At 37.6% G+C, this 72,089-nt stretch overlaps 5 protein-coding genes and 2 non-coding genes across 7 annotated transcripts; 2 read left to right on the forward strand and 5 right to left on the reverse strand.

Moving 5' to 3' along the window:
• Nucleotides 1-631: 631 nt before the first annotated feature.
• TRNAP-UGG (transfer RNA proline (anticodon UGG)) lies at nt 632-705 on the forward strand. Its single transcript has one exon. It is a non-coding gene; the product is annotated as a tRNA-Pro (tRNA).
• Nucleotides 706-894: 189 nt separating this feature from the next.
• Nucleotides 895-968, forward strand: TRNAW-CCA (transfer RNA tryptophan (anticodon CCA)). The gene has a single exon. It is a non-coding gene; the product is annotated as a tRNA-Trp (tRNA).
• A 3,057-nt stretch (nt 969-4,025) lies between these two features.
• Nucleotides 4,026-5,573, reverse strand: LOC130950145 (uncharacterized). The gene has a single exon (XM_057878686.1). The coding sequence runs from the start codon at nt 5,571-5,573 to the stop codon at nt 4,026-4,028; it is 1,548 nt and encodes a 515-aa protein (XP_057734669.1).
• Nucleotides 5,574-5,901: 328 nt separating this feature from the next.
• LOC130950146 (uncharacterized) lies at nt 5,902-6,315 on the reverse strand. Its single transcript, XM_057878687.1, has one exon. The coding sequence runs from the start codon at nt 6,313-6,315 to the stop codon at nt 5,902-5,904; it is 414 nt and encodes a 137-aa protein (XP_057734670.1).
• A 17,490-nt stretch (nt 6,316-23,805) lies between these two features.
• On the reverse strand, nt 23,806-27,216 carry LOC130948850 (receptor-like serine/threonine-protein kinase At4g25390). Its single transcript, XM_057877725.1, has 2 exons — nt 24,718-27,216; nt 23,806-24,498 (listed from the first exon to the last, which is right to left on the reverse strand). Exon 1 carries the CDS (start codon nt 26,434-26,436, stop codon nt 24,733-24,735), a length of 1,704 nt encoding a protein of 567 aa, XP_057733708.1. The 5' UTR covers nt 26,437-27,216; the 3' UTR covers nt 23,806-24,498; nt 24,718-24,732.
• A 6,874-nt stretch (nt 27,217-34,090) lies between these two features.
• LOC130951191 (subtilisin-like protease SBT1.3) lies at nt 34,091-36,887 on the reverse strand. The gene has a single exon (XM_057879824.1). The coding sequence runs from the start codon at nt 36,682-36,684 to the stop codon at nt 34,327-34,329; it is 2,358 nt and encodes a 785-aa protein (XP_057735807.1). The 5' UTR covers nt 36,685-36,887; the 3' UTR covers nt 34,091-34,326.
• A 27,979-nt stretch (nt 36,888-64,866) lies between these two features.
• On the reverse strand, nt 64,867-65,538 carry LOC130950147 (uncharacterized). Its single transcript, XM_057878688.1, has one exon. It carries the CDS (start codon nt 65,536-65,538, stop codon nt 64,867-64,869), a length of 672 nt encoding a protein of 223 aa, XP_057734671.1.
• Nucleotides 65,539-72,089: the final 6,551 nt, after the last annotated feature.

Here is a 72,089-nt window from a genome sequence, read left to right on the forward strand (position 1 = left end):
TTTTCGATATTTTTTTCGATTTCGAATCCTCTTCACCGCTTCCTGCGACTGTAACTATAATTAAAAAAAGGGGAATATCAATGCATCCGGAAAAAAACGATTGATTTCGATCAATAGACCCGCTAAAGCTCCGAACCATAGAGTACTTACCACTGGTGCCACGGAGAGATATGTTTTAAGATCTCGCATTTTTAATCCTCCCTTTTTCTTTATTTCAATTTCTAATACATAATTTTATATAGGACTATCAAAAAATAGTTATTTTGTTAATAACCACTTGGATTTTCTGCCGAATTCTTAATTCAAATTTAAAATGTACAACGATTCATTCGATAGCTTTTTTGTTTTCTAATAACTAATAAAAAGGGGTCTATTTCTGCCCAAACATTCCATAAAAATGAAATAGATTTCCATGTTAGAGAAATTTTCTATTTATTATTATTTAAATTATTTATTAACTTAAGAAGTCTTTCTTTGATTATTATATTAAAATTTTCCTGATTAGAATATAAGAATTTTTATATTCTTAATTATATTATATATTATTATATATTATATAATATATATACAACGGAGAAAATGTGGAAAACAAGACAAAGATTCTTTACAATGACACAGGAAACTAATTGAAAGGGATGTAGCGCAACTTGGTAGCGCGTTTGTTTTGGGTACAAAATGTCACGGGTTCAAATCCTGTCATCCCTATCTCGAACTAATACTTATCGTAGGAGAAGTAACAAGGGATCAATTGAGACTGATTCAAATTGGAGATACATATATATCAATATTTATATAGCATATGGTATATGCAAGCAAGATGTATTGGGGTCACTTAAAATTTAATATATTTTAATAATATAATATTATTATGTTATTAAAAAAAATAAATAATAAGCACTCTTAGTTCAGTTCGGTAGAACGTGGGTCTCCAAAATCCGATGTCGTAGGTTCAAATCCTACAGAGCGTGATTCCATTCTTGTTATATTGGAGAATGACAATGAAATAATTAAACAGTAGTTTAAAGGCTGAATTTGACCTCCTGGAGATTGTGGTTAAAACAAAGAAAAGAAATAGGAGGTCAATAAACATCACTAAACAAACGAGATGTTAATTAATCAAAGGTCCAATTGATCACCACGTTGGTATTGTAAATATGTAGTTAGGAATAATCCAGCCAAAGTAATAGGGATTAGTTCTAATACAATTCCAAATAGAAAAACTTCAATCATTCTTTTTTGTTTGAAAGGGAAGGAAAAGGGGAGGTAATATATATCCTTTATACTTAAACTAAATATTAATTAATCTGTATTGACCACGAATCTCAATGATCAAGAATTGAAAATTAACATGATAAAGAACTCAAGAATATCTAGTAGTATTAGAAAATCTCTAATTCAATTCCAATTTGAAAATCAAATAAGTCGTATCTTACTCAGACTGATAAAAAGAGCTGAGGTTATACTAAAAGCTGCTAGTAGAAAACCGAAATAACTAGTTATAGTGGGCATAAAGAAGCTAAATGAAATAAGTTCTTTTTATACGTATGTTTACAAAGCACTTCCCTAAGTTTCCAAGGAAATACAATCGAATAGGAGAAGAAGAAAAAAATACCATTTGAGAAACACAATTGAGATTTGTGGATTTCTCAATCATTATAGACGAACAAAAATAGAGTGACATCGGTAAGAAATCAATTCATCATGTATGACAACTATCCATCCTGTGGTTCAAAATCAACAGATTTTTTGAGCAACTCGTAAGTTGAGTAAAATAATCCAAAAAGAATTTCAAATTATTTTTTTATTTCTAGTTTCTAGAATATTTCTATTTCTTCTTTCTATTCTAAATCGAGCTCTGCTTGCCGTATTTCTTTGATCAAATCGAGCTCTGCTTGCCGAGCTTGATCATGTTCTTTAGCTAACGTTCGCATTGAGCCCTGTGAGACTTCTATAGGGATCATAGCTTCAGATCCATATACCAAACGAAATGGGGTTTCCTTTGTTGTCGAATGAGCTGTAGTATTATATGCCCATAATACTTCGGGGACAAGTTCGGCCCATAACCCTTTTGCATTGTCGAGCTTTTTTCGTAAAGCCTGGAGAATGACCTTATTAGCAGCTTCCGCTAGTCCGTTGGACTGTGGATGTTCGACGGAGGAAAAATGTTGTTTTATTTTTAGATTCTGCAAAAAAGCTTTGAAACCTTGGTCGATAAATTGACGACCATTGTCAGTTGTAATATTACTTGGTATACCAAATCTGCATATTATGTTTTTCCAAACGAAGCTTATCATTTGTGCGGATGTGATTTTTGCCAAAGGTTGTGCTTCGATCCATTTGGAAAAATAATCAATTGCAACTACCAAATATTTTACCTGTCTTGGAGCAGTGGGGAATGGTCCTAGAATATCGATTCCCCATTTGTCAAATGGCTAGCTTACCGTCGAGTGATGAAGATGCTCTGCTGGTAGATGTATAGTCGGCGAATGCTTCTGACAATTATCACATGTTCTGACCTTGTGTTTGCTATCTTCCCATATCGTCGGCCAGTAAAATCCGGCTCGAAGAATTTTCTGTGCCAGGCTCCGAGCTCCAGAGTGTATTCCACAAATTCCTTCGTGTGCCTCGGATAAGACAAGGTCGGCCTCTGCCTTGTTTAAACATTTTAATAAAGGTCGAGAGTATCCTCGCCTGTACAGATTATCGTTTAACAGTGTATAATAGGAGGCCTGTCGTCTGAATTTACCTTTATTATCAATGTGATTTGGAATCGATCCAGAACGGAGGTATTGAATATAAGGGTGTTGCCAATTATCTTTATTAATGATGTTTAGAACGTTAGGTGTATCAATGCTCGGCCTGTCTAGAGTTGACTGTAAAAGAGTAGTAGTGTGTGCTTGTGTAGTTGCTAATTTCGACAAAATATCCGCTCTATGGTTTTGTTCCCTAGGTATGTGAATAATATAAATTGTTGAAAAATTTTGGAGTAGTTGGTTAACAATATCCAGGTATTTTAATAAGATCGGGTCTTTTGTTTGAAAACTGTGGTTCACCTGTTGAACGACTAATAATGAATCGCAGTAAACTCTTAAATTATTGATATGGAGGTCGGTTGCTAACCTGAGCCCTGCTATGAGGGCCTCATATTCGGACTGGTTATTGCTAGCCTTGAATGAGAATTGGAGGGAATGCTCGAGAATTATGCCATCCGAGCTTTCGAGCAGTATCCCCGCGCCAGCACCTTGAGGGTTGGAAGCCCCGTCTACGAACAAGGTCCAGCTTGGACTTGATGCGTCTGAGCATGGTTCCGTAAGTTCGGCAACAAAGTCCACTAGGTATTGGGACTTGACCGACCCTCTTGGCTGATATTGAATGTCAAATCCTGACAACTCAATAGCCCATTTAATTAGTCTTCCTGCTAATTCAGGTTTTGAAAGAACTTGCCGTAAAGGTTGTCCTGTTCTGACGATGATCGTGTGGCTCTGGAAGTATGGCCGGAGGCGTCTTGATAAGAATACCAAAGCTAAGGCGAGCTTTTCCAACTTTGGGTAGCGAAGCTCGGCGTTCTGCAAGGACTTGCTCACGAAATAGACTGGATGTTGGGTCCGATCTGTTTCTGTTACAAGAGCAGAACTAATGGCAACATCAGTAATAGATAAATATATGTATAATGGTTCACCGAATTTTGGTTTTTGTAGAACAGGGGGTTTTGAAAGAAATTCTTTTAAACTTTTGAAAGCCGTTTCACAATCTTCATTCCATTCAAAAGGTTTTGCTTTCTTTTTTAAACATTGGAAAAAATTTGTGGATTTAGGTGCTAAGCATGGTAAAAATCTAGATAAAGCGACTAATCGTCCTGTTAGCCGTTGAACCTCTTTTACTGTGGACGGGCTTTGCATGGTGAGTATTGCTTGACATTTTTTTGGGTTTGCTTCAATTCCTCGGCTGGTAAGGATGAATCCGAGGAATTTTCCTCCCTGAACTCCGAAGGCGCACTTTTCTGGATTTAACCTCATATTGTATCGTCAGATTTGTCCGAAGATTTCGGCTAGGTCCTGGATATGGGAGTCGCCGAGCTTTGTTTTGGCTACCATATCATCAACGTAGACCTCTATGTTTCGGCCTATTTGATGCTGGAAGATCTTATTCATCAGCCGTTGATATGTTGCCCCTGCATTCTTTAGACCAAAAGGCATAACATTATAGCAGTAATTACAATTCTCAGTTATGAAAGCCGTTTTTTCCTGGTCTATTGAGTGCATAAGAATCTGGTTATAGCCAGAATATGCGTCCATAAAGCTTAAAGTACCGTAGCCACAAGAGTTGTCAACCAGGGTATCAATACAAGGCAGAGGGTAAGCATCCTTGGGGCACGCTTTATTTAAATCAGTAAAATCGACGCACATGCGCCACTTACCATTACTTTTTCTTACCATAACCACATTGGCCAGCCATGTTGTAAATCTGATTTCTCTGATGAAGTTGGCGTTAATGAGCTTTTGCACCTCGGCGATTGATGCTTGTCGTTTTTCAGTGCCGAGGTTTCTTTTTTTCTGGGAGATTGGCCGAGCTGTTGGATTTAGGGCCAACTTGTGTGTTATAACAGACGGATCTATTCCCGGCATATCAGCGGAGGTCCATGCAAATAGGTCGGCATTCTCCTGCAGAAAACTTATGAGGCTTTTCCTGTCTTTTGTACTCATGGAAGTACCTACAAAAGTAAATTTTAGTGGATCGTCATTTAGAGTAATCTTTGCTAACTCCTCGTTTGGCGTAGGTCGATCTTCGAAGTCAGCACGGGGGTCAAGTTCGGATATTGTTATCTGTTCGGACTTTATGGAATTGACATGTGATTGTCCGACTTTTTTGAATGGCTTTAAGCTCGTGTTGTAGCATTGCCGTGCTTCCTGGAGATCTCCATGAACTGTAGCTATAACATTGTCCTGCACAGGAAACTTCACACAAAGGTGAACAGTAGATACGATTGCAGCAAATTTATTTAAAAAGGGTCTGCCTAAAATGACATTATAGGGGCTAAAACAGTCGACTACGAGATACTGAATATCCTGTGTGTTATGTAATGGTTGCTCACCAAGTGTGGTTTGTAACCACACTGATCCCAGTACAGGAACTCGTTCTCCTGAAAATCCAACCAGGTCTCCCATGTACGGCTGCATAATATTGTTGCTCAGCTTCATTTTTTGGAAGGTGGTGAAAAATAAGACATCTGCACTGCTTCCTGGGTCGAATAAAACTTTCCTCACTATCAGATCTCCCAGCTGAATCGAGATGACAACAGGGTCGTCCAGGTTGGTATCGACACCATTAAAGTCGGTTGATCTGAAAGTTACTTCTGAAATATTCGTCAGTGGCCGAGGATGGCTTGGGGCATCCGTTATTGCTAGCATGGCTCTGTAAGTGCGTTTTCGGGCTGAGCTTGTGTGTCCTCCTCCAGCGTAGCCCCCGGAGATACAATTTATTACTCCTCTAGGCTGAGCCGGTGCCTTGTCCTTTCCTTTTGAGGAGGCGGCAGCTGTTGATATGTCGGGTGTGGGGGTAGTATTTTTCTGCATATGCCCTGCGATAAATTTGTCGAGATGCCCTTGCCTTACTAGGCGTTCAAGGAGATCTTTAGCAATGACACATTCGTCGGTTGTCTGTCCGTGTTTCTGGTGAAAAGTGCAGTACTTTGATCTGTCGACGCTTTTTTACTCTGGATAATTGCCAGCTTTGCGGGGAGGCTTAATTAGTTTAGAGTTTAATATCTCCTTTATAATATCGTCCCTTTTTTGTGTTGAATTGAGTGTATGAGTCATAACGTGGGACTGGCTTAAATGCTTTTTTGTTATCCCGAGGTTTGTCGTCGTCCTTACTTGTGGCCGATCTTTCTGTCCTCCTTGCTTATCTGAGTTCTTCGACGTCGATCTGACCTTTGGCCTTTTCACGAAACTCGGCTAGAGTTTTTGGCTTTGTCACAGCGATGGTTTCCTGAAATTTGCCGGGGCGAAGGCCGCTTTTTATGGCGTGTAGATGAACTTCTGGATGGAGGTCGGGGATCCTCATGGCGACCTTTGTAAAGCGGGTGATATAGTCCTTCAGGCTTTCTTGTGCTCCCTGCTTTATGGTCGTCAAATAATTAGAATCGTGGAGATATATTGCGGATGCTGCAAAATGGTCTTCAAACTGGGCAGCCAACTCCTGAAAACGGGATATCGAATCTGCAGGCAAAGAGCAAAACCAGTCAAGTGCAGGACCATCTAAAAAAGATGGAAAACATCGACAAAGAATTGGATCAGATGCACCGTTAACGATCATAATAGATCGGAATTTCTTGATGTGCTGTTTTGGGTCGCCCAATCCGTCATATGGGGTTAAGGTTGTCGGAAGAGTGAATTATCGGGGCAGTTGAAAGTTCATTATATCTGCTGTAAATGGTCCTGCCGAGTTGTCGGGTTGTTCTTCTTCGTTATCGGGCTGAGTTTCATTGTTCTGCCGATCTCTGTCGTTGTTGCTTTGTGGTGTCTCGGAGACATGAGTTCGTTCGTTGTTCTCGTGATCGTGGTTGTGGTGCTCTAAGCGAGCTTGTTCTAATTGCGCGATTTGGTTCTGCATTCTTTGGTTGTCCTCCGCCATTCGCTGATTTGCTTGTTGAAGCTCGGTCACCATCCTCAAAAGTTCGGATGGAGTGGGCAGGGGAACATCAGCCATGAAGGTGCGTGAAGATTTTGGGGCCTGTCACAAATGATGTTTCAAAATTTTCGGGCCCCACGGTGGGCGCCAATGTTCTTACCAGCCTGAGCCGAGGTATAGGTCGTCTCTTCTGGCAAGGTCGGCACACTTCTAAGATGCGTTCCAGACTTCGCCGGTAAAGGAAAAGCGGAGGAGTTGGGTACCTGCAAAGGCACTCCGACGCTCAAGTCAGTAAATGAATATATGTGAAGACTTTTTCTTAGAGAGATTGCTTACCTCTTCTGTTCCTGTCTCTTGCTTTTATATTTGCTCGAGCAGGGATGACCGTTTTACCTATGTCATAACGTCTGGGGAGAGAATTACTCATATGTCCGACGTTATGGAAATAAATGCTGATTATTGCGAATGTTCGGCCATTATTGTGGGAACGTTACCGAGCTATAATTCGTAACCGATCTTATTGGTCATATCAAATAATTTTTAAACTTTCATATAGAAATAGAAACAATGATATTTATCCTTATTGTTTTACAAGTTATATTATTGTAAATAAAGAATCCAATTAACATGAACTGATTTGTTTAAATTTTAAATTTTAAGAAATCTTAAATTTTAATTACAGATATTACATTCTCTAAAAAATGTGACTAAAAAAAATTAATATTAATTATTTAAAAGTTGATTTTTTATACTTCTTAATAAATTAATTAAGTGATACACAGCTACACAAGAATGAAATAAATCTAATAAATAAAATCAAAATTTCAAAAGACTAAATCCAAACAAACATAGTGTAATACTTTCGCATACATATTTACCAATAGTATAACTAAAATTTATAATTGTGAACAGATTATTTTAACTTGTATATATTTTTCCATATGAATATATAATAACATAATATTATTAGTGAAAAATAATGAAAGGCATGCAAGTATGCAAGTGAAGTAGTTATATAGCAAAAGAAAGATAGGTTAGTACTTGAGAGAGAAGAGAACGAAATGTGGTGCCATTGATTTTAGAGGAAACGCAGTTAACAACATGATAGCAATGTTGAAGCAGTATTGCCATCAATTCCGATAAACAACCACTCATAATGCACATCTCAAGAACGGGGTTGATCTTCACACTACTTCTATGATCTGATGATTCTGGAATATTCTGTTTCAACTTGTCTACGAATCATCCTTTTTATATTCTTCTTCTTCTCATCATCATCATCCAAGATTATATGCTGATTCTCCTTGCCCATTGTTGCCTCAAATTCAGATCTCGTATCTTCTGCTTGGTGATTAATAAACATAAGCGGATCCTTGTCCAGATGGAAAGTAGAAACCTAAAGATGATCATTAAGATTTGAAACGAGATCTTCAATCATCAAGTTCCTCAGCTACTTGCACCTTTTATTTTATTTTTATTTTAATAATGCTGCAACTACTTTTGGCCGTGGTTTTTTAGATGCTCGCATAACCCTGGCTTATGATTGACAAATTTTTAATTTTCCTTGACCCAGAATAATTTCTCTAAGAATTCTTATTCATTTAGTGCTAGAGAAGTATAGACTATGCATGGTGGATAACGAATAAATATTCTTATATTCAGATTAATATAATTTAGGTCTGATACGGACCAGCAAGGGTCCAGCCCAGCTAGCCGTCGGGTCGGGGCACCACCCCTGACCCAGGTCCAAGACATTCCTCACAAAAGAGGGTTCGACGGATCGGGTCCTAAGCACCCGACCTAGGGTATACTCGATTTACCATCCGTACGGCCCAGAACACTAGTCGGGCCCGTACCCTCGGATCATGACCCGAAGCTCCGACCCGGGGTCCAAAACGACCTGCCCCCCACGTAGATTACGACAGGTCATTGAAGCTTCTTGGGCAATGGGCTAGGTCATTCGTAGGGCTTGCCCAACACAGTATAAAAGGGGAGAGGTCAGCTCTCCCCAGTCGGAGTGTCCTTGCAGATGGCCACCCCCCTCATCGCATCACCTTCGGCGCCCCCAACTTGTCATCCGTACCACCTTCAGTTCTAGGTCGACTCAGGGTCCCGACAACCCTCTCCCGTCAGCACTCGACCCCTCAAGCACCCGGGATCACGTGACATCGAACATTGGCCGTCTGCGGGAACCATGTAGATATGGAACGACTTCCCACATCGGAGGAGCTTCGCGAAGGAGGAGGGGCTCGCCTGAGTAGGGCGAGTTCGACGGCTTGTGTCGCCGAACACCTGCAGTCCTCTGTCCAGCGAAACCAACTGATATACACCAAGACTCCCGAAAGACGTTCCTTCGGAGGAACAGGAGCCGACAGTGCCAAGATCATGCAAGAACTCAGACACAGAGTACAAAACTTCGAACGGGAGCTAGTAGCGAGAAGGCGATCCCACGGAGACGTCAGCCACTCTTACGGCGATGCCAACCGATCTCGCACTCGCACTCGCTCCCCCTCCCGAAGACCCATGAGCCAAGAAAAAAGCCCAACAAAGCGCGATGAGGCGCGTTTGCAGGCGACCTCTCGACCTTACCAAGACAAGACCGAGAGCCATGGGGAGTCCCAAAGAGGAAAAACCAAGAAACAACAGGAACCCATCATCATGGGAGCCACCCCTTTTCACCCCTCGATCCTCAAAGTCCGGCTTCCGAAGAATTTTGACAAGCCAACGGACATGAGGTACAAAGGGACTAAGGATCCCCAGGAGCATATCACAGCCTTTGAAGCAAGGATGAACTTGGAAGGGGTAGACGACGCGGTCAGATGCCGAGCATTCTTTGTAACGCTAGCCGGCCCAACGATTCGATGGTTCAACGCTCTCCCATAAGAATCCATCACAGCTTTCGCGAACATCTCCCAAAGCTTTCTGACTCGGTTCACGACACGCATAGCCGAGGCAAAACACCCAATTAACTTGCTGAGTGTTACCCAAAAACCTGGGGAGCCGACCAGGAAGTTTCTGGATAGATTCAACGATGAGTGTCTAGAGATTGACGGCCTTACGGACTCAGTCGCTAGTCTCTGCCTAACGAATGGCCTGCTAAACGAGGACTTTAGGAAGCACCTCACTACCAAGTCTGTTTGGTCCATGCAAAAAATTCAAAGCGTGGCCAAGGAATACATCAATGATGAGTTCTCCCGACTTATCTAAGAGCCAAGAAGACGAGAACGAGAGCGCTCAAAAGAAGATCGAAGCTGGACTATCAAGGCAAGACGAGAACCCACAAAGGCCACTGACAACCCCCCAACTTTTGTGGTTAATGTCGTGGTCGGACGTGATACTGCCCCCAATTTAAGTCAGCAGCAAAGAAGGATACCCGAATCCTCTCTATTTTGACGGGAGGTCCTACCACCCCAAACGGAGGACCTCCCATGATATCCTTCAGCTCAGAAGATCAGTGGTTTCATGACCTCCCCGAGAACCCCCTATGGTGATCACGACAATGGTTGGGACCGGGTTGGTCAGGCAAATCCTCATCGATACTGGAGCTGACTCCAACATCCTATTCAGAAACGTGTTTGACACCATGGGACTCAGAGAGTCCGACCTTAAGACTCACCAACACGGTGTCATGGGGCTAGGCTACAACTACATAAAGCCCGACGAGACGATCTCACTCCCAATCTGCCTTGGAGCTGGTGACGCTATGAGGTCGGTTATGGTGGACTTCGTAGTCCTCAAAGACTCCACGGCCTACAACATCATTTTAGGAAGGAAAACCATCAACGAATTTTCAGCTGTGATATGCACCAAATTCCTAACAATGAAGTTCGTGACGGACAAAGGTGTAATACCCTAACTACCAAAGCTCACGCTTCCAGCTGCGCGACTCTGATAGCTCGGACATTACGACGACACTTACACTATTTAATACTAAAATATGAGCCTGTTTAAAACTTTAAACTGCAAAACCGCTCCCAAAATACTTTTGCTATACAACGTACATCCATACATACCATACAACTTACAAAAACTCATAAAGGGTACATCCATATATATAATAATGATATTACAAGCATTAAACATTACAATTCCTATCCCTCTTACAGAATATATCAAGATAAAGGCGAGGGTACAATGAATAATAATCTAAAGAAATACAAAGCATTTCAACAACACTAAATAAACTCTTCATGACTTCTGTGTCCATATCCTGAAAGGGGAAAAATGTAAGGGGGGTGAGAACATTATCCTCAAAAGGGTTCTCAATAGAGGGTTTTTGGAAATTACTGTAATAGGATACGTGAAGATAAACCGTACCAGTGATTAATAACCGTCTTATGCCTCTTTTCAAAAACAACGGTTTACAGTAAAAGTAAAGTTGGAAATCTTTTCTGAAAGAGGAACTGTTCAATTCTTAAAACTCAAAAGCCTTTCAAAAAAGTTTATCTATGCTGAACCAAAATAGCCTTTCATATTTCTCCAAACCAGAAACACAAAATCGAAACCAACCATCGGTCCATCTCATTTCAACCACGGCCCTAGGCCCAAACAATCCAACAGCAACCAATCCACCACAATCTAATAGAGTTTCAGTCACAAACACAAGTAGGAAGGTTCAAACACAAACAAACAGTTACAGCAAGTAGAACAATTAGCAGTTAATCACATAGGCAAACCAAGTACAATATGCACACCCAAACAATATCACATAGATGCATACGATGCATGCCTGTCCTAGTGGCTGATGATATCATCTGTCGGTTATCAAGCCAACCCGACGTGTCCGGTAGCTAACCCGGGCACAATCTCTCTGTTGCGCATTAATATCATTAGAGGGAATATGTGCCATGTCACCATTAGAGGGTATCTGCGCCCTGTCGCCATTAGAGGGTATCTGCGCCCTGTCGCCATTAGAGGGTGTCGGTGCCCTGTCACCCTTACAACCAGAGAGAAAACACAAGTATACTCACATACAACATTCATCTCAGCCATCCGGCTTAAATTCACAATTCATTCAATAGCATACATGCATTCCTTCTCAGCCATGGATCAACATCCATCTCAGCTATCCGGCTCACGGTTCAATCCAGAACCAGCCAATTTATTAATAAATACAGCCCTTCGCCTTAAATTCATAATTCATAATCAGCTATATGGCCCACAACTCATTCGGCAATCAGCCATAGTTCAATAGCATACACAGCCATTCCGGCTCATAACAAAATAGCACTTCCACCATTCAACATCATCAAATTCATAAATCGGCATTTAAACCGTAAATCACTTTTTTTCAATTCATTCACTTGGAAATCAAGTTTAAACTCTTTTCAGCATTGGCTTTAAAGATCTTATTTCTCAAATCATCTCAGGCTTATAAGCCACTTTTACTCAAAGTAAGTTCTCCTTTTAAAAACAATGCCACTCTAGACATCCTCTTTCCAAAACTTCCATAACCATGGCAAGTTAAAGATTCATTTTGAAACATTCAAAATCATCCATCCAACAATAGAATTTTATAACAAAAGTTTCTCGGTATAGTCTCAAGTCTTTAGGAGAGGTCAATCTATATCAATTCCTTAAAATTCGTTGAAACTCTTAAAATTATAGATTCTCGGCTCAAGTAAATAAAACTAAATTTATTATGGAACCGAACCGTACAAAATCACAAGTTCCAATCCGGTCAAAAAATCAACTCATTTGAAACGGAACCGGTTCATTTGAATCAAACCACTTTCAGATTTCTTTTTGGAACCCATTTTTCTAACCTCTTCCAAAATGCCTCAAACTTAATCACTCAATCAAAAGTCTAGTTTCCTTTAAAATCACTAAAAGTTCCTTTTTATATTGAAATCAATATTAGAGCATCATTCTTTCCTTCAATAATTCAAACGGTAAAAATAGTTCATTTCTAAATAAGTCGAACTCAAGGCATAAAATTCATTATATAAATTAAGCTTGAAAACATAAATATTCTTTTAATAAATCAAATAATACAATTTCTCAAATCCAACCCTTTTTTAAATAACTTTTTAAACAAGACTAGGATTTTGTAGAAATTTCGGCAGCACCTCCCCTAAAACTTGGACTTTTGCCACCCGATTCGGGTCCCAACTAAATTGTTTCTCATTCCTTTTCAACAGTCCAAAATCCAACATCAAATTCAAAATCAAACTAAGTCCATCAGTTGCCTCATTTGCATATCTCAAGTAAACCGTTTCAAAATCAAATCAATATCAACCGATTTAACTCATTTTCAAAGCTTTAAAGAAACGGCCCAGTAACAAATCATTTGTCCAAACCAAGTCAGTTAAAGTAAACCAGGCTGAATTCAAAATGTGCATTCGACTTTTCACAACATCAAAATAATTAACTCAATTCAAATCAATCCTCAACGGATTAAACTCAGATTTTAAATCTTTAAATCAACTTCAAAATATTCCATTTCACAAAGTCGCACAACAATTCATCCAAACAAACATTCATAATCATTTGAGACAATCAATTAATACATAAGACTGATACAATCACCAAATACACAATGTCTCACATCAGTATCTATATGTAATAATTCCAACACATAAAACATAGTTTTTGGAAAGTGCTCCTACCTCAAAACGCAAATTCCATAACCCAAACGTCTCACAGAGTCCTTTTCGCCTCAACCCAAACTGACGGCAACCAAAACCTCAACTCCCAGGCACTTTCGTAATAACCATAGCAACACTAATCACAACATATAATAATCAGGACTCGACCCCACATTACCAAAACTCATATTCATTAACCAAATGTAACCGAATACTAACGCAAGGCTTTTCGAAACATAATTTACTTACTGAACTAGCGAAACGAAGCAGCCGCAGCTCTTTATCAACCCGACAGCGGCTTCGTCAGCCACCTCAAGCGGCAGTGGCAGCTGAACTCCGGTGATAGTGACTGAAACCAACATTTCGCGACAATAAGACTCTCATAATCTCACAAGAAATGAAAACCATGTTCGAAACCCCTACCGGCATACTTTTTTCGGCAACGACAACAGGGTCTTAAGTGGCAGAAGCTCAGCCCGGAGCTCCGGCGGCCATGGCGGTAGATTCTGACGGCACAGTAGCAAGGGCGGCAGAACCACCCACCATCATCGCGTCTCATCCTCACCCGCTACTGACAAGGACAGCAACCACCCAGCTTCGGTGACGGCGAGCTCGCAGCAACAGCGCTCAGGCACGACGGTGACGGCGCAAGGCAGCGTCCCTTCCTCCTCTTCCCGCGCGCCAGCTTCGGTGGGTTAGCAGTGATGGAGGTGTGGTGCGGCTCCCTCTTCTCCATGGCACAGCGGTGGAAATGGAGGCAGCAGACAGGTTTCAACAAGGCTCCCCTGTCGCACACTCTCTCTCTGCCATAAAAGACGGCGACTGGCTCTGTGGCAAGGACGACGGCGGCGTAGTAAGGACGACGGCGGCAGCCTCCAGACACGGCGCCTTCCTCTCCTCGCGCGTTCCTCTCTCTCGGATCTCCATCATCAGCGACAAGGACGGCGCAACAAGCAGCGTAGCGCGGCGTGGTGAGCTTGCAACGGCCGCGTCTGACTGTGGCAGCATCGCCCTCCTTCCCTGGCCGGCGTGCTCTCCTTCCATCTTTCCCTGGTCCGTGAATGAGTTTGAGAAGTGAAATTGAAGGTGTATGTTGGAGGGAAAGAATGGCGCTGGGTAAGGGTCAAGAGGCTAGGGTTTCAGGGTTAGTTTTTTAGTAAAAATTAGGGTTAAGGGCATTTTAGTAATTTCAAATGAAATTGGGAAAGAAATATAAACACTAATTGTATATATAAAAAATACTATTTGCTCATCAATTTTACAAATTATTTTCAATAAAATGTCCAAATCTTAAAATCAGGAATAATATAGTTAAATCCTTTATTTTCCCAAAACAGTAGTATCAATATTTTAAAATACTAATTAATTAGTCCAAATCATATAAAAATCCTTATTATTTCACAACTACCAACTTTATAATTCAAATATAGAAATATAGTCCAATAATTGTAAAATTGGATAATAACTACAACTTATTTCAAATTCAATAAATCAAAACTTGCATTAATTTTCTTTAATAAAGAAATTTCTGAATTTGAAGCTACGAAAATACTGAATTTGAAATTAGCTAATGATAGCCCTTTTTCAAAGGTTCTAGGTCTTACAAAAGGAACTGTTGGCTCCATTAAGGGAGACTTGGAAGCGGCGGTCGCATGCGACAATGCCAGTCTCTCCCTAAGGAAGGAATCCAAGAAGGCGGTTGGCGTGTTCTTGGCCGACCTGGATGTAAGGATGGAAGACAAGCCAAGGCCAGAACCAGAAGGGGACATGGAGAAATTCCAGAAAGGAAAGTCGGCAAAACAGTTTACTTTCGTAAACAAAAATTTGCCCCATGAACTCAAAGGCCCCCTTATAGAGGTCGTAAGGGCAAATGGCGACCTCTTCGCATGGACGCCATCAGACATGCCGGGCTTGGATCCCGAGGTCATATCCCACCGACTAGTTATCAAACCAGATGCAAAACCATTAGCACAACGACAAAGGAAAATGTTCCAAGAAAGGGTCAATGAGGTCACCAAACAAACAGTCGGGCTACTTGAAGCAGAGCTCATCAAAGAACTCGAATACTCGACATGGCTATCCAACGTCGTCCTAGTAAAAAAAGCTAGTGTAAAATGGAGAATGTGTATCGACTACTCTGACATGAACAAGGAATGTCCCAAAGACTCTTTTCCCCTCCCCAACATCGACGCCTTGGTAGACTCGGCAGTATGATATCGTTTCCTGAGCTTCATGGATGCATACTCCGGCTATAATCAGATCCCGATGCACCGACCTGATCAGGAAAAGACAGCGTTCATAACACCAGTAGGCACTTATTGCTACAAAGTAATGCCATTTGGATTAAAGAATGCAGAGGCCACCTACCAAAGACTGATGAGCAAGGTTTTTCATGACCTCATCAGCAAAACGGTAGAGGTCTACGTCGACGACGTCCTAGTAAAAACGGCAGAACCAAGTAGCCTTATGGATGACCTCCAAGCTGTCTTCAAAGCACTAAGGAAATTCAACATGAGGCTCAACCCACTCAAGTGTGCGTTTGCCATGGAGGCCAGAAAATTTCTAGGCTTCATGATAACGCAAAGCGGGGTAGAGGCCAACCAGAACAAGTGCAAAGCCATCCTCAAAATGACAAGCCCAGGGTGCGTCAAAGATGTGCAGCGAGTAACCAGGAAGCTCACGGCTCTATCCCGGTTTCTCGGAGCCTCGGCTGAGAAGGCCCTCCTATTTTTTAACCTAATGAAGAAAAGAATCGCCTTCGAATGAAATCCGGCATGCGAGGAAGCATTCAACCATTTTAAAAAGGTACTCTCAGAACCACCCGTACTCAGCAAGCCCAGAGAAGGAGAACCTCTGTACTTGTACCTAGCAGTAACCATACAGGCCATGGCGACAGTCCTTGTCCGAAAAGAAGACAAGACTCAACGCCCAATATACTTCATCAGTAAAGTACTCCAAGGAGCATAATTGAAATACACCAAGCTGGAAAAATTGGCTTATGCCCTACTAACCTCGTCGATATGTGCAACAGAACTAGCAGTCATCCTATGTGCAACCCAAACCCCAAGCTCCCCCTTGTGGATAGACCCTATCTTTCGATACCTGGAGCAGGAGTTTGTCATAAAATGCAAGAAGTGTCAAAAAAAATGCCAACTTCCACAAAGCCCTACCTGAGGAACTCAGTTTGATGATGGCACCCCAATCTTTTGCCTAATGGGGAATCGACCTTCTGGGGCCATTCCCACCCGAGCCAAGACAAGTGAAATACTTGTTAGTGGCCATAGATTACTACACCAAATGGGTGGAAGCAGAGTCACTAGCCAGCATATCTTCAGCAAACTGCCAGAAATTCATGTGGAGGCAAGTAATCACCAGGTTCGGAATCCTGAAATCCGTCATATCAGATAATGGGACACAATTCACTGACAAGAAATTCAAAGAATTCCTCTCAAGACTAGGAATCAAGCAAAGGTTCTCCTTAGTCGAGCACCCTCAAAGCAACGGACAAGTAGAAGCGGCCAATAAGATCATCTTAAAAGGGATAAAGAAATGACTCGAAGGGAAGAAGGGCTCATGGGCAGACGAGCTAGCTTCAGTGTTATGGTCGTACATAACTTTCCCCCAGTCATCTACCGGTCAGACACCCTTCCGACTCACATACGGGGTCGACGCGGTTATCCCAGTCGAAATAGGGGAGCCGAGTCTAAGAGTACTCCTTGGGGGAGGAGACGAGGCAATCGAGAAAGACTTGATTGACGAGACAAGATAGATGGCACACTTGACAGAGACACCAATCAAACAAAGGATAGCCCTAAGATACAACGGTAAAGTTCTAAAGAGAAGCCTCGAGGAAGGCGACCTAGTCTCACGACGTAACGATAAAGGACTACCGACCCCGGGAGAAGGCAAGTTGGCCGCAAATTGGGAAGAACCTTACAGGGTGAGAGAAGTCCTCAGCAAAGGTGCATACAAGCTAGAAAATTTAGATGGAACCGAAGTGCCGAGAACATGGAACATGACAAACCTGAAAAGATTTTACTCATAAGAGGAAACGACCTGGCGGCCGAATGACCCTGCCATAACCACTAACACTTACATTTTTCTTTATTTTCGTTCACTTTAAAATTGTGTCACATCCTTCCTTTGTTTTGAGTTCTACATATGCATATATAATAACCTTGTCTTTTTGCAAGATCTACGACAAATACGACAAAATAACAAAAATGACGAGCGGTTGACCTAACGAAAACTCGGGACTGATCACCCCGAGAACCAAAAAGGACCCAAAAGCTAAAAGAGCAACGAGCAAAAAGTAGCAAATACCATAAAAATGGTAAACCAAACACCAAAAGGCCACGACGGCCCGAATAAGCGAAAAACGACAGAAGTCAAAAGCCACAACGGCCCGAACGAGCAAACGATAAAACATAAACGGCTTAAAATAAAATGAAAAAGTGTTCATTACAAATAAAAGTCGCCTTAAACAGGCCCAAAGATAAAGATAACAAGTTTCAAAAAAGCAAAAACAGGGAATACAAAAGCTGAAAGAAGCATCCATCTCAAGACTTAAGGATATCAACGATCTTCCCGTCCTCAACCGTCTTGAGGGCTCCAACTTGAGACAGATCGAGATTGGGAGCTAGCACGACCACCTGAAGTTTGATCCCCTCCTCAGTTAGCTTCACGGCCTCCCGGGCCCCCCTCGCAAGCTTTTTGTTTTTCTTCTTCAGGGCTGCCATCTCCTGACGGACAGTTGCCGCTGAGCTCTCCGCCGACTTCAGCTTCTCCTCCAATTCTTTAACTTTCTTCTGAGTAGCAGCAGTCTCGTCACGAGAAGCATTCAGATCTTTCATCAAGGCGAGGTCCCGATCCAACAGCCTGTTGATCTCTTTGGCATCTTCCTCAGCCTTCTTCCCCTACTCAGACAACTTTATCTTCAAAGACTCCTCCCGAGACTTCGAATCTGTCAGGTATTTCTTGGAGTTTCGAAGCTTCACTTCCATAGTATGATAACTTTCCAAGACAGGCTCCACCTTCTTGGCAATAGTTGCTACTTGAAGAAGACTGCGGTAGATCCACCTTGCCTGCCCAAAAAGATCGGCATCATGAAAAAAATCTTCGGTGCCAGGGAGCAACTGGGATTCAATGAAACCCCCAGCATCGAAGTTTTTCTCCATAACCGAGAGCGCCTTCCCGGAATCTCGTTTCCTCTTCTTAGGGTTGCTAACGACCTTCAAGTCATCATCACCAAACCCCAGATCCTCCTCATCAAAAGGAGCTTCTGCCTCCACACTCAATTTCCCCGAGGTGTTCTCAGGAGGAACCTCAACCTTCTCTGGCTGACTTTGGTCGGCCCCGTCAACCCAACCGCAGCCCTACACAGTGTCTCCTTAATCCTGACTCACCGAAGGAGTCGCCGAAGAATCCTCACCACCCTCATCATCCCCCTGGATGAGGCTCATCAAGTCAGCCAAGGTTTTCTTCCCGCCAGCCATGGTAACTGAAATCAAAGAGGGGCAAGGTGTGAGCAACAGAAAAATAAGCACCAAGTACAAAAAAGTAAAGAACTCACTAACATACGACTGACCGGCCTCCCGGTCTTCCATAACCATACGAGGGTTAAGATTTCTCTCGCCAAAAATTGCCAACAAGATATCAGCAATGTTACGATCTTCCGGGCTCAACCAATCATAAGAAATTTTTATCAAATAATCGTATCCCTCCTCGAAGCTCCAGTAAGTCGGGATCCGTCTCTCCCCATTGGCAGTAAGCTAGAAGGGTTGGTGATCCTCGATTGGCCTAACCTTGAAGAAGGTAGGCTTAAAACCATGAAAGGAGTCCTCAAAAAAGCCAAAGTTCCTACGACCTTGTTAAGCCCTGAAGGACATGTACCCCTTCTTCGCCTTCCCCTGACGAGAAGGGTTCGTGAGAAGAAAAAGGTAAAGGGTGCAACATCACAATGGTTCAACAAACCCATGACGAAGGGGGAGAAGGGTAAGCAAACCCCCAAGGTCGTGAACATGGGTTCATAAACCCAGAGCCAGTCAACAACTCGTGGGGCTGCCAGGTTCTTTTGGCAGACACGCTCCCAGGCAGCGGGGACGTAAACTTGATAAAACACTTCCTCGGGACCACCTCCACACAAGAGCCCTGCCTGGAACAAGTCCTGGAGGCCCTCCTTTGTGACCGTGGAAGGAGTGTCCCTCACGTCGGAAGAAACCCAAGCGTAGTGATCAACAAAGTCGGCTAGCAGTCGCTGAGCCTGATCCGGAAGAACGAGACGATCGGCCATACCTATAGTGGGGGCACCACTTAGTCAAAACGGGAAGACGAGAACCCTTAAAGCAGCAAAAACAAAACTAACAACTCCTTAAATCACCCCCTACGCTAACCCAACACAAACCCAGAACTTAAAGCAAAACCCTAAGAAAACCCAGTGGTGCCCCCTCTAAAAGGAAAGAGAAAACAAGAACAAACAAAACCCAGGCATGCATAGGAAAAATGCACAAAGAAGAACAGGAGAAAACTAAGGGAAAGATGTAACAAAAAGGGAGAAACCATAAAAATAACGTACTAGGAAAATGCAGAAAGATCGAAGAAAGGATCCAAAGGAAGTAGGAGCACCAGAAGCGCAAATAAAAATCAATGCAGCAAGAGTAGAGAATAAAGCAGCAGCAGCGCGAGAGAGCAAGGAAAAGAAAAAGAGGGAAGTGGAGTTATGAGGGAGTTGCAAAGCAAAAATAGGGAAAGCGTAACCACCGAGGAAGAGCACCAAAAGGCAGGGGCATATTCACCATTTCACGCGAATTTCAAATCATGAAATGATGGGCATTTAATGCCCAGCGCAAAAGCCAAGGAGACAACACCAAAGACGAGGAAACCACGCGTGAAGAACACGAAATACCACTAACGAGCTCCCGAGGAGAAGAACATGCCTCATCTCGGCGAGTAGGACAAACGCGTCTAGCCACGAGTCCCAAAACCTCAAGGCTGGCGCGTTGGGAGCACTATTACGGACCAGCAAGGGTCCAGCCCAGCTAGTCGTCGGGTCGGGGCACCACCCCTGACCCAAGCCCAAGACATCCCTCACAAAAGAGGGTCCGACGGGTCGGGTCCTAAGCACCCGACCCAGGGCATATCCGATTTACCATCCGTACGGCCCAGGAAACCAGTCGGGCCCATACCCTCGGATCATGACCCGAAGCCCCGACCCGGGGTCCGAAATAACCTGCCTCCCCCCCCCACATGGATTACGACAGCTCATGGAAGCTTCTTGGGTAACGGACTAGGTCATTCATAGGGCCCGCCCAGCACAGTACAAAAGGGGAGAGGTCAGCTCTCCCCCCAAGGTACGTCACACTTTTACCTAATTCGGCCATCACTTCGTACGAACACTGACTTGACCGTTAGAGTGTCCTTGCAGGTGGCCACCCCCCTCATTGCATCACCTCCGGCGCCCCCAGCTTGTCATCTGCACCACCTTCAGTTCCAGGTCGACTCAGGGTCCTGACAACCCTCTCCCATCAGCACCCGACCCGTCAAGCACTCGGGATCACGTGACATCGAACAAGGTAGAATTTTAAATTAATTTTAAACAATTATTTGACTCAGATATAATTCTTACGTTTTCATTTATCACTCGAGTTGGTTCATAGCATAAGCAGTCAAGCATTTGAACATTTATTTGTTGTTCAGTTTTCACTTTGCAAAAGCTCTGTTTCCTTCTTCTTTCAAAAGCTTCAGAAATTTTCTTCACTTTCTTCAGTATTTTGTTGTGGCATTGAGGTGGTCTAGAGTAACCTTGTTCATGTATCTTCTTATTCCTCCAATTTCAAATTTCCAACACGCGGTGATGAAGACATATCTAGCCGGTCCCTCCGATTGCTGCCATTCATATTTTCTCTAAAATTGAGTTCAATCCGCTCATTGAAGCTAGCTCTAAAGAAGGAATCGAGCAATCCAGGGTTTATTAGTTGGACCCAAATCGTTGACACCTTGGGACAGTTCCTTATAGCGTGAATTGTGTCTTCCATCTAGTTGCTGCATAGGGCATATTCGTCGGCGCCACCAAATATACAGCATCTCCTCTCATTAGTGAACACTCGATTGTGCATCAGTCTCCACATGAATGTCTTCGCTTTTTGTGGTCCCTTCCATTTTCACATAGCGTTCCAGATCGAAACAGAAAGGGGGCTCCAAGATGCAATAGCTTTGTAGGTTGAAGATACAGAAAAATCACCGTCGTCCATGTGTCTCTAAGCCACTCTATCTTCTCCTCTATTCCGATTGGATGCATGTTGAGCCATTATTTTCATGATCATGCTTTCTGGTAAGAAACTCTCCAATTTAATTTTATTTGATTCTTCTCTTCCATTGGTCCATTCTCAGACATTGCTATCTAGGTCTAAGTCTTCTCTGGTTGCAAACTTTATCAGGTTCGCCTTCCACCCAAGCCTACGTCCATAATTTTGTGGTGAGCCCATTCCTAACGAAGGTGATGGAGTGCTTCTGGAAAGAGGGTCAGATTTTGATTTATTTTTTCTAAAGGTGAGAATTTAAATTTCTTGTTATTAGTTGTGACGGGTGAATGTTACTCTGTTGATATTTCTGATAGATACTCGGGTGAATTTAAATTTTTCTTTTAGCTGTCAGACTATCTTTAAAAGAAAAGAATCTATCTAGTAATATATAAGGGCATAGCAGTCACCAAAATATATATATAGATACAAGTGTAATTACCCGTGCCATTTTTTAAAAATTAATTTGAATTATAATAATTTGATTAATAAAAAAGGTAATATGTTATGTATTGTTTGTTTTTTTTATTCTAGTATTAATTAGATTAACTCTATAATAGTTATTAATCGGTTTTAATAATCTATTTTTTCAATAAATCAGACATATATATTGAATGTGATCATAAATAATATAGTAATAGTTAAATCTACCAATAAATATATTGGCTATTATCACACTATAAAACAAATTAAATATAAAGGCTATTAGCACGCATTTATAAATCTATAAAATCGCACTGTCTTTGATTCATGCAAGGGTATACTTATCAAATAAACTTAAAATATGAACAAAAAATATTTATAAAATAGATCTAGCATCAATTGAAAAAATCATGGAAAATAATCAACTTACCTTATCATCTATGAGAACCATTTCTATGTAAGTCGTCTTGTTCTTGTCAAATTTGGACGGGACTTTCCATAATCTTATAATTCTTGCTTTTATTTTTTAAACTATTTCATTACATAATCTACCATAGGTAATACTATTGATAGAATCATAGTTAGTATCCCTTAGGTATGAAAAATAATAAATAGAAGAAGTTTTATGTCTGGGGTACGAATTTTCTAGATGATAAATAATTGTAATAATTCACTATTAATCCTTATATATATATATACACACACACACACACACTAATTATACAGGGTAATAATTAGCAAATATTTTCAATGGAGATATTTGCTATAATTAGGTGAAATTTATGTCATTATATTTTATTAACCTTTATGATTGATTCAATAGAGATACTTACTCAATATATATGTTATCGACATTAATTATATGCCAATATTTTTAGGAAAGAGCTAAAAGATGAGATATATAAATATATATAATATTATTGCTATATAGGAAGTATACATAAATTGTTACATTTTTTTTATTATATTATATAACTTAAAATTATACTATCATGTTATTATTAATTCTAGATACTTGCTATAATTATATCAAATTTAATTATAACTCTAAATAAATAAAATAGATAACATTTAATATTATTTTTTCCTTTTTTACATTCAATATTTACTGTAAATATAAAAAGTAAAATAATTAATAAAAAATATGAGCAAAAAATAAAACATATTAAGTAAATTCAATTTGTTATCTAATTAATCTTGTGTCCATATGATATAACTTTACGAAAATATTATGAATCACAACCTTTTTTATTCTCCAATAAAAACACTATACGTAGCCTTTAATAGTGCAAAAAATAATTATAAGAATTAATTATTGATATTGATATTAATTATAATTGATTATTGATACCTTGATTTTTTTAAAATATATTTTACTTTTTTAAAATATAATGCATGTACCGTGTAGACCTTATTATTATTATTATTATTATTATTATTATTATTATTATTATTATTATTTACTAATTGATATCAAATTAAATGGATCACTATTAATGTGTGCATCAACTATCTCCTAATAAAATTATTGTACTTGAATGAGAATTAGAACTATATCAATTGAGATAATTAAAATGATTAAAAATATGAATGATTGATAAGTAGTTTAATAACGCATTAAATATTGATTTGATATAATTATAATAAAAATATTTTCTTAAATTAATATAATCATACATTATTCATGAGCTAATTGTAATTTAATTAAAATAAATTTATTTAAATAAAAAGATTCATGTGTAATTTTTAAAAATTATAATATTTTTTTCATTTATATATACGTATATATACATATACATAAATAAAAAAATATATGAATTATATTTTGTTATACTCCATACTGCCAGTTATTAAAAATATTTAAGTCACATATATTTTTTTCTTTGGTGACTGGAAAAGAATTTATCTAGTAATATATAAGGGCATAGTAGTCACCATATATATATATAAGCGCATAGTTATCCCTCTAGACTCCAGTGCTTGCTACTGTCAAATGGGCTCAACCCTACAAAAGTTTTTGGGGCTAACAACTCTTACCATAAGTGTCTGAGATTCGTGGCTCAGAAACAAAAGCCTCTAGGATTTGGGCTCCACATAGCCCAATATCCCAAACTGTTTTTGAATTAATCTAATTACTAATTCTCTGCCAAAAAAATTATTACTGATTAGTTCTGATGAGACTCTAAATGGAAAGGAAAGCATCACCTGTCAGTCTCCACATAGCTCAACCCTCCAATTAAACATGATACATGTATCAATTTTATTAATCAAATGGAAAAAAAAAATTAACAACTTTTACTAAAAAAATGTATCTTACATTCATGTACGGGTACATAACAGTTAGAAAGCAAGTCAAAATACGTAGAGATGAATTATGTAACAAGGTACCCATTAGGCCATTACTATAGCGTAGTTGATGGAGAAAGCAAAGTGCATAATAGTATAGTTGAATATAACAGATGCCGTATGGCGTTGCACCATTCTCCATTCGTAGACGGGTTTTTATCCAATATTCTCGGATGATTTCGTTGATCTGTGTGGAAAACTGTATGTATGTCCAACTGTCCAAGTCAATTTGCACAATCAGAAAAACGACAACAATCAATTACCAGAATATGTTACACAAAAGTAAGAAGGGTTTTTGATTAGCAAAAGTTGTGAACTACAAGATGGCCTCTCCGCTAAAGCATGCCTCAAAGTTAGTGTGAAATACAGAAATCAATCAAACCTAGCAAAAGTGAAAACAAAAGAGAGTCAACGCAACTAAAAGGGAAATTTACAGCAAAGTAGAATTGCTACTGTTGAGTGGATGATGAAGATGAATAGTGAAGGGGTAATTGAGATGGCTCCAATTCCCCACTAAGCATCCCAACAACCTCTTTCATTGAAGGACGACGAGACGGTGACTTGAGCAAACAGAGCAACGCAACCTTGATACAGAGCAGAGCCTGCTCTTTATCCAAACCCTGAATGGATTCATCAACAAGATCAATCAGCTTCCCTTTGCGGCTGCAATGGCGAGCCCACGACACAAGATTCGCTCTCTGAAACTCACTGCTCGACAATGGCGAACCAGTAGTCACCTCCAATGGACGCCTCCCAGACACTATCACAAGCAATAACACCCCGAAACTGTACACATCGCACTTCTCCGACGCATCGCCACCACACTCTGGAGCAACATAGAACACCGTCCCTCTCATGCTTTGGTTGCTGCTCATAGCCCCACTCTTGGGGATTTCACCATCATCTACCCATGAATCTACGCTGTTCCTGCTACCGCTTTTCTTAATCTCCCTGAACCACCACTCATCACTCTCTCTCTCTCCACCATTTCTATCCTTTTCTTTCTTCTTTTTGTTTTTCTTTTTCTTCTTGCTAGCAAGCTCTTGAGAATACTCCTCCTTCCACCATTCCCTCACAGACCTTCTTCTCTGCTTCTTCAAAACATCACCGTCCTCATCCATAGATTCCCACCATTCCAGTTTCCTCCTACTACTACTGTTATTACTCTTGTTCTTCTTCTTCTTGTTGTTCTCATCCTTTGCACTGGTAGATGCAGCAGAAGCAGAAGCAGTCAACTCAGCTTTGGGTCTCTGCATTCCAACGTCATTCCCAATCCAATCCATCACATAATCCTTCAACACAGCACCCGATGAACCCCCGTTCTCTTCATTTACCAAATTGCCCCCCACACCCTTCCCATTTTTCTTCACAACTGCATCAGGCGATGGAATTGGTCCTTCCGGAGATTGCTCCTCAAAAACAGAGGCACCGTCACTCTCGCACCCCAAAGCCTCAGCTTCCAACCTGTTCTCCGTCTTGAACCTCGCAAGTCCGAAGTCTCCTATCTTGGCCGCAAAGGACCGGTCCAAGAGAACATTACTGGGCTTGATATCGCCGTGAATCACTGGAGGGTCACAGGAGTGAAGAAACTGTAACCCTCTCGCGACGTCCAGTGCAACGGAGAATCTCGTCTGCCATCGCATGAGCTCAGGGGATTTTCGGCGGAGGAGTGCGTCGTGGAGGTTGCCGTTGTGCATGAGGTCGTACACGATGAGGAAACGGCGCCGTTTGGGGTCGGAGGCGAACCCTATAGCAGGGACCACGTGACGGCACGTGGAGGAGGAGGATGAACGGAGGAGCCTGGAAGCGAAGAGGAGCTCGTTGTGGAACTCGCGCTCCCCTTGGAGGGATGCAGAGGAGTCCATGAGCTTAACGGCGAGGGGTTTTCTGGCGAGGGAGGCGGAGAAGACAGGGCCAAAGCCTCCATGGCCGAGGATGGTGGAGAAGGAGTTGGTGGCGCGGCGGAGGAGGGAGTAGGAGAAGCGGTGAGGAGGGTTGGAGTCGGAGTCAGAAGATGGAGTTGTCCGGTTCTTCTTCCTTGTTGGGTTTCGAAGGCAGAGGAAGAAGAGGACGAAGAAAGAGGAAGCGGAGGAGAAGACATGGTTTTGGGGTTTGTTTGGTGGCGATGACGTGGACGGGTGGCGTGATGGCATCTTTTCATGTGAATTGCCAACTAGTTTGTTAATCTTCTGAGGGGGGTTTTAATGCGTCTCTGGATATTCGAGAATAGAATACTGAAATACTGAATACAGTTACACTATGTATCTCTATACATTTATTGTTTACTTCTACTTTTCCTGTCTGCAACTCTCCCTACTTGGCTACTTCCATTTCCATAACCCTCTTTACTTATATAGCTACCTCCAATTTTTGTGTTTATACTCATTTTAGTGTTTATTCTTGCCATTGCCCCCTTCTGTTATATGAGGGCCCGGCTCTGCTTGAAATTAATCTCCTCTTAATTACCGCATCATCTTTATTTAAAAAAAAAATCACGTCTATTACTAGTATTTTAGAAAAATAAAGGTGCATTATCAACTCCATCTACATTTTATTACTAGTTAGTACTTTGATAATTAAGTCTCTTTAAATTATAGGTAGTTGTTGTAAATGTGTTTTGAGTAAGCAAGGCTAAAACAATGACATTAATTACTTTTATAAGAACTGTTTTTTTGATCTACCAATTAAATACTCCGCCTGAGTAGTCCATAGCAAGTGTGATGAGTTAACTTGTAACCAAGGGGGAAAATGGGGCGATATAAATAAATATTGATGGGCGGTGTTTATTGGTAATATACATTTGTGATTATGTGTGTTGATTCCTACATATATGTATAGCACAGGTAGTATTAGTTACTTCAATTCATTGTCTACCTGTAAACGCGGCACTTATTTTTTAGCCTTTTATGATTCATGCTTTGCATATGAATATTGTAGAAGATAGATATCATTGCCTAAGATTCATAATACATGCACTATATATGTTCATACTTTATAATGCTTTTTTGACTCAACTCTTCCTTTCATTATATTACAAGACAAATTAGAAAGAAACACTAATTATTGCAACTCGATCTTATCTATCGCGGTTTCACACCTTTAGGCTATGTTTTAAAGAGAGACTGCCACGGAGAGAGAAAAAAAATAGGAAATAAAAATTAAAATAAAATTGTATTTTATATTTGGTATAAAATATATTAGATTAAATTATGTCTAAGTATCATATTTAGTTTAAGATAAATATTAAAATTAAAAAATAAATTTATAATTTAAAAAATTAAATAAGAATACTTTAAAAAAAATATTGTTAAAGTTTAAATCTTTAGTCTAAGAAATTTCAATTTTTTCTGTCTCGGCTTTTTAAAAATATTGAAAAAATTAAAATTTTATATTCAAAATTAAAATTTTAATTTCAGTCTTTGACCACCAAACTTAATACTGAGTTATAATTTTTAATTTTAATTTCAGTCTCTAAAAACAAACACTATTTTATAAAATTAAAAATATTTAATAATAAAAAAATATTAGTCAAAAATAATCAAAACTTGTCTTATTTAATATTTATTAATTATTATACAATAATTAATAAATATTAAATAAAATAAATTTTGACTTTTTTGACTTCCTAACATTACCATATAAAATATACCCAATTTTCATGTAGCATGGATTCGTTTTTGTACAAGTAAATTAAGTTATGCATTAATATGTCATTAATTATGTAATAACTATCTAAAAAGTACTTGTACATTAATTAGCAATATAAAAACAATACATGAAGCAATTTCTTATTACTATAGTTTCGAAATAAAATAAAATGTAAACGTCATGAAGAATTGAAGATTGTAAAAATAGCAAATAAAGTTTCTTATTGTAGGAAAAAATAATGAAATTTGATTTAATTTTATACAGGAAATTCTCCTTATCATGCCGGTTCAAACTTGAGAGTTGAGACAAACCCGCATCCCCGTGCTTATATATGATCATGTGGTAGCTCGTTTCTCTTTGACCCCTTTTTAGGTGGATAATTTGGAATTAGTAGTATACTTCTGTTAGACTTTCTATTCGTGCAACTACAATAATTTTTTTAATCAATAAGTAAAGTAACTAACAAATCAATTTCTTTTCTTACTCTTCCACAAAAAGGTAAAGAGAATATACTTATTTGTTATTTCTTTTTTATATTAATGATAAAAATGTTGATCCTAATAACGTGATTCATATGTGAAATGAATAACATATTCTTCTAAATAAATATATTTTGCTTGTTCTTCTTTTGTTAGCAACGGTGATATATGGATAAATTTGGAGAAATAATGAAAAATAACGAGTAATCAAATGACAAATTTTGGATATATTAACTTGTACATTTTTGGACCGTGAATTTGTTATTGATTATAAGTTGATTTTTTTATGTCTCCTTAAATACATACATTAATAAATAAGGCATGATGGTACAGACTGAGGAGAAGTCATTCACTATGATTAGCAATATTCTTTTTCTTTTATTTTTTTTATTTGTATAGAGCAATATTCATTTTCGCATGGAATTAAATTATCAAAAAAATATTTATGCATTTACTTTGTGTATATTTTCATATGCTTTTAATTGAAAATAATTGATAAGAAATGAAAGAAAAAATAAAAAATTTATAATAAATTAAGTGAATATAATAATTAAAATATAAACACATCAAAAAATCAAAAAGTACAAAGAATTAGATAAAAATTAAAGAGAATTTAATAGAACTCCCTACAATTAGGATCAAAAAGAGGATTAGAATTTTTATTACATTATATATATCTACAGTATTACATCATATTATTTATAAGATATTTCTCTAATTAAAAAATAAGTTTAATACTAATCTTAACATAATCACAAACACACACGCATATATATCATTATATTTTTTGAAAAAAAACGTGTGAGTTTAATAGAGTGAGATTTGAAATGGATTGATGCACATTAACAAATGGATGGTTGGTGGTGCACCGTATGTGTGGGGTATGCATGTTGGTATAATGGTATAGACAAGACGGAGGAAGTCTCGTGGTACATATACATATGTATCAGATAAAACTCAAAAGGAAGGAACCTCTCCCTTATTGGACTAAGACATGACCAGATCCTTGTCCCTCCATTTTATTACACAGCAATGCATGTCTGCTTTCTTCACTGCTTCTTTCTGCTTTCTGCCTATTGAACTTTATTACTCTGCACCACCAAACATATATGCGTTATCTGATCCTGTCTATATTTAGATGCAAACACAATTGCTTTTCATTTTGTTTATTCGTTTCTTGAGGGCTAATCTAATTGCCATGGCTTAACAATCAAAATTAATGATGAAAATTTAAGTGTAATTAACTTCAGTTAGAATCGTTAAATAATTTAATTGATTTAATTTAATTTTTATATAATGACTTTTATTTATTAATTTCAAGTGAAATTAACTACTGCACTTAAATTTTTATCTAAAATTAATATAGAAATAACAAAAAAACCGACGTGTATATATAAAATTAATTTTCTCATTCAAGACGCAAAAGGATAGTAATTTATAGACACACGTGTGTTTGCAAAAAGGTGGGGACCACAAATCCTCTAATGGTAGTTTAGACTGGAGATTTTGGTTGATTAGCATATATAATAATCAAGTTCAAAGATGTGCAGCTTCTAGAGTGGATATTGCTAATTGCTAAATGCATGACGACACGCGAGAGAACTAGATCAACCTCTTATATCAAAGTTTATTTGTGTATGGAATAAGCTCCTCTTTTTAATTTAGTGCCACTTGTATGATTCGCTTTACAAGTTTCAATTATACAATTTTGCAAGTAACCATCGCAACCACAATTTCCCTTACACTGCCGGCTCTGCATTATGCTTAAATTAATAGCTTTTTTTTTAATTAAAGTTGCTTTTTTCTTTTCTTTTTTTTAAAATGAAGTCTTATGCATAAAATTAGTCGAACTTCAAAAACCACCAGCAAGTATTATATCCAAGTCAAATATAGTAGAATCGTAGATCGTTCAAACTTTTTAGCCGACTTATATTGCTCAACAATTTGGTGATTTTAAGTTTTTTTTTTTAAAGGAAGAATAAAATAGCATCACCGACTCACCGTACCGATGAAGAATTTGATAAAGGTAAAAATTCAAATGCAGATGTTTAATTAATTATATGTAAAATTAATAGTTAAAAATTATTAAATAATTTAATTAAATTTTTATCTAAGTTAATTATATTTAAGTTTTCACCAATAATAAATCAAGTTGGAGACAAACTTAAAGATAATTGTTAAATTGATAAAAGATTAAAAAGCTACTAACACACGTCAATTAGAAGAGTAGGAATTTAATTATTTCTCTTAATAATAGTCTTAAATTCTAAGCCATCACCAATATATAAAATATTATAACAGTCATGGCTTTTATAAAAAATTTAACAGTTGAATAAATGTTGGCTTCAATAAGATTAGAATACACGTGAGTTTCAAAATGAAAATAAAAATGTCGTCCCTACTTTATATATATATGGCAATTAATAACCACGCTAAGAGACGTGTGCCACCTACATTGGAGTAAAAGAACTGCAATTAGAGCACACAATATATAAGACATTTTCATTATAGTAACCTCTTCCACGAACTGTTCCTTATAATAAGCTATATATGCAAGCATCAACAAACCGTGTTCCTGTTAGTTAGATTCTTAGATTATTATGCCACTTAACAATAAAATTGTTACCATCAAGGTGCAGTTCGCATTTAACTGAAATTTTACTCTCCTCTGAATCTGATCTTGTTCCTTTTTCAACTTTTTCTTTTGTTGATCTCTAATTATTAATTAGTCTAGCTTAATTTCATGCATCTATATATATATATATATATATATATATATATATATATATTTTGATGATGCATGCATCTATATATTTAAACCCTAAATTGGTAAATCCAGACCAGACAAAAGAAACCCTAAATCCTAACCAGGTTTGCAGCAGCTTTTTGGGCCTTGAATATCCTCTCTTTTTGAGAGTTTTTGGCCCAAATGAGTTGGCCCAAAAAGTTGGCCCAAAAAGTTGGCCATATCCATTAGTGTTGTTCCCGACCCAAAAGACTGTCTATAGGAATGTTTTTCTCTACTGCCTCATCTTTCTTTCCGGGTCAGAAAGAATCTAACTCTGGGGAATTCACGTCTAATCATGTTAATTTGATAATTTCTTTAACATATATAACCATATAGAAATCCTGAAGACTAATGGTACAAAATTAACTACATGATTTTTCTTATGATATTGTTATTTATATATAGTTATATAAGTACATGTGTTTGTGAACTGTGATTGAATCTTAACCATTGTACCTCGTTCCCATTTAATCTGTCTACTATATAAAATAATCATGCTTAAACAAACACTAGAGTAGGCCTTAAATTACTCTTACGCAAGGGTGGAAATAGATCAGGTACAACTTGGTTTGAATTTAGTTTGGCCTGATCTATTATAAAATAAACTCAGCTTCAACTATTATAAAAATCTTAATGCATTAATAAGTCAAATTCAAGTTTACTAATTAACTTTATTGATTTGTTAAATTTATCTGAACTTATTAAAATATAAATAATTGTTTATTATTAATAAAGTTATTAGATATTTTAAATTTATTATATTTTATTATAAATGTTTTTGTATATTTTTAAATACTTTAAAGTTTAAATTTTTTTTTGTAAATATTAAATTTAGTATATTATATATAAGTAATTTTTATTAAAAAATATGTTATATGAATAATATTTTAAATTTTATTTTTGTAAAAAAAAGTCTTTTAACAGGTTAAAGATCACCTCAAACTTAATAATAGATTAAATTTAATATTTAAAAAAATATATAAATGACAAATCTAATCTATTGAGAGTAAAGTCTGTTTTCACCCCTACTCTTACGGCAATCAGAAACAATCATAAGCAATGTTCCTGTCTTTGAAAAACAATTAAATAGTGGTTCTTCATAGAAAGTTGATTGTGATTCAGAATGAAAAATATCAACACCTGTAATAAAAGTTGGACCACTATATATTTATTGATGGGGCCAGCTTTCTGTAGATACTCACATGCAAGTAGTACTACCTTGTGTCTGTCTTGCCCAAAATGAATTCAATAGAGTAAGATAGATATTTAAAAAAAAAACTTGGAAAATAAATATGAAGATATTTGTTGTGTAAATGCTTCCCATTTCTCTCGTGTAATATCAATTTACAGTTTCAAAATGGTCAAAGGATTCTTGAAGAGTACTGTTATTTATCATCGTGTTGGGTCATCCTTACTTCACTAGGAAGCAAAATTAATTACTTACTATAATTGCGTGTTAAAATTTTGTAGGCAGGGACGGATCTATATACAAAGTCCACTACAATTTAAAATTTTTTTTAATAGTATATTATAGTAATATTTATTTATTTTTATTAAATTATTAAATTTGATCTCACAAAAAATTTTTATTTAATTTTTTGTGTTTAATAGTTAATTTAAAAAATTTTAAAAATTTATATTAGATATTTATTAAAATGATCAATTTTCAATTTAAATAATATTAGTGTTTTTTTTTAAAATAAAGTCAAAATATATTATTTATTTTTTTATATTAGTTTTAATTTTTTCTGTAGCAATTATACTAATTAAATTTTTTTTTAATTATGAATGTCACTAAAAATTGACTTTTTGATTGTATGAAAAGTTAATTTTTAAATAATTATTTAGTGATATATATATATATATATATATATATATATATATAAAGAGATATTTTGATTGTATTGTTTAAAAAAAATTACTCAAATTTTTTAAAAATATGAAACCTAAAAAATATATTTATAAAATATATATTATTATTATTTTAGTATTTTAATTTGTAAATTATATATTTTGAAGACTAATTATATTTTACAATAACAAAATATAATTATAACAATAATTATGCTATATGTACATAAAAAATAACTACGTGTATAAAATATATATTGAAATATAAAATATATATTAAAAATAAATTAAATAATAAATATATTTATATGTAAATACATAATAGTTAATGAATAATTTTATAATTGATTTTTATACAATATAATTTTTTATTATAAAAATTATTAGAGTTTATTTACCTTGTGTCTTAAAAGTACATATTAAGATTATAAATTGAGAGTATTTTTATTAGAAATACAAAAAACTTAAGTTTTTAATATATTTATTTTGCAGTTATTAAATGAAAAAATTTAAAACCTTCTACTAATACTAAGTTTATCATGTGTCTTTAGGATACATATTAACTAAACCCAAATTATTATTATGTTATATATATTTTTGCCCCAAGTGTCAAAATTCTTTTGGATCCGTCACTATTTGTAGGTGTATTGATGCATGAGTCGATAAATTCTAAAGCCTTTTTTGTTTGAGAAAATATTTTTATTTTGTTTACATTCTCAAAACTTTTATAAAAGAAAATAAAAATATTAATTTTCTAAAATTTGTCAGTTTCTCCAAGACAAGATTCCGTAATCTGTGTATGAATTTTGGAGGAGCATACACTGATCCACATGATCCGCTTACATTTGTCGAATACTACTTCAATTCCTTTTGGAAATGATTAACTTATGCTTAAGACCTTCACTAAGTGAACTAAGCTTTGTACTCTTGTATTGTATCATAGCCAAAAAAATACTTTTTAAGATGACTGTTTGTGAAAGCTAAGTATTAATAATAGATGTGACTGAAGAAACAATAGAGCTCATGCTACAACAACAACACTTGAAATGAAATTCACAACTGGAATAGATTGATCTATAAGTTGGTTGAAGTGTGGAATAATAATGATGAAATGAAATGAAAGGTCATTATTGGATAGATGCAGCCAACATCATCAAAGCATATTCTGTAATAAAACTGCATGCACTTCTTGGTACATAAAGTTTGCTTACTACAAAAAACAAAATAAATAAAAATAAAAACAGATGAAAATTTGGAACTAGTTCCAGAGAAGTTCATCATATTGGAGGCATATATGTTATGACAATGGGGCTTCTCACCCTGTGCACACCATCCTTCCAAACCAGACCTCCAAATTCGGGTTCCTTAGGCCTAGACCTTGTAGTAAACGTAACCTTATAAGACAATTTTTGATACTTGGTGGTGAAATTCAACACATCAGGCTCAACTTTCACAGAAGCACCTATGAATGGTGACACCATCACATGGTACTTGGAAACAGCAGGTCCTACATTGGTAACAGTTCTATGAACAGTCAAAGAAGAAACAGAAGCTTTCTCAGGAAATAGCACAGATATTGCTGGATAGTTCAAGTCAGCAGCAGTTGAAAGATAGTGCTTGCAAGTTCTGTTAGAGTATTTGCCAAAAACTCTCAACTGCGGTAGAGTTAGCTTCTGTGTGCACAAGAACTCGAAGTAATCCTGTGGACTAATGTCATAGACTAAGCCAGGGTCAAGAGCCTTTCTTGGATTAATGTGGCCAGCACCATGATCATAAGGAGTGGAAGGAACAGCACTTGATGCATCTTTCAATGGCTTGATTGTGTTGTCATGAACATAAGCGGTTGTCATTAGAGCAGATTTGATAGCCGCAGGACTCCATTGAGGGTGCTTAGACTTGATGAATGCGGCAACACCACTAACATGAGGGCATGACATTGAAGTTCCGGAGAGTATGTTGAACTTGACCCTTCTGTGATCCGTCTGCAAGCTAGATGGACCAATGAGGCCGCTCCACGCGGCAAGAATGTTGACACCGGGAGCCACCAGATCAGGTTTCAGAATCTCAAGTGTTAAGAAATTAGGCCCTCTTGAAGAAAACGCAGCCACCACAGGGGAAGGCCTAATTCCCAATCTTGTGTTCATGAAAGCCAGAGTTGCAGTTGCTTTTCCGTTCTTTTTTGTTAACACGTAACGTTTGAGCTCTTTTCCTTCTGTCTCTCCGATTGCCACCGCCGGAAGGAGGTGGCAGTCGGCAACAAGCTCTTCGCCGTTGGTGGCCGTGTTTGTTAGAATCATTCCAACTCCTCCTGCTGATGCCACTACTTGCCCCTTCTGAACTCTTGCACTGATTCCCCTGTCACAGATCACAATCTTCCCTTTCACTATTTTAGGATCCAAGGTTCCTTCCAAGCACAAAGATCTTGGATCCAGGGATGATGAGTTGCCTCCTAAGTACACCAGAGGATACTGCTTCTTCAACGAGAGAACGCTTGTTCCTTTGTAGAGCGAAGAACCGGCTATTGTTTTTCCATTTCCAAGCCTTACTTCAGCAGGAAAATCTCTGTCCATTGTGCTTGCTCCAACGGTGGTGATCCATGGTGAAACATTGGTCAGACTCACAGGGTCAGGGCCTGCATTTCCGGCAGAGCAAGAAACAAAAACTCCGTGCTCCATTGCTCCAAATGCGGCAACGGATAAAGAATCTCGGTCGTAAGAGGAGACTCCGCCACCTAAAGAGATCGATAGAACGTTTACTCCGTCAGCCACGGCTCTATCCACGGCTGAGAGAATATCAGAACTGAAGCATCCACCGGTCCAGCAAACTTTATACGCTGCGATTCTTGCCGACGGTGCCATCCCTCTCGCCGTGCCGTAAGCGTAGCCGAGAAGGTTAGCACCGCGCACCGGTGAACCTGCAACTGTTGCTGCAGTGTGAGTTCCATGACCATCTTGATCTCTTGGTGATTTGTATTCTGCTTTCTCGTCCATTCTTCCTGTTGCGGATTCATACCCGCGGTAGAATATTCTTGCTCCCACAATCTTCTTGTTGCAGTTGCTCTTCCTGAATCCTCTTCCGATTTCACAGGCTCCTCTCCAGTGAGAAGGAACCGGTTTCATTCCTGTGTCGTTGAAGCTTTCACTCTCGGGCCAAATCCCTGTGTCCAGCACTCCAACGATGACATCATGATCAGCAACATTCTCTGACCAGATTTTGTCGGTGCTATCCAATGGTTCAAGGCCCAGAAAACCTGGGCTTCTTGTTGTGTGAAGCGTGTACTTTGTTTCTGGGAATATGGCCACTACTCCTTCTTCTGATTCTAGCTTCTCTGCTTCTTCTTCGGTCAACTTTGCAGCCACGCCATGAAAAGCTGTTTCGTAAGTGTATATGATCCTCTCTTCTTCTTCGTTGCGTATCTCATCAGCAGATTTGGACAGAACTGATTTCACTTTTGATGAATACCATTCAAGGTGGTTGGAAAATGTGTTTGGCTTTGCAGACTTATCCATTTGAATGATGTAAGTCTTCTTTGCAAATTTAGCATTTGCAGATGATGATAAGCAGACAGTGCTCAAGAGAACACAGTTTGTTATTAGAATAATGTAGTATCCAACCATTGTTAGCTTGTTAGCCATTTTTTTGCTGTGCTAGGAATGAAGAAGAAGAAAGAAGGGCTAAGATATTTGAAGCATATAGTCTATAGTATAGGTTATAAAGTGAAGAGAATTTAATAAGGGTACATTGTTTTTATTGATATTGAATTGTGTAGTGCGTATTCTGAGGCATGAATTGAAATATTTAAGAGGATGGGAGGTAGAGATAGAGATAGAGATAGAGTGAAGTTTACTACTCTGTCACCACTCCAGCAGGGCATTAAAGATGACTTGTTTCGTGCATGCTAAGTCGAATAAGAGGGTTAAAACTTAAAAAGAGTTTACCTTAGTGGTTGGTCATAGAAATTAATCCTCAAGAGTGTGTGTTTCTCTGTCTCTATGCATGCTAGGGTAATTCTTATTACCACCCCTTTAGTTTCTTGCTAGGGTGTATTATGGAAGTATTAGTATTATCGCCTCATATTATTAACTCTAATCATCTTATCATCCCACTAGATAAAGTTGATTATATGGACTAAACAACACTATTAAGTCTTATCATATATTATATTTACAGTAAAATTAGTAGATTTTTTTTACTGCATCATGTATAATTTTTTTAGATTTTTTTTCCGCGTCTAATTTTCAACTTATTCACTTTCCTACTTAGATATTTTCTAACCTTCTCTCCACGTGTCCAAACCACCGTATTAGAATAATAACAGTCATGTAATAATACTTACTACTATATATAACATAAACAACTATCATTCTCACCTTCATTTTTCGTTATGCATCAAGTTTGTGATAAAGTTAAACCCAAAAGGTACAATACTAGAGGACATGATTAAATGATGGTCCTTTTAAAGACTTATTGAGGGCTTCGTAGAGTTACTCTATTTCACATTACTCTTTAAGTCTTAACAATGAACTAAGAAGTGTTGGTTATTAGAATATTTGATGAAATGATCAAAGTACCAAGGTATATATAGTGTAGTAATATCTGCTTATGGGGTCCCTACTCCCGAGTCGTCCCCACCTTCCCAGAATGCATGTAATAAATCTGAGCACCGCTAAGATCAGATTCCCAAAGTGGTCAATTTTTTCGTCCACTTAACTCAATTATTTGTAGTTGTAGTACAAATATATATATACTACTCGTCTCTTTGCAAACTGTATAGGGTCAGGGTGTGACCTTCGCCATTTTCATTTTCTGATAAAATTTTCTCACTCTAGATTTAATGTGACACTCATGACTTTTAACTAAGTAAAGGAAATGTCTAATGAATGTGAAATCGAATATCTCTCAAGATATGTTCAGTAATTTTGAATTCATTATCAAAAATATCTTCTCACTTCTAAACACTAAGTACTTTAGATCAATCAAGACTTAACTTGCATTCTGTTTCGTTACATTCATGTTCAACACTTCAACCTTAGCTTAGCTTGTTTTATTTATTTATTTATTTAAATAATAGCAGTAAATTGTGGAATAGTACTGGTCCCATAATTAAAGGTTACAGAAATAAATATTATGTTGCCTTCATTAAGGAGTTATTACTTATTACCTAACTTACTCACAGTTGAAGTAGTTGACACATAATAAATTCGAACGAATGTAACATATCATAACTGAATGTATAGTACTGTAGACAGTTATTGCTAATGTGTATAGTATTGTATGTATCCACTATTATCCAAAAAAGCAGAAGGGGAAGGAAATTGCATCTTTAATTTATTTAGTGCTAATAAGTGGCCTTAGCAGTTGAAAAGAGAAGGGGACATCTCTTGGTGGATTTCAAAAGAAGAAAGCATAACCTTTGATTATTTAATTTTATTTATAGATACAACTTAAAATAATTGTTGTTTCTTTCTTGTATAACGGTTGGGACTTAAAAGTGGAATTATTATGATGAATTCACTCTCTCTGTATACATTTTCATGGTAGAATGGAACCAAAAGAAAAGTTAAACGAGAGCGTAGGGTTAGAGAGACAGTTGCACAGATAGCAATAAATTGGTTTGTACTTTGTAGCGACTAATGAATAATAACAAGAAAGACACCTTGAATATATTGTTCACAAAAAAAATGTATTAAAACATGATATTGCTTTTATAAGATTAATATGAAAATAGTAATAAAATTGTTATATGATTTGATTAAATTATTATCTAATAATTTTTATTATTATTTTTGCATAAAATAATTTTATATTAATGACCACCCAAAAAGATATTTTTATATGGAGATATACGTTGGGGGTTCTACAAACTTATATTCAATGAATGACATACTTAATTTGAATAATTTGATTGGACACCATCAAATTGACATGTTTTTTTTAAGAACTTTTTCAAATTTTAAGATTGTTCCACTCCTATGATCTTTAAAGTAGCAGATGTGCAATAATTTTCTTTAAAAAAAAATAAAAGTGTTCACTAATTATGTAAAGTAAATATTTTTTATTTGATTGTGAAAATCACTTTAGCACTCAATTAATTAATCGAGAAAAAAGGCAACAAGTCCCTCCTTCACCATACTCCATATCAAGACCTTTTTTCATTACCTTTAGCCTTTGCTTTATCGAAGAATTCATGTATATAATATATATATATATATGTTCATTAATCTATAACTATGAAAAGAAGAATTCGTCGATATAGTACTGCAAGACTGAAAATTATAACGTGATGGTTTTAGTGCGAGATTCGTCTCATCAAAGGTGAAAAGTATAATTTTATATGAAAAGTAAAAGGCGATTTAAAAAGTTACTAGCCATGCACATAAACATGAACAAATTGCATGATATAATAGAATCAAAGTTATTGTTAAAAAAGAGAAAGAAGTAGAGAAGAGGTTTTTTTGTGTAATTAAATTGTGCGTGATATAATACAATATATTTAAAAATATCTATAAACTATAAAAAATATTTAATAACAAAAATAAATTATTTGTTCATGCCCTAACTCAAAAACATAAAGTCATGCCTAATAAAGATAAAGAATATGAGTGACCTCTTCTACTATGAGGTCGGTACGACAAGGAGGTCCAAGCCCTACTTATTTAAATAAGTAACTATCTGGAATGATTATCTTTTACAAATGTGGAACTCTTCTAAAGATGGTTACTCACTCTATAATATATACACTGACACCCTTTTAAGTATATTCAAGTTTCAATCTACTAAAAATCTGCTTAAAATCATTGCTAACGTAAGTATCAAAATCTCTTGTAAGTACCACCTCCATCTCCTCACGAAGAACTCAAACGGTGCACTAGAACAAGTCAAACACTGCGTTCAAACCCAAATCAACGTTTAAAGGAACTCCTGAAACAATATTCATTAATTATTATAACAATTAATAAATACTAAATAAAATAAATTCTCTTTTTTTTTTCTAGCATTATCAATAAACTACTATCATAAATGCTAAGTTTTTAACTATCAACTATATCATAAATGCTAAGTTATTATTTATTAACTACCAACTAATGTACATCATGCTAATTATTATAATATCATCTATCCACTAGTTATAATTCTTGTAGTAGACCCATATGTCTATTTATCTAAAAAAATGACAATTTAAGATATAGACATATATTATATTAAATAATTTAATAAAACATATCATATTATCCAACCATTTTCGGTCATTATCTTCATGAAAAGCCTTTATGTTCTTCTCTTTGATATTTTCTATTGTGTTATATAGTCTTTATTTATAGCTAATTAACTTGTAAGTAGGGGATCCAAATGTACAAAAATGGAAACCATTTCTAAGCTAATAAGGAAGAACCCTAGTCTCTTAACACAGCTTAAAAAAAACAATTGTTATTATTATCAATTTATCATTATTTATTATTGGATTAGCGAACCTGCTTATTTTGAAGCCAAGGAAATGATTCACAAAGGTGACAGTGTGACCCTGCTTTTTTTGTTTTTGTCATACACTATTTTTTGTTTTGACTCGTCAGCGTGACACGGTGCCCAAACGTCTTGGACCTATATATTGTGACCCAACAAAGGACCATGGGCTGATTAATCAACAATACGCGAAACTAGATTTGGATAACTAAGATTTAAGGCCTCAAATTTCATTGAGAAAAAGAAAAGCCGCTAGCAAGGTAGACAATGATTAATTAAATAACATGTCTACTAACTCCCATTTATAATTGATCAATTAAATAGCATGACTACTGTTCGGGCCTTACCTAGAATCGGACGGTGGTTGGGCTTGTTTGCGAGGCCCAAGTGCTAGAGGAAGGTGGTCTCCGACTTAGTTTACGTCTGGGAGCCGCCTCCGAATTGTATATGTGAAAGAATGGGGGGTGGTATCTGCAAAGACACTCCGATGCCTAAGTCAGCAAGGGTGTAAGCAGGTCTAGAGAGTATTGGGTATAGAGATATCTAAGGGATGTCAGTGTATTTATAGTGGTGAACCCATAACCACCGTTGGAATAGTTCCGCCTTTTAAGGGAAATAACCGTCCCTTTATCTTAGGGAAGTTGAGATATTGCTCCTGGAAGTGGTTAGAGAGATTTTAGGGGCAATTATCCTCTTAAGTGAGGGTTTATCTGCCAGATAATCCCTCGCTCCCGACTTCTTTAGAGCAAGTCGTGGTAGACACCGACTTCGTAGATTGAAGGTCGGTGTAGGGTGAGGCTCAATCCTTTGGGTTGGGCCTTTCGTTGGGTCCTGGGCCTTATCATTGGGCTAGGTATAAACAGTGCCCCTACTCGAGCCCAATTTCTTTTAAGATTTAGGTTCGAGTATTCTACTCGGGGTCATAGCCGACCTAGGAGGGAACCGACGTGATCATTGGGAGCCGACGTGACTTTTCGTGACTTTTGATTTTCACAGTTACGTCTAATCAAACGTCGCGTCTGTTAGAGGTTCGTGTAGGAATTGATTACCTTGGTAACGGTGCACTCATTAATGACCGCTTCTGTTTTTACCATTATGCCCCTAACGTGTTTATAAATATTTTTCCTCTCTTTTGTTGTTTCGTTTCTGCGATTTTTGAATTTTCTTCTTCTCATCCGTTCATGGGGCATTCCTTGTTTGAAGGCTTTCATCTTCTTCTACCTTATTTCCAGATAAAGGTTAGTCTTTTCTACTCTTCTCTTTTTACAACGTGCTTTCTGTTTGCATGCTTTTATTTTTTAGAGAGAGAGAAGTTGATTTGTAGGCTTCTGTTTGATTCCGTACCCCCCTTTAGAGACCATGTTTTTTATTTTCTTTTCTTTTTCCTTTGTAGGTTTCACTAACCCTTTTTAGGAAAAGAAATGTCTTCCGTAGAAATTCTTGATCAGTGGGTCGATGTCACAGTCTTAGGGGAGGAACCTTGGGTTGACACTGATTTTATTACTGATCTTCGCACTCGTCACCGGCTCTGCACCTCTGATGAGGATGAGCCAAAGTATGAACTGCTTGTCCCGGCTCCAGAAGACTGGGTTTGCTTCGGTAGGGCTTCGGAGGCAGTCCCTCATTTCTTTTATATGTATGAGAGCATGATTACCCGCCTGGGCGTTTTTCTTCCTTTCTCTGATTTTGAGATTGCTGTTTTACGTCACTGTCGTGTTGCACCTACCCAGCTTCATCCCAATTCTTGGGGTTTTCTGAAAATTTATCAGTTTGTTAGCCATGCCTTAGACTTTCCGACTTCTTTGAGGATTTTCTTTTTTCTTTTCCACATGACCAAGCCCTTCAGTGGGCAAAATAACAAGCAGCAGTGGGTGTCCTTCCGAGCTATACAAGGTCGGAGGGTCTTCACCCTTTTTGATGAATCCTTCCATGACTTTAAAAATTACTTTTTCAAAGTTCAAGCCGTAGAGGGTCACCACCCCTTTTTCTTGGATGAGAATTCTTCTCCTTGCTTTTCTCTGTACTGGTTAGAGGCCTCCCCCTGTGAGAAATATGGTTTGGATGACCTGGATGAGGTGGAGGCGGCCGTTGTGGGGTTCCTCCGAGAAGTGTGGGAGAGGGCCCCATATTTGGATACCAAAAACTTTCTCCAGGGGTCGCCGACCTTTGTCCAGACACAATTAGGTAGCTTTTTTTATTGATCTACTTTATTTCCGACTTGTTTCGCTGACTTTTTGGCTACTAATTGTTTTCTTACAGAGATGGTGGTGCACGAAATTGCAATCACACTTTTGCAATCCCGCACAACTAACCAGCAAGTGCACTGGGTCGTCCAAGTAATACCTTACGTGAGTAAGGGTCGATCCCACGGAGATTGTCGGCTTGGAGCAAGCTATGGTTATCTTGTAAATCTTAGTCAGGATATCAGAAATTATCAGGGTTGATTGTGAAAAGCAAAAGAACATGAAATAAGTACTTGTTATGCAGTAATGGAGAATAGGTTGAGGTTTTGGAGATGCTCCATCTTCTGAATCTCTGCTTTCCTACTGTCTTCTTCATCAAACACGTAAAGCTCCTTCCATGGCAAGCTGTATGTAGGGTTTCACTGTTGTCAGTGGCTACCTCCCATCCTCTCAGTGGAAATGTTCAACGCACCCTGTCACGGCACGGCTATCCATCTGTCGGTTCTCGATCAGGCCGGAATAGAATCCATTGATTCTTTTGCGTCTGTCACTAACGCCCCGCCTTCAGGAGTTTGAAGCTCGTCACAGTCATTCAATTATTGAATCCTACTCAGAATACCACAGACAAGGTTTAGACCTTCCGGATTCTCTTGAATGCCGCCATCAGTTCTAGCTTATACCACGAAGATTCTGATTAAGGAATCCAAGAGATATCCACTCAATCTAAGGTAGAACGGAGGTGGTTGTCAGGCATACGTTCATAGTTAAGAATATGATGAGTGTCACGGATCATCACATTCATCCGGGTTAAGAACAAGTGATACCTTAGAATGGAAGCAAGCATGATTGAATAAGAAATAGTAGTAATTGCATTAATCCATCAAGACACAGCAGAGCTCCTCACCCCCAACCATGGGGTTTAGAGACTCATGCCGTGGAAGGTACGCAAAGAAACGTGTAAAGTGTCATGAGGTACAAATACAATGTCCAAAGATCCTATTAATAGTGAACTAGTAACCTAGGGTATACAGAAATGAGTAAATGACGTAAAAATCCACTTCTGGGTCCACTTAGTGTGTGCTTGGGCTGAGCATTGAAGCTTTTATGTGTAGAGACCTTTTCTGGAGTTAAACGCCAGCTTTCATGCCAGTTTGGGCGTTTAACTCCAAGTTTTATGCCAGTTCCAGCGTTAAACGCTGGAAGTTCTGAGGCTGATTTGCAACGCCGGTTTGGGCCATCAAATCTCGGGCAAAGTATGGACTATTATACATTGCTGGAAAGCCCAGGATGTCTACTTTCCAATGCCGTTGAGAGCTTGCCAATTGGGCTTCTGTAGTTCCAGAAAATCCACTTCAAGTGCAGGGAGGTCAGAATCCAACAGCATCTGCAGTCCTTTTCAGCCTCTAAATCAGATTTTTGCTCAGATCCCTCAATTTCAGCCAGAAAATACCTGAAATCACAAAAAAATACACAAACTCATAGTGAAGTCCAGAAAAGTAAATTTTAACTAAAAACTAATAAAAATATACTAAAAACTAACTAAATCATACTAAAAACATACTAAAAATAATGCCAAAAAGCGTATAAATTATCCGCTCATCACAACACCAAACTTAAATTGTTGCTTGTCCCCAAGCAACTGAAAATCAAAATAGAATAAAAAGAAGAGAATATACTATAGACTCCAAAATATCAAAGAAACATAGTTCCAATTAGATGAGCGGGACCAGTAGCTTTTTGCTTCCGAACAGTTTTGGCATCTCACTTTATCCTTTGAAGTTCAGAATGATTGGCATCTTTAGGAACTCAGAACTCATATAATGCTATTGATTCTCCTAGTTAAGTATAGTGATTCTTGAACATAGCTAGTGTATGAGTCTTGGCTGTGGCCCAAAGCACTCTGTCTTCCAGTATTACCACCGGATACATACATGCCACAGACACATAATTGGGTGAACCTTTTCAGATTGTGACCCAGCTTTGCTAGAGTCCCCAATTAGAGGTGTCCAGGGTTCTTAAGCACACTCTTTTTGCCTTGGTTCACAACTTTATTTCTTTCTCTTTTTTTTTCTTTCTCTCCTTTTTTTCGTCTCTTTTCTCTTTTTTTTTTGTATTCACTGCTTTTTCTTGTTTCAAGAATCATTTTGATGATTTTTCAGATCCTCAGTAACATGTCTCCTTTTTCATCATTCTTTCAAGAGCCAACAATTTTAACATTCTCAAAACAACAAATTCAAAAGACATATGCACTGTTCAAGCATTCATTCAGAAAACATAAAGTATTGTCACCACATCAAACTAATTCAACTAGTTTCAAGGATAAATTCGGAATCCTGTACTTCTTGTTCTTTTGTGATTAAAGCATTTTTCATTTAAGAGAGGTGATGGATTCATAGGACATTCAAATCTTTAAGGCATAAACTTTAAATTTTATTAATTATGAATTAAGAAAAAGACTCAAAAATAGAAAACAAACAAAAATTTAAATAGGCTCCTAATGATAGAGGTTTTCACAGAGTTAGGACTCAACAACCTTGATTTTGAGAAGTGGATGCTCCCTCAAATTGATGGGAGAACTTTTGGCGTTTCAGCTCTTGGAGTTCACGCCCCTGCTTCTCTTGTTCCTTCAGCAATTTGCAGAGCATGCAGTTCTGATTCTGCTGTTCTTCCTTAAGTTGCTCCATAGTCTCTTGCAACTTGGTGATAGATGCTTCTAGGCTGGCCCAGTAGCCAATTTCAGAAAATTCAGGGAGGAACTCCTGCGCCCTCCTTTTGATAGAGTTGTCTTGCATTTGTCCTTCCATTGACTTCTTGGTGATTGGATGTTCAATGGGTATGAATTCATCTACTCCCATCTTTACCCCAGCCTCTTTACAGAGCAAGGAGATCAAGCTTGGATAAGCTAATTTGGCTTCAGTGGAATTCTTATTTGCAATTGTGTAGATCTCACAAGCAATCAGATGATGAACCTCCACTTCTTTTACAAGCATAATGCAATGAATCATCACTGCTCTCTTGATGGTGACCTCAGAACGGTTGCTAGTGGGCAATATGGAACGCCCAATAAAGTCTAGCCAACCTCTTGCAATTGGTTTGAGGTCTCCCCTCTTGAGTTGGTTTGGGACACCCTTTGAATTGGTTATCCACTTAGTTCCAGGGAGGCATATGTCCTCTAGAACTTGATCCAACCCTTTATCTGCTCTCACCATTCTCCTATTAAAGGATTCAGGATCATCTTGCAGTTGAGGCAATTTGAAGATTTCTCTTATTTTGTCCAGATGGAAGTACATAACTCTCCCTCTGACCATGGTTCTGTAAGTATGGTAAGTGGTTCCAGTCATTCTCTGCTTATCTGTTAGCCACAAATTTGAGTAGAATTCCTGAACCATATTCCTTCCAACCTTTGTCTCAGGATTGGTTAGAACCCCCCATCCTCTGTTTCGAAATTGCTCTTGGATCCCCGGATATTCATCTTCTTTCAGATCAAATTTTACTTCCGGGATCACTGACCTCAGACCCATTATTTTGTGATAATGGTCTTCATGTTCTTTGGTTAAGAACTTCTCTTGATTCCAAAGATTCTTTGGATTATTCTCTTTCTTTCCTCTTAAATTGGTTTGTTTTCCCTTAGGAGCCATGACCTTGATGAATCTTGGCTTAATGATCACGGAAAAGCACACCAAACTTAGAGGTTTGCTTGTCCTCAAGCAAAAGAAAGGAAGGAAGAGAGAGAGGAGAAGAGCAAATTCGAATGGTGTGGGGGAATGAGGAGGCCGAACTTATTTTTATAAGGGGGGGGGGGAAAGAGATTTCGAAAAAATTGAAAAGAGATTTGAGAAGATATGGAGAGGATTTGAGAGAAGGGTGAGTTTTTGAATAAGATTTGGGATTGATTTGAGATAGATTTGAAGAATGGTTTTGATTTTTGAAGATTTGAAAGTGGATGATGAAAGGTTGAAGTGTATTTATGTAGAAGGGTATGGGTAAGAAAAGGAAAGTTTGAAAAAAATTTGATTGAAAAACGAAATCTTGGTCCCCCACCTTTCTGGCGTTAAACGCCCAGAATGGCATCCATTCTGGCGTTTAACGCCCATTTGATGCCCATTGTGGGCGTTTAACGCCCAGCCAGGTGCCCTGGCTGGCGTTAAACGCCAGAATCCCCTTTGTCACTGGGCGTTTTGCTAAACGCCCAGGATGCTGCACACCTGGCGTTAAACGCCCAGAATGGTGCCCATTCTGGCGTTTAACGCCCAAAATGGCACCATTCCTGGCGTTAAACGCCCAGAATGGTACTTACTGGCATTTTTTCGCCAGTAAGCTCTTTTTCTCTGCTTTTTGAGCTGAATCCTTCTGTAACTCTGTGAATTCCTTCATTTTTGATACTTGCCTCTGTAAAAACAAATCATATAACCTCCTAATGACTGGGTTGCCTCCCAGCAAGCGCTTCTTTACTGTCTTTAGCTGGACCTTTACTGAGAATCACTCAAGTCTCAGTTTTGAGCATTCCTGCTCAAAATTGCCTTCAAGATAATGCTTGACTCTCTGTCCATTAACAATGAACTTTTTGTCAGAATCAATATCCTGAAGTTCAACATATCCATATGGTGACACTCCTGTAATCACATACGGACCCCTTCACCGGGATTTAAGTTTTCCTGGAAACAATTTGAGCCTAGAGTTGAAGAGCAGAACTTTTTGTCCTGGCTCAAAGACTCTGGTTGACAACTTCTTGTCATGCCACTTCTTTGCCTTTTCCTTATAAATTTTTGCATTTTCAAAGGCATTGAGTCTGAACTCCTCTAGCTCATTTAACTGGAGCAATCTTTTTTCACCAGCTAACTGAGCATCCATGTTTAGGAATCTGGTTGCCCAGTAGGCTTTATGTTCCAGTTCCACGGGCAGATGACATGCCTTTCCATACACCAGTTGGTATGGAGAGGTTCCTATAGGAGTCTTGAATGCTGTTCTGTATGCCCACAGAGCATCATCCAAGCTCTTTGCCCAATCCTTTCTTCGGGCTATCACAGTCCGTTCTAGGATTCTTTTTAGCTCTCTGTTAGAGACTTCAGCTTGCCCATTTATCTGTGGATGATACGGAGTTGCCACTTTGTGGCTAATTTCATATCTAACCATAGCAGAGTATAGCTGTCTATTGCAGAAATGAGTGCCCCCGTCACTGATTAGTACTCTGGGAACACCAAACCTGCTGAAGATGTGTTTCTGGAGGAATTTCAGCACGGTCTTGGTATCATTAGTGGGTGTAGCAATTGCTTCTACCCACTTAGATACATAGTCCACTGCCACCAGAATGTAAGTGTTTGAGTATGATGGTGGGAATGGCCCCATGAAGTCAATTCCCCATACATCAAACAATTTTATCTCTAATATCCCTTGTTGAGGCATGGCATATCCGTGAGGTAAGTTACCAGCTCTTTGGCAACTGTCACAGTTACGCACAAACTCTCGGGAATCTTTATAGAGAGTAGGCCAGTAGAAGCCACATTGGAGGACTTTAGTGGCTGTTCGCTCACTTCCAAAATGTCCTCCATACTGTGATCCATGGCAATGCCATAGGATCCTTTGTGCTTCTTCTCTGGGTACACATCTGCGGATCATTCCGTCTGCACATCTCTTAAAAAGATATGGCTCATCCCATAGGTAGTACTTGGCATCTGAAATTAATTTCTTTCTTTGCACTCTGCTGTACTCCTGGGGTATGAACCTCACAGCTTTATAGTTTGCAATGTCTGCAAACCATGGAGCTTCCTGAATGGCAAAGAGTTGCTCATCTGGGAAAGTCTCAGAGATCTCAGTAGAAGGGAGGGACGTCCCAGCTACTGGTTCTATTCGGGACAGATGATCAGCTACTTGGTTCTCTGTCCCTTTTCTGTCTCTTATTTCTATATCAAACTCTTGCAGAAGCAACACCCATCTTATTAGCCTGGGTTTTGAATCCTGCTTTGTGACTAAGTATTTAAGAGCAGCATGGTCAGTGTACACAACCACTTTGGATCCCACTAGATAGGATCTAAACTTGTCAATGGCATAGACCACTGCAAGTAACTCTTTTTCTATGGTTGTGTAGTTCTTCTGTGCATCATTTAGAACACGGCTGGCATAATAAAAGACGTGCAGAAGCTTGTTATGCCTCTGTCCCAACACTGCACCAATGGCATGGTCACTGGCATCACACATTAGTTCAAATGGCAATATCCAATCTGGTGCAGAGATGACTGGTGCTGTGACCAACTTAGCTTTCAGGGTCTCAAATGCCTGCAGACACTGTGTGTCAAACACAAATGGTGTGTCAGCAGCTAGCAGATTACTCAGAGGTTTTGTAATTTTCGAAAAATCCTTTATGAACCTTCTGTAGAATCCTGCATGCCCCAGAAAGCTTCTGATTGCCTTAACATTGGTAGGTGGTGGTAATTTTTCAATTACCTCTACCTTTGCCTTATCCACCTCTATTCCCCTGCTTGAAATTTTGTGCCCAAGGACAATTCCCTCAGTCACCATAAAGTGACATTTCTCCCAGTTTAAAACCAGGTTAGTCTCTTGGCACCTTTTCAGGACAAGTGCTAGGTGATTAAGACAGGAGCTGAATGAGTCTCCATATACTGAGAAGTCATCCATGAAGACTTCCAGAAATTTCTCTGCCATATCTGAGAAGATGGATAGCATGCATCTCTGAAAGGTTGCAGGAGCATTACACAGACCAAAAGGCATCCTTCTGTAGGCAAACACGCCAGAAGGGCAAGTAAATGCTGTTTTCTCTTGGTCCTGAGGATCTACTGCAATTTGGTTGTAGCCTGAATAGCCATCCAAAAAGCAGTAATAATCATGACCAGCCAGTCTTTCTAGCATTTGGTCTATGAATGGTAAAGGAAAATGATCCTTTCTGGTGGCTGTATTGAGCCTTCTGTAGTCAATACACATACGCCACCCTGTGACTGTTCTTGTAGGAACCAGTTCATTTTTTTCATTATGAACCACTGTCATGCCTCCCTTTTTGGGGACAACTTGGACAGGGCTCACCCAGGGGCTATCAGAAATAGGATAAATAATCCCAGCCTCTAGTAATTTAGTGACCTCTTTCTGCACCACCTCCTTCATGGCTGGATTTAGCCTCCTCTGTGGTTGGACCACTGGTTTGGCATTATCCTCCAACAGGATCTTGTGCATGCATCTAGCTGGGCTAATGCCCTTAAGATCACTTATGGACCACCCAAGAGCTGTCTTGTGTGTCCTTAGCACTTGAATCAGTGCTTCCTCTTCCTGTGGATTCAAAGCAGAGCTTATAATCACTGGAAAAGTGTCACCCTCTCCCAGAAATGCATACTTCAGGGATGGTGGTAGTGGTTTGAGTTCAGGTTTGGGAGGCTTATCCTCCTCCTGAGGAATTTTCGAAAATTCCTTTGTTTCCTGTGGTTCTTCTTGATCAGGCTGAGCATCCTTGAAGATGTCTTCAAGCTCTGATTCTAGGCTTTCAGTCATATTGATCTCTTCCACCAAAGAGTCAATAATGTCAGCGCCCATGCAGTCATTTGGTGTGTCTAGATGCTGCATAGCTTTCACAGCATTCAACTTGAACTCATCCTCATTGACTCTCAGGGTTACTTCCCCTTTTTGTACATCAATGAGAGTCTGTCCAGTTGCTAGGAAAGGTCTTCCTAGAATGAGAGTTGCACTCTTGTGCTCCTCCATTTCCAGCACCACAAAGTCAGTTGGAAAGGCAAATAGCCCAACCTTGACAATCATATCCTCTATTATGCCTGATGGATGTTTAATGGAGCCATCAGCAAGTTGGAGGCATATCCTGGTTGGTTTGACTTCTCCAGTCAACCCAAGCTTTCTGATAGTGGATGCAGGTATTAGATTGATGCTTGCTCCAAGATCACATAGGGCTGTCTTGGTGCAAGCGCCTTCTAATGTGCATGGTATCATAAAGCTTCCTGGATCTTGAAGCTTTTCTGGTAAGCTTTTCAGAATGACTGCACTGCATTATTCAGTGAGAAATACTTTTTCAGTTTCTCTCCAATCCTTCTTATGACTTAAGATCTCTTTCATGAACTTAGCATAAGAAGGTATTTGCTCAAGTGCCTCTGCAAATGGAATCTTTATTTCAAGAGTCCTTAGATAATCTGCAAAGCGGGCAAATTGCTTATCCTGCTCCGCTTGGCGGAGTTTCTGAGGATAAGGCATCTTGGCTTTATATTCTTCAACCTTAGTTGTTGCAGGTTTGTTCCTTACAGAAGTGGTTGAAGAAGCCTTGTTAGAGGGGTTACTGTCAGCACTCTCAGGTGTCTGATCCTCCCTTGGCGTCTGAACGCCAGGAATGGGTGAAGATTGGGCGTTAAACGCCAACTTCTCTCCCTTTTCTGGTGTTTGAACGCCAGAACTGGGCAAGGAATGGGCGTTTAACGCCAGCTTTCCTTCCCTCTCTGGCGTTTGAACGCCAAAAGTATTCCTCTCTGGGCTCTTACTGTCCTCAGAGGGATTTTGAACAGTGGGTTGGTTATCCTCTGTCAATTGTTCCTTATTTGGCCTTTTGCTCTTTTGAGCAGTGTTATCCAGTGTCTTCCCACTCCTCAGTTGAACTGCTTGACATTCCTCTGTTATCTGTTTAGATATTTGCTGTTTTGCTTGATTCAACTGCAGTTCTATGTTCTTGTTAGCAACTTTAGTTTTATGGAGCATCTCTTTAAATTCTGCTAACTGTTCTGTCATCAGGAGCAATTGTTGATTAAGCTCAATCATCTGTTCTTGAGGATTAGGGTCAGTGACTACTGTCATGACTTTCTCTTTTGGAGAGAACTCATTGCTAGAGTACAAATATTGATTTCTAGCAACAGTGTCTATAAGCTCTTGAGCTTCTTCAATTGTCTTCCTCATGTGGATAGATCCACCAGCTGAGTGGTCTAAAGACATCTGAGCTTTTTCTGTAAGCCCATAGTAGAAGATGTCTAACTGTACCCATTCTGAAAACATTTCAGAGGGGCATTTTCTTAGCATACCTCTATACCTCTCCCAGGCATTATAAAGGGATTCATTATCCTCTTGTTTAAAGCCTTGGATGTCCAGCCTTAGCTGTGTCATCCTCTTTGGAGGGTAAAAGTGATTCAGGAATTTGTCTGATAACTGTTTCCATGTCTTTATGCTTGCTGTAGGTTGGTTATTCAACCACCTTTTAGCTTGATCTTTTACAGCAAATGGAAACAGTAATAATCTGTAGACATCCTGATCTACCTCTTTATCATGTACTGTGTCAGCAATTTGTAAGAACTGTGCCAGAAACTCAGTAGGCTCTTCCTGTGGAAGACCGAAATACTGGCAATTTTGCTGCACTATGATAATGAGTTGAGGATTTAGCTCAAAGCTGCTTGCTTTGATGGGAGGTGTACAGATGCTACTCCCATATGCAGCTGTAATGGGGTTAGCATATGACCCCAGAGTCCTTCTGGACTGATCAATCCCACTTAGGTCCATAGTGGATAAAGGAAACTGATATGGATTGCAAATAGATAATTTTGTTTTTTTTTTTTTGAATTAACCGAAAAATAAAATAAAAACAAAAGGAAAATAAAATAATAAAAAAATTCGAAAATTAAAAGAAAATGAGATCAAAGCAAATTGAAAAGTGAATCAATTAGTTAATTAAAAAGATTTTGAGATTAGCAATTAGAAAGATATGATTGAAAAATTTTTATGAAAAAGATTTGATTTTTGAAAAGAGGAAAGAGAAAAACAACAAAATGACACCAAACTTAAAATTTTTAGAAAATCAAACACTAATTTTCGAAAATTTTTAAGGGAAAAACACAAAGAGGACACCAAACTTAGAATTTTTACGGATCAAAAAGGGACTAAGGACATGCAAAATCGAAAATTAAAAGAAAAGCAAAAGCATGCAATTGACACCAAACTTAAAATATGAAACTAGACTCAACTAAAAGACTCTAAACCAACAAAAAATAAAAGAGTCCTAATCTAAGCAACAAGATAAGCCGTCAGTTGTCCAAACTCGAACAATCCCCGGCAACGGCGCCAAAAACTTGGTGCACGAAATTGCAATCACACTTTTGCAATCCCGCACAACTAACCAGCAAGTGCACTGGGTCGTCCAAGTAATACCTTACGTGAGTAAGGGTCGATCCCACGGAGATTGTCGGCCTGGAGCAAGCTATGGTTATCTTGTAAATCTTAGTCAGGATATCAGAAATTATCAGGGTTGATTGTGAAAAGCAAAAGAACATGAAATAAGTACTTGTTATGCAGTAATGGAGAATAGGTTGAGGTTTTGGAGATGCTCCATCTTCTGAATCTCTGCTTTCCTACTGTCTTCTTCATCAAACACGCAAAGCTCCTTCCATGGCAAGCTGTATGTAGGGTTTCACCGTTGTCAGTGGCTACCTCCCATCCTCTCAGTGGAAATGTTCAACACACCCTGTCAAGTGTCACGACACGGCTATCCATCTGTCGGTTCTCGATCAGGCCGGAATAGAATCCATTGATTCTTTTGCGTCTGTCACTAACGCCCCGCCTTCAGGAGTTTGAAGCTCGTCACAGTCATTCAATCATTGAATCCTACTCAGAATACCACAGACAAGGTTTAGACCTTCCGGATTCTCTTGAATGCCGCCATCAGTTCTAGCTTATACCACGAAGATTCTGATTAAGGAATCCAAGAGATATCCACTCAATCTAAGGTAGAACGGAGGTGGTTGTCAGGCACACGTTCATAGTTAAGAATATGATGAGTGTCACGGATCATCACATTCATCCGGGTTAAGAACAAGTGATATCTTAGAATGGAAGCAAGCATGATTGAATAAGAAACAGTAGTAATTGCATTAATCCATCAAGACACAGCAGAGCTCCTCACCCCCAACCATGGGGTTTAGAGACTCATGCCGTGGAAGGTACACAAAGAAACGTGTAAAGTGTCATGAGGTACAAATACAATGTCCAAAGATCCTATTAATAGTGAACTAGTAACCTAGGGTATACAGAAATGAGTAAATGACGTAAAAATCCACTTCTGGGTCCACTTAGTGTGTGCTTGGGCTGAGCATTGAAGCTTTTATGTGTAGAGACATTTTCTGGAGTTAAACGCCAGCTTTCATGCCAGTTTGGGCGTTTAACTCCAAGTTTTATGCCAGTTCCAGCGTTAAACGCTGGAAGTTCTGAGGCTGATTTGCAACGCCGGTTTGGGCCATCAAATCTCGGGCAAAGTATGGACTATTATACATTGCTGGAAAGCCCAGGATGTCTACTTTCCAATGCCGTTGAGAGCGCGCCAATTGGGCTTCTGTAGCTCCAGAAAATCCACTTCAAGTGCAGGGAGGTCAGAATCCAACAGCATCTGCAGTCCTTTTCAGCCTCTAAATCAGATTTTTGCTCAGATCCCTCAATTTCAGCCAGAAAATACCTAAAATCACAGAAAAACACACAAACTCATAGTGAAGTCCAGAAAAGTGAATTTTAACTAAAAACTAATAAAAATATACTAAAAACTAACTAAATCATACTAAAAATATACTAAAAACAATGCCAAAAAGCGTATAAATTATCCGCTCATCAGATGGCGAAGAAGAATTCCAGTGAGTCTTACCAGAGAGTCCAGGAGGCCAATGCGAGATCTCGCGCCAGGACCGGCGGTGCCAGGGTAACTAGCTCCTCTCTTCCTCCTCCTCCTTCTTCTCAAAATTTGGAGACCCCTTCTCGATCTATCGTTATTTCCTCCTCGGCTTCTTCTCAGCCGCCCCCTCCCCCCCGACCTTCTCCTGAGCCAGAGAAGAAGAAGCGTAAGACTTTAGAGTCTAGCTCTTCTTTTGAAGGTGAGGCTAAAGTGGATGCTCCTGCGTTTATCCGAAAATACATCTATCCTCATACCCGTATAGGTATGGATGATGTTTTTATCCGGAACCACCTCACTATTCTGGCTCAGGAGAGTGTCAGGGCGGCGGTGTGCACCAAGTTTCTTGATATTTTTTAGAAGACTCCTCTTAGCTCTCTGGGTTCAACCTCGAGGGTTGAAGAGTTGGAGGAAAGACTTCTTATATATCAGAAAAATGACAAGGAGTTGAAGGAGGAGGTCGCTAAGTTGAAGGAGGAGAGGGATGGTCTTCGGAAGAAGGAGAGCAAGTTACAAGCCCAATACAATATGGAGGAGGGCTTGAGGAAGAAGGCGCAGGAGAGTTATTCGAGCTTGTTCAAGGACCTCGTGGAGGTGAGGAAGGACTTGTTGAATTCTCGGAATGCTTACGCTGAGTTGGGGGACTCTATTGCTGAAGGAGCCGATGAGGCCTGGAGGATTTTTAAGGAGCAGGTCGGAGTCCTTGCTCCCGACCTGGATCTCTCTCCTTTAGATCCTGACAAGGTCGTCATTGATGGTGCCATAGTTTCTCCTCCTGCTCCCGAGGTTGTCTCTAAGTCAGATTTGAAGACTCGGGGGCAGAGAATCATTGAGTCCCCTCCTCGTCCAAAGGATGCTTCGAGTTCCTCAAGGTCTCACAGAACCTCCTTTCCGTCTCCTATGGATACTTCTTTCCCTGGACCTGATGGCGCTCCGTCTGCTCTTCCCGACTCTGGTGGTGATCCGACTACTCCCTTCGGTTCTGGTGGTGATGTTCTCTAAAAATTTATTGGCTATATGGGGCCCGGCCTGTGGGTCTCCCCTTTTTTAAACTCTTTTTCATGTTGTGGTGGTTGTTCCCTGACATTTCTCTTGGCCTTTTAAGGCCGTAAACAAAATATTTATAAATACCCTTTTTGGATAAGGGTTTTAAGTTAACGAAAGAATACCCTTTTTTGGATAAGGGTTAAGTTACCTTTTGCGTGCATGCTTTTTAGCTTTTTGAGAAACCCTTTTGATCTTTTTGAAAGCCTTTTTTGGGGCCGTCTGTCCTTTTTTCTTTTTCTCTAAGGACTTAAGACAGTCTTTAGCTTTGACATTTTTTATAGTTTTTTCGATCTCTTTTTGGTATTTCTTATACTCAATTTCAGAATTTATTGAGTTCCTATGACTTAGTTTACTTTTGTGATGCGTTTTCTTTGCTGCTCGGTTCTTCATTCCGACTTATGAGTTGGAATGTTTCCGAGTTCTTCGCGATCAACCTTTATAACCTCTTTACACCGACTTGTACCTCGTCGTTTTATCCTGACGACCATCTAGGTCGGTTCATGGGATTTTCACGCTTTGTCGAGCTTAAGTCGGCGCGTTTCGTAGAAAGAAAAAAAATGAGAAGGAATTTATAAGAGATATTGTAAAAGATCTTTATTTATTTGGGAAGGTACTTTACTGCTACTAAGGGCTTTTGATAGTCTATTTTCCCTTAGCCTCTACTGTGATGCCTCGTTAAAAATCCTTCTTCAGAAAAACCCTTTAATTTTTGGGAAAAAATCGTGAAGTTGGGAAAAGAGTACATCAGGGAGTAGAGTTCACTTTTAACTATAGTACCTTTTCAAGTTACAAGCATGCCACAACCTTGGTAACTTGGTGCCATTTAGGTCGGTCACCTTATAATAACCTTTTCCTAAGACCTCACTAATTTTGTATGGTCCCTTCCAATTAGCAGCGAGTTTTCCTTCCCCCGATTTGTTGACTCCAATGTCGTTTCTGATCAAGACCAAGTCGTTTGGGGTGAAGCTTCTTCGAATGACTTTTTTGTTGTATCTGGTAGTCATCCTTTATTTCAACGCTACTTCTCTTATCTGGGCTTGTTCTCGAACTTCGGGGAGCAGTTCAAGCTCCTCTTTGTGCCCCTGTATGTTTCCGATCTCATCGTGGAGAATCACCCTTGGACTTTGTTCGCTGATTTCTACTGGTATCATGGCTTCTACGCCGTAGACGAGTCGGAAGGGCGTTTCTCCAGTGGCAGATTGTGGCGTCGTCCGGTAAGCCCATAACACTTGTGGGAGCTCCTCAGCCCAGGCTCCTTTTGCATCTTGTAGTCTTTTCTTTAGTCCTACCAGCATGACTTTGTTGGCTGCCTCGGCTTGTCCATTTGCTTGTGGATGTTCCACCGAGGTGAACTGGTGTTTGATCTTCATACTGGCCACCAAGCTTCTGAAGGTAGAGTCGGTGAACTGTGTTCCATTATCTGTGGTAATGGAATATGGTATCTCATACCTTGTGATGATATTTTTGTAGAGGAACCTCTGACTTCTCTAGGCTGTGATGGTGGCTAATGGTTTTGCTTCTATCCACTTTGTGAAGTAGTCTATTCCCACAATCAAGTATTTGACTTGTCCTGGGGCCTGGGAAAAAGGACCTAACAGATCCATCCCCCATTTTGCAAAAGGCCATGAAGAAGTTATACTGATTAGCTCCTCGGGGGGAGCCACGTGGAAATTTGCGTGCATTTGGCATGGTTGGCACTTTTTCACAAATTCCGTGGCATCTTTCTGCAAGGTCGGCTAGTAGAATCAAGCTCGGATTACTTTTCTGGCTAGCGACCTGGCTCCGAGATGGTTTCCGCAGATTCCATTATGAACCTCCACTAGTACTTCAGTGGTCCTTGAGGTCGGTACGCACTTCAACAATGGTGTTGATATTCCTCTTTTATAAAGGATATTTTTCACTAGAGTGTAATGTTGTGCTTCCCTCCGGATTTTCTTAATCTTTTTTTCCTCTTTGGAGAGGATGTCGAATTTTAGGTATTTGACCAAGGGATTCATCCATCCGAGGTTTAGCCCAGTCACCTCTAGGACATCTCGCTTGTCCTCTACTTTTACCACAGAGGGTTCTTGGAGAGTTTCCTGGATCAAGCTTCTATTATTCCTTCCTGGCTTGGTACTTGCTAACTTGGATAGGGCGTCTGCTCTGCTATTGAGATCCCGGGTTATATGCTTAACCTCGGTTTCCGCAAAGTGCCCGAGGTGCTCCAGAGTTTTTTCCAAGTATCTTTTCATGTTCGGGTCTTTAGCCTTATACTCTCCATTTATCTGGGAGGTCACCACTTAAGAGTCACTGTATATCATCACTTTTGTTGCACCGACTTCTTCTGCCAGCTTCAATCCTGCAATCAGGGCTTCATATTCTGCCTGATTATTTGAAGCTGGGAATTCAAATTTGAGGGATACCTCTATTTGGGTTCCCCTTTCGTCGGCCAGTATTATGCCTGCACCGCTTCCTGTCTTGTTTGAGGATCCATCTACGTAAAGTTCCCATGTAGTTGGCTTCTCTTGATCTCCCACGTATTCTGCTATGAAGTCGGTGAGGCATTGTGCTTTGATCGCTGTCCGAATTTCATACTTTAAGTCAAACTCGGAGAGCTCTATTGCCCATTGAACCATTCTCCCTGCAATATCTGTCTTTTGGAGGATTTGCTTCATGGGTTGGTTCGTTCGGACTCTTATCGTATGAGCTTGAAAGTAAGGCCGTAGCCTCCGTGAGGCTATTACTAAGGAGTAAGCAAATTTCTCTAATTTATGGTACCTTAGTTCGGGGCCTTGTAGAACTTTGCTGATGAAGTACACTGGATGTTGTCCAACCTCGTCCTCCCTTATCAGGGCTGATGCGACAGCTTTGTCTACTACGGACAGATATAGGACGAGATCTTCCCCAACTAGAGGTCGGGTCAGGATTGGAGGTTGGCTCAAGAACCTTTTGAACTCCTGGAACGCTCTCTCGCATTCTGGAGTCCACTCAAACTGGCTTCCCTTTCTTAATAAAGAGAACAGTGGAAGGGATTTTAATGCTGATCCTGCCAAGAACCTGGAGAGGGTCGCAAGTCGGCCATTTAGTTGTTGAACCTCCCTTAAGCAAGTCGGGCTCTTCATTTCCAGTATAGCTTGACACTTATCGGGATTGGCTTTAATCCCTCTTTACGTCAGCATAAACCCTAGGAATTTTCTGGCCTCCACTGCGAATGTACAATTTGTGGGATTTAGCCTCATCCCGTGCAACCTTATGGTGTCGAAGACTTGCGAGAGGTCTGTCAAGAGATCAGCTTCTTCCTTAGTTTTCACTAGCATGTCGTCTACGTAGACTTCCATTAAGCTCCCGATGTGGGGGGCGAACACCTTGTTCATCAGCCTTTGGTATGTGGCCCCTGCATTTTTTAGTCCAAATGGCATGACCACGTAGTAGAAATTTGCTCGAGGCGTGATGAACGATGTTTTCTCTTGGTCCGGCTCATACATAGGGATTTGATTATATCCTGAGTAGGCATCCATGAACGAAAAGTGTTGATACCCCAAGCTAGAGTCTACTAGAGTATCAATACTTGGGAGTGGATAAGGGTCCTTGGGACACGCCTTATTTAAGTCGGTGTAGTCGACACACATCCTCCATTGGCCGTTTTGCTTCTTGACTAGCACTACATTTGCTAACCATGTTGGATATTTAACTTCTCTGATGAAGCCGGCTTCTAGGAGTGTCTGTATTTGCTCCTCCACCGCTAGGGCTCGTTCCGGGCCGAGCTTGCGCCTTCGCTGTTGTACAGGTCGGGATCCTAGATACACCGAGAGCTTGTGGGACATAAGCTCGGGATCTATCCCAGGCATGTCGGAGGCTTTCCAGGAAAAGAGGTCAGAATTATCTCTTAGGAGCTTAGTCAACCGTTGCTTCAGGGTTTCCCCTAGGTTGGCTCCTATGTTGGTATTTTTCCCTTCCTATTTGCCGACCTGTATTTCCTCGGTTTTTCCTCCTGGCTGTGGTCGCAACTCTTCTTTGGCCCTTGCACCGCCGAGCTCTATGGTGTGAACCTCTTTGCTTTTTCCCCTCAGGTTCAAGCTTTCATTGTAGCACTTTCTTGCCAATTTTTGGTCTCCCCACACCGTTGCTACCCCCACTGTTGTCGGAAATTTCATGCAGAGATGGGGGGTGGATACCACCGCTCCGAGTCGATTTAGGGTAGCTCTTCCGATTAGGACATTATATGCTGACCCTACGTCGATGACTATGAAGTCTATACTCAGAGTTTTGGATTTTTCCCCCTTTCCAAAGGTAGTATGAAGGGGTAAAAATTCCAGTGGCTTTATTGGCGTGTCGCCTAACCCGTATAAGGTGTCGGGGTAGGCTCTTAGCTCCCTCTCGTCCAACCCTAGCTTGTCAAACGCGGGTTTGAAAAGGATGTCCGCCGAGCTTCCTTGATCTACTAGAGTTTTGTGGAGATGGGCATTGGCCAGGATCATGGTTATCACCACTGGATCGTCGTGTTTAGGGATTACTCCTTGCCCATCCTCCTTTGTAAATGAGATGGTAGGAAGGTCGGGCGAATCACTCCCGACCTGGTAGACTCGCTTGAGGTGTCTCTTGTGAGAGGACTTGGTAAGTCCCCCTCCCGCGAATCCACCTGAGATCATATGTATATGTCTCTCTGGAGTCTGCAGTGGTGGGTCTCTTCTATCTGCATCATCTCGCTTTCTCTTCCCATGATTGTCCGACCTTTCCATGAGATATCTATAAAGTCGGCCTTCTCTGGCCAGCTTTTCTATCACATTTTTGAGGTCGTAACAGTCGTTTGTTGAGTGACCATATATTTTATGGTACTCGCACTAGTCGCTGCGACTCCCCCCTTTTTTATTTTTAATGGGCCTATGAGGCGGCAGCCTTTCAATGTTGCAAATTTCTCTGTATACGTCCACTATAGAAACTTTTAGAGGAGTATAAGAGTGATATTTCCTGGGTCTGTCGAGACCGGGGTCTTCTTTCTTCTTGGGCTCCCTCTCCCTTTCTTTTATCGAGGGAGGGTGCCCAGATCACCAACTCGACTCTCTCAGTCTGGCATTTTCCTCCATGTTAATGTACTTTTCCGCTCTCTCCTGTACATGACTCAAAGAGGTCGGGTGCCTTTTTTATATGGACTGTGAGAAGGGTCCTTCCCTAAGTCCATTTACTAATCCCATGATAACTGCCTCGGTGGGCAGATCTTGAATTTCCAAATACGCTTTGTTGAACCTTTCCATGTAATCACGCAGAGGTTCTCCGACCTCCTGTTTAACTCCTAGGAGGCTCGGTGCATGTTTTACTTTATCCTTCTGGATGGAGAATCGCATCAGGAATTTTCTTGAGAGGTCCTCAAAGCTGGTAACCGACCTTGGAGGGAGGCTATCGAACCACTTTATCGCCGCTTTTGACAGGGTTGTCGGAAAAGCCTTGCAACGTGTTGCATCAGAAGCATCAGCTAGATACATCCGACTTTTGAAGTTGCGTAAATGATGATTTGGGTCTGTGGTTCCGTCATAGAGGTTCATCTCAGGGCTTTTGAAGTTTCTTGGAACCTTCGCCCTCATTATGTCCTCGCTGAACAGGTCCTCTCCTCCCAAGGGTGACTCTTCTCGGTTGCCGCGGGAGTCTCGGGCTTTAAGGGAGGATTCAAACTTTGTGAGTTTTTCTTCCAACTCTTTTCGTCATTCTATTTCCTCCCTGAGGTTTTGCTCTGCCTCTCGTTGTCGTTCTAGTTCCTGTTCTAGTTGCTCCAAACGACCTTGGTGGCCGTGGACCAGCCCCATTAGCTCGGTTGCATGGGGTGGCCCTTCCTTTCCGGACTCTCGTCCGTCCGAGGAATTTGCCTTTGGGTTTTTGAGCCTAGACGTGCCTTCTTTATGCTGGTCGCTGGTTCCTTGATGAATGGTCAGGTCTGCGTCATTGTTTCTGGCATCTGGATTTTCTTGCTCGGAATCAGACGCTGTATGTCCATCTACTGGTGAGTTGTCCGCCATTACTGGTTGATCTCTCAGGTCCCCGGCAATGGCGCCAATGGTCCGGGGCTTACCTAGAATCGGACGGTGGCTGGGCTTGTTTGCGAGGCCCAAATGCTAGAGAAAGGTGGTCTCCGACTTGGTTTACGTCTGGGAGCCGCCTCCGAGTTGTGTATGTGAAAGAATGGGGGTGGTACCTGCAAAGACACTTCGATGCCTAAGTCAGCAAGGGTGTAAGCAGGTCTAGAGAGTATTTGGCTTAGAGATACCTGAGGGATGTCAGTGTATTTATAGTGGTGAACCCATAACCACCGTTGGAGTAGTTCTGCCTTTTAAGGGGAATAACCGTCCCTTTATCTTAGGAAAGTTGAGATATTGCTCCTGGAAATAGTTACAGAGATTTTAGGGGCAGTTATCCTCTTAAGTGAGGGTTTATCTGCCAGCTAATCCCTCGCTTCCGACTTCTTTAGAGCAAGTCGTGGTAGGCACCGACTTCGTAGATTGAAGGTCGGTGTAGGGTGAGGCTCAATCCTTTGGGTTGGACCTTTCGTTGGGTCCTGGACCTTATCATTGGGGCAGGGTATAAACAACTACTATCTACTATTTTTAATTGATCATTGCAATTAGAATGTTCACACTATCTACCTACCACTCATTTAAAATTATATATAAAAAAAATCAATAATCAATTAAATTTGTATTTTTTATAAAGTCATTCTTTACATGATTTTTTCGCATTACATTTTATATAAATTTGTACAAAAAAATGTGACATTATTAAAATAAAAATCACATTATTATCTCCTATAAATAAATTATTTTTTCCTTTCCAAACCAAATTTCGTCTAATTCATTATAACTCAAAGCAGTTTAACCCTTTGATATTTTCAACTCAGTACTTCACTATACCTTAGTTTTTTTTGTTTTTATTGTAAACCACTATTTAGGCTGAGATTGTGTGTGCTACAGCCACTTTTTAATTTAGATGTGGAAAACGAATTGTAGGAAGCATATATGGAGTGTATAGGTGCTTTACGCTGGTCTCATGAACAAAAATCGGACCGTCCGATTTGTGTTTAAAAAATTTAAAAAATTTGGAGTACGGTAATCGGACCCTCCGATCTGTGTACTCCAATTTTTTTAATTTTTAAAGGAAAAGCCAGCAACTTTGTTAGATTTTGGCCAGCATGTAACTAGCAAAGAAAAATGAGCCATTGGATGAAACCTCACATCAATCTCACACCATTAAAATCATCATTGATGGCTATTTGATGGCTACAATTCACAAAAGTTGCTGACCCCCTAACACTCCTCATTATTAAATACAAATTGGAGGGTCCGATTACCTTCACCAAAATTTAAATTTCCTCTTCCACACTAATCGAATTGTCCGATTTTTTACAATCCCTGTTTCAGAAAAACTGTTCCCACATCCATGTCTAGCACCCACATTTTTCACAATAATGCACAACACACACATATTTCTCATATCCAAAAAAAATGAGCCCCTACCACTTTTTTATTTTTAATATTGTATTAACAATAATATTTTTCTAAATTGTGATTACTATGGTATTTTTCTAAAATGTGGGATGATTTAATGTACGGAGTACAGATCGGACCGTCCGATTTTTAAGAGGTACATAAATCGGACTGTTCGATTTTTAGGTGCACAAATCGGACTCCAATTTGTGTTGAAAAAATTTAAAAAAATTGGAGTACACAAATCGGACAGTCCGATTTGTGTACTCCAAATTTTTAAAATTTTTTACCTCCGATTTGTGTACCTCTTGTAGTTTTAAAAAACACACAAAATTATCATGTTAAGGTATAACACTCATTCTACTTCTATATCTAAATTTTTTAGCCTCCAAACTATACGATCGATTGGCGATTTATATCTAAAAGTGAAAGAATTTGTATTGCCTGAGTATTACATTAACCCAGCCATATCTAAGCCTCTAGTGAGGGCAAATGCGGAGGCCAGGGCCGTCTAGTGACACAGAAGACAAGTTTATTATTTTTGCATCTGCTAGTTTATGGTAGATTATATCGACGGAAAAAGCCATCGAAATTGTGTATGAAGCCGGCAATAGAAGGGTAACTAATTTCCCTAATATATATTTAAATACATAATTTTTCCTAATTTTTTCTAATGTATATTTAAACACTCCTCTTATTATTATCAGGGGACGGAAGGAAATTGCGCCAACATGCGATTGAAGAAGTTGTGAAAACGCATGAAACTAGTTATGATCGTATTATTCGTCTCGAAGATGGATCAAGACATGAATTCCATGACGACATTACTGTAATTGTTTTTGAAAATTAAACATATTCTGTAATGTGAATTCATATATGAGTTCATATGTTTTTTTCTAAAATGTTATCAATTATGTTTTTAAGAGAGTCATAATTTTTACATGTAGTTTAATTTAAACTGCACTTGAAATTGACACTTTTTTATTTTTAATATTGAATTAACAATGATATTTTTTTAAATTGTGATCTACTGTGATATTTTTTTAAAACTAGTGTTAAACCCGTGCGATGCACGGGCTTATATTTAAATTTGATAAGTTAAATTAAAAATAATATTTTATAATCATATATTTTTTAAATTTAGTATAACACTATTATCATCCTTATATAATAAACGTGTTAAATATGTTGTTTTATCTTTATTCAAAGTAAAATATGAATAGAAGAGTTCGAATTTTATAATATTCTTGAACCATAAAGAGGGATATAAAAAAAATAAGAACATATATAACTGTAATAATAGCATGTTAATTTTACCCTAAATTTTATATCAAAAAGCTAATAAAAATTTATCGACAACCTAGTATCTTACTAACTTCATTAGAAAATCATTGGATGTTGTGCTCCTTGTTACACATTTCATTTCAAATTTGAAAAAAGAGTTATAGATAAATTAGTTATATCTATAGTAAAGATTTGTATAAAAGTGTAAATCATAACATGCTATTAAAATGAAAATAATATTATTCTTTCCTAAATATTATTAAAAACCTCTTTGAATACGATATTTGTTGTTGATGACTTTGGATTGCCGTCTTCGTTTAAAATTAAAACCCTGAGGCCACTGCGACTCTTAACTCTTGACAAAGCAACATAAAATTTTCCATGGGTGAACAATGATTTTGGCAAATAAAGCCGTACATGTGATAATGATTGACCCTGATTTATGTTAATGGTCATTGCAAAGCATACTGTTAATGAAAATTGTCTCCGTTAGAACTTAAATGGCAATCCTGAATCTGAAGGGATCAAGTTCATTCTTGGAATGTACACTTTATCTCCAATATTTCTACCGGTCACTATCGTCGCTCCAATTACGTTGCTGCCAAGTTTGTTAACTATTAATCTTATCCCGTTGCATAAACCTGAAGTCTGGTCTATGTTTCGCAGTAGCATTACAACGACTCTTGGCTTCAAAGTCAACTTATGATTGAGTAGTCTCAAACATTTGATGTCATTTAGAAACTCTGGTGTGAACCACTCTTATTTTACATCTTCATTCTCATCAGCTTGACATGTTGTGTCAGAGCTCAAATACTCCTTTTCCATCCCTGGAAAGATTGTCAAGACAAAATTGTTTACCTTCTCGACACTCTTAAGTGTGGGTGCAAGAATTGCTCTACTCTGAAAATATCTGTAATCTGACATGTTTTGCAACAAATTTGGATATGCAAAGTCTACCAAATGAGATAGAGGATCATCAGTAGTTGTAATCAATAAATCATCTGGAATTTCAACTTCTGATTCATCACCAACAACAGAGCCAATATTTCCATTTCCAACATCAAGTATCCAATTAGCAAATATCTTTATTTCACCTTCATCTTGATCCGAAGAAGACATTAGAAGCCTCATATTCGTATGCAATTTCAGAACCTTACAAAATGACCACAGATGGGATGAGTTAATAGCGGATGCTAATATATCGTGTCTACTTCCTTTTGGAATCACCGGAAGTATCTGTCTGAAATCACCTCCTAGAACAACAATCTTACCACCAAATGGTTGATGTGTCTTATGTTGATCGGTAACTGACATAAGATTCCTGAGCGTCCGATCAAGTGCTTCAAAACGGCAGTTGTACCTTCCCTCGCATACAACATATTGAGAACTTAAAATTGAATTCTGTTTTGGACTTCTCTGATCTCTCCTCATACCACATCATGGCGTCGCAATGCCGACAAAAAATTATGGATCACTAATATCTATCACATCTAATAATCACCAAGATAATAAATTATTTTAGTTATATCTGCAACAAATACTTTATATAAAAATATACCTTTCTTTCACCATGTTAAGTATAAAAATAATATTTATAAAAGATTACCGAAGAATGCAATTTATAGATTAAAAAGATGAGATCATATAATACAATTTCATTGTGCCAACCTCAAGATTTAAGTTTTACAATCAATCAATGTTCAAATACAAAAATTATAATGTATAACCATATCTTAGTTTGAATTTTAAAACTTGAACACTAAACGATAATTTTTTGTTTATAAAAAGCATAACAATAGTAAATAATAAAGTGCTGATATTGCTACTTCTTAAATTACCTGTATTCTCAGCAACATCGAATATGGCTGGGTATTAAATTTGCACAGAATCATCTAAAATAGTCGTATTTTCAGTAATATCCTCAACTTCTTGAAATTTTTTTTGAAAGATTTGTAGTCAATTCCTTCAAAAATGTTTCTCTTTGTATTAGGTGTCTTTTTTTTCAGCTATGCACACTTCTTCTAATTCTTTAGTATCTAAATTTGAATTAAATGTACTTGCTCCTGTAATCATTAGAGATAATACATCAAGTACTTTATATTATAAAAAAAGAAAAATAAATATATGTTAAATGTTTGAATCAGCTGAATTATGAATATATATTATGAAGGTAGTATTAAAGATAAAAGAAGTAAAATTTTAGCTTTGTGATAATTACAATCTATCATGCTTATCTTACCATGTTTCTTTTGAAGTAGCATAGTCTTCCTATTCAGTCTTACATCCCTTTGCAATCTTATTTGATTTGTGTACTCCAATAAATCTATAATAATTATTTAGCATATACCAGTGATTATTTTTAATTGACCAATTAAAAAGTTAAATGTTTGGTCTTTAAGTAATAAAAACATGTTAATATAGTGACTGATAGATATTATTTGATATTTGTTGAAGATGTTGTTGACTTGTCTGATGACATGGACTATCATATGCTTCATGTGTGATACCCGAATTACTACTATTACTAATATTGGAACATTATTTTTTTTCATCTACAGAGTGTAGATTAGTAGTTGGAGACCTTGATCAATGTGGTATTGGGTTATTACCTAATAAGATAACTCGAGATATTAGTTTTGAATATATTTTCTGTTAAAGTTTATAATTGAATAAATAGTAGGAAAATCAAAATACATAAAGTGCATGTACATTCCCATAAGCAAGTTCCAAAAAAAATCATCCCAAAATAAATCTGTATTAATGCTATTTGTAATGCTCGACAACACCGATTGAAAATGCACACCATTGGAACTATCATTCGAATTTCCTGTAATTTTTTCATAAATAAATTTAGTAACATATTACGAAGACAATGTAAATTAATAATTTATTACTTGTCAATAGCTAAATAATATATAGAAAATATTGTATTTTATGGGTTTTCATTCGGCCAAAATACTCATGACATGTTAGTTATTTTGTATACCCAATAAAAATTAAATATATAGAACTGACATACTTAAAAATACCAAATAAAAAAAATATTATTCTAACCTAAAAACAAAAATGATAAAATAATTAATTTATTTTTTTATATGAAATCTACCTTAAATTGTGCTTTGCTTTGTATTTTCTTTGTTTTTTAATATCAATTTTCTCTTCAATATAATCTTACTTCTCTTTGGATTTCTTGCATCTTCCAATATATATCTAAAAATATCAAATAAATAAATTTTTTAACCAATTAAAAATATATATACATTATACATAATACATTTTTATTTTCAATGGCTGCTTTAATTTCTTTTTTATTCTCATTTATTTAGTTACGTAAACATATTTTACAGAAAATAATATATATTTTTTTACAAAAGTATCTTTTTTCAAATAAATATAAGTTTAATCTCACAATCAATAAATTTAACTTATAGGTAAAGAGATTGAAAATGAACAACTTATAAGTAAAAAGAGAGAAAAAGATAAAAGTACCTCTATTGTTATAATCTAAAAAATAATAATGTAAACGAAGTAAATAGAAAAAAAATTATAAATGTGACAAATAAAAAAATTTAAATTTAAAAATCAAAACGGTTAAGAAGCCACTTAATTAGGAATTAGTATTAGAGTTTTAAATTTCAAATTTTTAAATAGAAGTTTCTAATTAGCTAGTGCAAATTTAAAATTTTTAAATAAACTTTTTTAATTAAACGTTTGTTATTCATTAAGAATATATGAATTTGTTAATTTAAAAATAATTTTTATTAGTTTCATCATAAATAGTATCAATCCTATTATTTATCGATAAAAATAAATAAAATTAAATACAATCTAAAAATTAATAACCTTATAAATTACGTAAATTTAGAAAAAATACTTAAAAAGAGAAAAAAAGATGAAAGTATTTCTATTGTGGAGAGACAATCTAAAAAGATAATAATAAAAATTTATAAATGTGGCAAGTAAAAAAATCTAAATTTAAAAATTAAAATGGTTAAAAACTTACTTAATTATAAATTAGTATTAGAAATTTAAATTTAAAATTTTTAAAATAGAATTTTCTAATTAGCTAGTATAAATTTTAATTTTTAAATAAAATTTTCTAATCAAACGTCCGTTGTCCATTAGGAATATAGAAATTTATTAATTTAAAAATAATTTTTTTTGTTTCATCATAAACAATATTAACTTTATTATACTTTTTCTAAAATTTAAACAGTATTATATTTTTTTTAAATAATATAAATAATTTTACATCTTAATAAGACTGATAATTCTATTTATTTTATTATAATCCTTTGTAATTAGCATAGTAAATTATAAATTATATAAATTTTTAAAAAATATTCTCAAACCCAATTGCTTACGTAAAAATTAAAAAAAAAAGTATATTTGAATTTAAATTTAAAATTATAAACATAATACTTTAATTAAAAATTATAATTAGATTTTTTTTAAATAAGTACACATTAAAAATTAATAACTAACTTAATTGTATCAACAATAATTCAAAGAAGAAATTTATAACTTTATGACATTAAATATTAAATTAAAAATTATCCGAATATCAACGGTGAGAATCAAATTAAAAATAAAACCACAAGTAATAACCAAATAACTTCAATTTATATTTAAAAAAAATTCTAAATTCCAAGCATAAAAATCGAAAAGAACCAAAAGAAAAATAACAACTCAAGAAAAGACAATGTTTCAACCAAAACAAACATATGCTTGGCATTATTCTATTAGATAGACTCTAAAAGAGATTCCAAAACATGTGCATCCAAATTCTCAAGTTTCTCTCTCAATCTTGATCTTCTTGCAAGTTGAGGTATCTCCTTCCACCTTCGAATCTTCCGACTCCGAAGATAGTCACTTAGTTGGTGTAATAGCACTTTCCAACAATTCAGATTCATCATTGGCCGCAACTTCAATGGAGAATTCAAACAACAAATTCTGTACAAAAAACCACGTTAAATTAAAGACTTCTTTCTAACCTTTGATTTTATCTCACTAATATTTTTTGAATAAAATTAAGATCTAATTTTGAGAGAACAAACAAAATAAATATTTTTTGAACAAATACCTTAGTACCTTCTACTTTCTCCCCTTCAATGATTGATGATGTCTTTGAAATTGGAAACAAAACCACCAGTGTAGTCAACATCCTAAAATTATAATTAATTATTATTTATAAATTATATACTACTAATGACCAAGAAAGCAAAAAATAAATTAATTTTTAATAGAAGTACACTTATATATACTCACAATTTGAATAGGGTGAGCCTCTTTGAATTTATTTATGAGATCCACATTATTAGTCATCTTCTTAACTTTATAAGAAGGTGAAAAATATGAAATATCATATATTTGAACTTCAACGATGAAGAGAAAGATCTTATCAATTAGGTTGAGTAAAAGTGTAGGTGTATCTGATAGATCTCCTTTCTGCAGGATATTACATAATATATTAATAATAAATAATATAAAAAGTACCAATAAAAATATCTTCACTAATGCTTTTAGAAATAAATATTGGTTAGATCTTACCAATAGGAGTGGATCAAGTATCTTTACACAGCTCTTTTCCAAAACTTGTTTTGCCTCCTTGTCAAAGACTACATAACATGCACAGTCAGAATCATCAATGACCCCAAATTTTATTCGATACCTGCTTAAAAAAGAAAATAACATAAGAAAAAGTTAAATATAGACTTATTTAATATCTAATCCAATGTACATAGACTTTAATTTAAATAAATAAATAAATAACCTTGGAGTCATGGATAAAAGGATATTAGTAGAAAACTCGCGTCTTCATCGAGTCAAACTATCTCAATTGAGTATGGCAATGGAGAATTTTCGTAACTTGATAGTGTCCATAACCATACCACTCGTATACGTACACACAAATTGTCGATTGTAGGATTGATGTCAGCAATTTTGTGAATATCAGCCATTGGAATAAGTAGGGAGATTTTGGATATATGTAAAGAAAGAGATTGATGTACTTTAAATTGTGGTGCTTTACATCTCTCATAACTTATCCTTTTATAGTTGCATCATAATTAAATTTTTTAAAATTTGGTTGACTTTAATTTAAAATTTAAAAAATAACAAACTAAGTAAAACAACCTAAATTTAAAATTTAAAAATAACAACTTAAATAAATAATAATTTAAAAATTCTAAACTAACGTAAATATTTATTTATTGTAATATTAGTATGTAACAACCGAAGAATAATTAACGTAATTTTTTTTAAAACTCTAAATTTCTTTAAAAGAATTTATGTAACTGCAATTTAAAAAAATCAACAAAATTTTAAAAAATTATGCTAAAAAGAATTAACAGATTTTTTAAAAATAATGTTAAAATATAAAAAAGAACAATCTAAATAAAATTTAAAAAATAATAACTTAAATAAAATAATTTGAAATTTAAAAAATAACAACCTGAGTAAAATAACCCAAACAAATAAAATAATTTAAAATTTAAAAAATAACAACCTAAGTAAAACAACCCAAACTTAAAATTTGAAAATAACAACCTGAGCAAATAATAATTTATAATTTATAAATATAAATCTAAAAATTTCTAGTGACGACACGTAAGCAAATAAACTCCCAGACTCAACGTATGAGCGCCACGTCAGCAAATGAGCTCCCCATTTGTATTACTATAAAGATAAAGATGTAGGATGATTTAATGTACGGAGTACAAATTAGACCGTCCAATTTTTAGATACAAATCGGACCGTTCAATTTGTGTTGAAAAAATTAAAATAATTTGGAGTACACCGATTTGTGTACTCCAATTTTTTTTAATTTTTTCAACCCAAATCAGTGGGTCCGATTTGTGTACTCCAAACTTTTAAAATTTTTTAAACACAAATCAAAGGATCTGATTTGTGTACCTCCCATAATTTTAAAAAATACTAAAAATTACCATATTAAAGTATAACACTCATTCTACTTCCATATTCAAAATTTTTAGCCTAAATTGATGGATATAATGAAGCCAGAGTTGAGAAAGATAGTGACTTGAATAGCCATAGGAGGTATCAATAAAGTGCCATCCTCTAAGGCAACACCATATCAGCTTTTATCAAGCCACTGTTCATTATGTTTTCTTTCACATTAGTATGTCATTTACTTCAAACTTGTTACGTTATACTTATAATATATTTTTTTAAAATTTTGATAAATATTTAATTATTAATTAATTAATAGTATAATTTTTATAGTAAACACTTTTTTTTGTCTCCAATGAACACTATTTTTAATAAATGAATTCGATATATTAAATATAATATTATTTAGACAAATATTATTGGGTTGGGTAGGGTTGTGTTGGTAAAAAATAATATATATAATAAATTTTTGATTAGGCTAAGTTTTTCATAGGTTAAACCATGTTTTTAATTTAATATTTAAAATTATTGTAATGAATATATAGACTAAATTTGTTAAACTCCTCATAAATCATACTTGGATTGGGTTTTTCCATTTTAAAATAAATTATGCACAATGGTCCTCTCAAAAATAATTTACAATGGTTCTCTGGTATTTCTCCGCTTTTTAAGTATGCAATGAATATTTTTTGCCAATCATCCTCTCCCTGTGAAATACTCAAAACAGATTTTGTATCTAAACTTAGTTGTGTTAGTGTAACATGGTGGAGCTTATCTGTTTGATCAATTATCCTATGTGTTGCCAATTTTGATAAAATATCGGGCTCTGTAGTTTTGATCTCTAGGTATGTGTAGTATTTCGAAATTTTGAAAAGATCTCATTAGGGTTTTGACCGAACTTAAATATTTTTTTAAGAGTGTATCTCGTATCTGAAATTGGCCGTTTATCTGTTGCACCACGAGTAGTGAGTCGCAGTGTACCGTTAGGTTGGAGATTCCCACTTCCTTAGCCAATCTTAAGCCTGCTAGTAAAGCCTCGTACTCGGCCTGATTGTTTGTTGCCTGAAAGA

The sequence above is a fragment of the Arachis stenosperma genome, chromosome 9 (assembly GCF_014773155.1).
Source record: "Arachis stenosperma cultivar V10309 chromosome 9, arast.V10309.gnm1.PFL2, whole genome shotgun sequence".
Lineage (NCBI taxonomy): Eukaryota > Viridiplantae > Streptophyta > Magnoliopsida > Fabales > Fabaceae > Arachis > Arachis stenosperma.

Coding starts and splice junctions, on each gene's coding strand:
- LOC130950145 (XM_057878686.1), bottom strand. CDS start 5,573: ATGCAGAAAAATACTACCCCCACACCCGACATATCAACAGCTGCCGCC.
- LOC130950146 (XM_057878687.1), bottom strand. CDS start 6,315: ATGATCGTTAACGGTGCATCTGATCCAATTCTTTGTCGATGTTTTCCA.
- LOC130948850 (XM_057877725.1), bottom strand. CDS start 26,436: ATGCCATCACGCCACCCGTCCACGTCATCGCCACCAAACAAACCCCAA.
- LOC130951191 (XM_057879824.1), bottom strand. CDS start 36,684: ATGGCTAACAAGCTAACAATGGTTGGATACTACATTATTCTAATAACA.
- LOC130950147 (XM_057878688.1), bottom strand. CDS start 65,538: ATGAGGAGAGATCAGAGAAGTCCAAAACAGAATTCAATTTTAAGTTCT.